Source organism: Heptranchias perlo, chromosome 14 (genome assembly GCF_035084215.1).
Source record: "Heptranchias perlo isolate sHepPer1 chromosome 14, sHepPer1.hap1, whole genome shotgun sequence".
Lineage (NCBI taxonomy): Eukaryota > Metazoa > Chordata > Chondrichthyes > Hexanchiformes > Hexanchidae > Heptranchias > Heptranchias perlo.
The window spans coordinates 24,991,771-25,063,859 of NC_090338.1; the positions used below are offsets into that span (position 1 = coordinate 24,991,771).

At 43.5% G+C, this 72,089-nt stretch overlaps 2 long non-coding RNA genes across 3 annotated transcripts; one reads left to right on the plus strand and one right to left on the minus strand.

The window, feature by feature from the left end:
• Window positions 1-1,044: 1,044 nt before the first annotated feature.
• Window positions 1,045-26,990, minus strand: LOC137332087 (uncharacterized). Its single transcript, XR_010965574.1, has 4 exons — window positions 26,902-26,990; window positions 26,503-26,633; window positions 26,076-26,362; window positions 1,045-3,507 (listed from the first exon to the last, which is right to left on the minus strand). It is a non-coding gene; the product is annotated as an uncharacterized lncRNA (long non-coding RNA).
• A 300-nt stretch (window positions 26,991-27,290) lies between these two features.
• On the plus strand, window positions 27,291-60,532 carry LOC137332088 (uncharacterized). Of its 2 annotated transcripts, XR_010965576.1 has the most exons (6): window positions 27,291-27,374; window positions 27,822-27,867; window positions 28,040-28,075; window positions 30,800-30,874; window positions 58,330-58,546; window positions 59,270-60,532. It is a non-coding gene; the product is annotated as an uncharacterized lncRNA (long non-coding RNA). The 2 variants fall into 2 exon arrangements; XR_010965575.1 differs by lacking the exon at window positions 28,040-28,075.
• Window positions 60,533-72,089: the final 11,557 nt, after the last annotated feature.

Sequence of the window (72,089 nt, forward strand, 5' to 3'; positions counted from 1 at the left end):
TTTGGAAACACAAGCTTTTCAACACAGCAGGGGGTAATGTAAGAAAAGGCAACAAGGGCATACATCAAAGGCCTCGGGAAAGCAATGATAGGTGTGAGAAAAGCATAGGCCTCTCATTGCTATCTGGTAATCTGTTCAAAGAACTGGGATTTGTAAAACATCAAATAGTATTGCATCCAGCATATGGTCAAATGGTATAAGGAATGGATTTGAAGCCATTGAAGCAATCAAAATTGGAGACATCAGGATCATTAAGAATGTCTGTGCATAGAAATGTAAGGGGCTATCTCTACATGAAAGGCCATAAACAGAGACAGTAAAGGGGCCTTTTACATTCCATGTTCCTTTTACATTCGAGCACGTGGTCTTTTCTACATCAAAGAGTCTCCAGTCACATGATCAAAGCCTAAACTGTGAATCATTGAAGTATGTTAATGATTGAGGCATAGCAACAGGGAGTGATTGGACATAAAGAATGATACTCCTCAATCCTATGTCCTATTGGTAAAAAAAAACAATATGAAAGACGACTTTGAGAGAAGAACAGCCTCACCACCACCCGGCAATCACAAGGAATGCTCACTGCAGTCGCACATCACGTAAGAAGAAGAGGACCTCGTGGACTGAAAAGCTGATCATTTTTCAGGTCTGATGAGCAAAATCCTTGGTTTAAGGTTGTATATATTATATGATTTGCCTCATTTCGGTATGAATTGTTAAGTCATTACATGACAACGTTGGGAATTATTAAGTGTATAACAGGATTTTATCGAGGAAAGTCATAGGTATGATTTGATTTTGCTTCATGAATGCTCTTACGATTTATAACATCATTAAATAATTACTTTTGATTAACAAAACTACTGTGAGTGAGGATTACTTTCTTTGCTTGACTATTCGTCCAGTTCCAAGAATCACAGGAAATAAGGAATACTCCATAACAGGTTTTCGCATGAAAAATAATAACTATTGACCATAGCATATTTTTCAATTAGGGTTTATAATTATTTTGCTGTAATTTTTTTTCACAAAACATAACTAGGTATCATTTGCAATCAATGAATGAGTTTGCAACTGAATGCATATAACCAAATATTTTCGGATTACATTGTGTATTCATGCACATAAAAGATAACATCATAAACAAGTCAAATAATCCTCCCCTCAAAAAATAATATGCTTAGGGGTAGTATAAAAAATAACATTGAAGGCATCAATGTTTTTTTTGATCCTTTACTTTATTCATACAGTTAGATTTCTTTTCCAATTTCGTGATTTTGTTGCAAATTGTATCACACATTTTGAGTTGAGTTTCTTCTATGATATTAATAATTTTTGCCTGTGCCGAAAGGCTTCAACGTATGATAGTCTGTTTAAATTATGAATGCCATCTCATGAACATTATTCAGCTGAAATTTACAAGACATATTTTCTTTTCAGGCTGAAAGTCTATGATGTGGAACTGATTGTATTGCAACGTATCTTGTAGCATTGAGCTTGCAGATTTTTTGTTATAAAGATACCATTTCTATCATGAAACTTGCTTGAAAGACTCCTGATGAAATCAAATGCCACTCAAGAAAGTAAAATTTCAACCTAATTTTTAAATTCTGGTGACTTAATGTCAAGTTCAGAAGTTCATGAATTTACATCTTCAACATTACTGGTAAAATGATAGTGCTCCCCTCTTTTCATACGAACAGTTCCTGTGAAATGATAGCTTAGTTTGAACAAGAAATATGAACTGTGTCTAACAAAAAGAACAACTTGCATTTATAAAATGTTCTTCATGCCAGGAATATATCTTAGAATGTTTTGCAGAGACGCAAACCTGGCAAGAGGGAAGAACAGGTGGATGGGATTCAGAGATGGGGCCAGAAAAGAAGGCTTTTGAAAGCAGGGAGGGGGATATAAAGTGGAAGGATTTAGGGATGAGATCCAGAGGTAGGGGTATGGAGTCTGAAAGATCAGCTGCCAATAGTGAAATGCAGAGGACAGGTAACAAGAACTAGACCAGTTTCAGGAGGAGCAAAAGGACAGGGGGCTGAAGGACATCACTCAGGTAAGGCCATGGAGGTGTTTGAAGATCAAGGCAAAGATTTTGAAATTGATACGGAGGGACACGGAGTCTGTAGAGCCTGGGGAGAGGAAAGGCAGTGATATTCTGAATTATTTGAAATTTATGGACAGTAGAAGTTGCTAGAAGACCATTACAAATGCTGAACCTTAAGGTGATAAAGGTATAAATTAAAGTCTCAGAAGCATGGGGAAAAGTTAGAGTGGAGGCGGGCCGTGATTTATTTAGCTCATCAGTCCATTCAGAACATGAACTTGGCAATAAACTCAAAATGTAATAATCATATAATTTCTAACAGGATGTCAGCGATTATTGGAACTCAAAACCTCTATGACTGTGCAGATTTGAGTTTGTAACTGACTTGTTGAGATATTTAATCAGTGCCTATTAAAATTACACTTCGAGTATCCATTGTAACTCTTGTAACAGATATGTGAAAATTAACAGTTCCTTGTAAAATACCATATGAGTACATCTCAAAACCAACATAGTTCTTCATTTCCAATAGGCACATTGTCCAAGCTACTTCAGGATGGCAATCAATAAGTAGAAAACATTTCTTCTGCAAATAAAACATATTTTGAATGGATCACTGTCAACTCCCCTCCTCACAACAGGAAAATTAGTGAACTGGAATCACAAATTAGTGGAAAGTAACAACGATTTTCTTCCACAGGTACCAAGGAAGATTTAATTTTATCCGATGATCTTACCAGTTGAAGTTCCAGGATGGGCTTGAAACTGATGAACACAAGATAGTAAATATTTGGAATGATTACTTACTCAAAGTATTGAAAAAGGAAGACATGAACAAAAAAATAGTAAGTCATAATTTGAGACTTCAGTATAAATGAGAGTGAAATTTATAGATGATACCAAACTAGGAAGGGCAGTTGAATCAAAGGAGGTAGCGAAGAAACTACAGAATATGCTAAATAAAATGAGTGGACTGAAAAATAACAGTTAAAATTTAATGTGGACAAGTGTAAATTATTGCGCATAGGAATAAAAAATGGGCAACGTGCGAATGTGATGAATGGTGTTCAAATAGTTAAGGAAGAAATTGAAAGAGGCCGAGAAATCTTAGTGTTCAACATATCCAGCCAGTACAGAGCAGCAATTAATAAAGCCAATTGAATGCTGAACTATGCAGCCAAGATGGTAGAATACAAGGCATAGTCAAACTATACCTTCTGTAATGTATCCAGTTCTGATTGCTGAGGAACAAGGGAGACTTTCACATGTTGGAGGCAGTGCAGAGAAGTGCTATAAGCTTCATCCTTAGTGTCAGTGGTCTGAGTTATGAGGAAAGACTGGAGAGACTTGGGGCAGTGGGGGTGTCAAATGGGCGATATCGAATCGGCCGGCCGTTACACATCCTGCCCGATTTTCTTTCCATTGACTTCAAATTCCAAAAGGCTCTTTCATTTCTTAATTCAAAAGAAGTTTATTTTAAGTGATTCTCTAAGATATGAACATATTCATCATAATAATAGGTAGAATTTTGCTGCATTCCTTATTATCAATGAGTTCTCCCTATATATGTACTTTTATAGAAGTTCAGAAATACATCTTTTCAAATGGAAATAAATGTATTCTTTTTATAAATAATAATGGAAACTAATTGCTGATAGATCTGGGACATTCAGTTAATGTACCACTGAAGGTAAAAACGGATTCAGGTTAAGGCTTTAACACAATTAGCTAGCTTCTTTAAGCGGCACAAAACTGAACTTTGTTTGGAATGGGCTCAGGAATTGTATAAACGGATAGATCTTGCAGCTTCTCAGATTGAAACTTACTGTTCCTGCCTAAAGCTTGTGACAAATTTAACATGATTGCAGGAATATAAGGTACTGGACATCAGCACACAAAGCCAATTAATGATGTATAGTATCCTACATGATCTGGGTGTTTCATTATTTGGAGTTGAGCTTTGCAAGACTTACCATTTTGTTTGTTGCTCTCTTCAACAGAAAGAGAGATTCACAATGAACTCTAAACAAAGTGAAGTAGTGTCCAATTAACCTTGTGTAATTGGCTTCAAATGGGGAAACGCTCCATTAAATGAACTTGCTTTACTTACCCAATTATTGTTGTCTCCCCTATTAAAGTTTACCATTGTTACCTTTAACTATTGAATGTCTTAAACTAGCTACAGTTTATTTGGACTAATTCCTTATTGAATTCCTTTTCCCCCATTTATCTGATCATTGATAGTCTCATTAAAGCTTACCACTGTAGTCCTTGTTTATTGTTTGAGGGACAAATCAAATTGTATCATGGCAAAATTATGGTTAGGACAAAACTATCAATAAAGATTTGGATATATGGCTATATCTCGACTAATGGTTGCTCAATGCCATTCCAAGCTTGGTATATGGCACCACATGATCATCTGTGTTTTTGGCATTATGGAACAATGCAGCTAAATTCCTATGGCTAACCATGAATTTATGGCACTGGCTGAAAAATAGTCAGTGCCAGAAAATCTATTGTAACAACAGTAGTAATTATTTTACTATTTGCATAATTGTAATAGTTTACCTCCTGTGCCACACAATAAGCACAAAACAACAATCAGTCAAAGTCATAAGATGGAAAACTCTCTTCAGATCTATTGCTTGTGATTTTATTTTAATGATTAAAGCGTGGACTAATGGGAACTTAGTTGGAAGGCAAATCACATTTTGTTGAAGTTCACATAATTTTATTACTTTGTTAAACCCATGTGGAAAAATGCAAATTATTGTCATTATTGCCTAACACTACTTGTACACCACATCACACATCATCTGCATAGTGTTTGGGTTTTAAAATTCATGCAATGGGATTATCAGCCCTAGAACCATCAACCCAAGTTGCTTCAAGTCATCACACTGGCATTATTTGTAATCTTCAAATACATATGGCCCTGATATTGACAGGGTGGTGTGGAGTGGGGGGGGAGCGGCGGTGGAGGAGCAGAGGTTGGGGGGGGTCATTGCAGTTGGGAAACCCAGTAACATGGAGATCCTGCCGAATTTAATGGCAGTACCTCATATAAATTTTTTTTCTCTGTTTCCCAGCCGGCTGCCAGCCAGATGGAGAGGCTGGCTGGCTCTCGGGCGGGAAGGCCTGCACTGGTAGGTCGCAGCCGTGGAGCGGAGAGGAAGGAGGGAGGGAGGGAGGGAGAGATTGTGGAGGTCGGGAGGGGGGTGGAGATTGGATCATGGTGGGGGAGGGAGGCCAAGCACACAGGGATCGGCGGATCGTGGGGAGGGAGGCTGATCATGGCAGGTTAACTTGGGGGGCCGGGGGGAGGGGGGGGGGAAAGCACTCCTGCTCCTCCTGGCCCACAAGCAGTGTTGGAAAGGCACTTACCTGCCGGATCCGGCCCCCATTCTCGCCTCCCTTCAGCTGCCGGATTTCCTGAGACCTGGGAAACCCGGCCTCCAGCAGTTAAATCTGAAAATCTGGTAAAATTTGAGGCATGCAGCCTCATTAACACATTTAAATAAATAACTGACCCGCCTCTCAAGAGCAGGTTAGTCGTCTGCTCCCCAACCCGCCTCCATTAAAATCAGAAGTAGGCGCGTTGGAGATGGGTTGGGGTCGGGGTTCTGATTTTTGAAATTTTAACTGCCCGTCCTGTGGAGTTAAAATTCCCCCCATAGATAAGATCAAAGAATCATAGCAGCTAGGTTTCTACTACCATAAATGATAAGTTTTCAAATATTAATTTAGTTCATCACATTGTATGTTGCCCAAAGAAATTCACTGCAATGGTATCATCACATCACATCGGTTAAAATAGCAGATGGGTCCCAATGACATTGTTGGAGCCCGATCTACATATTTAAAGAAGGACCCTGCCAGTTTCTGAAGAGTGTCCTCACTGCCTGCTCAGAAAAGTGGTTAAAATTGAAGACTGTGAGAAGGGAGCCAGATGTCGGCAGGTAAGCCTCTCAGCCGACTTTAACTGCCTGCTCGCCTGGTTTACGCCGGCGGGGGGGTGGGGGCAGGGTTAAAATTGCCCCTATCTGCTGACATCCAGCTCCCTCATGTTCAAACAGGGGTTAAAATGATGTGATCCAAATTCTTCTTCAAAAGCTATTTTTTTCCAGCAAAGCAGGTATAGTATGCACTCTTTAAACTTATTTGCTGCCATAAGCATGATTAGAATTGAAAGGCGACAGTGTTTTCAAAGCTCAGTTATCAGTATTCTTCTCTAGAAACGTTCCTTCCTACTTTCATTCACTGTTTGTACAAGTGACAATTCCAATACCAGAACATCATGTACTTCTAAACCAGAACAATGCAATGCTAATTGACAAATATACCAATTGCATCAGCTTTACCCTGCAGAAGATCAACATTAAAATATTTTAAAGTGAAGTCAGTACAAATCTATGGGTCATTAAGAACAATAAATGAACAGACAACATTATGAACTAGAAGAGATCACCGCAATGAAGGTACAATATTTCACAGCATAATAGCCTTCGGGATTCAGCAACGACTATAATGACTGCATTTTTATAGTGTTCTTTATGTGTAGAGTAATGTCTCAAAGCAGGACAATGGACAAAGAGTAAACACTGAACTCGAGGATTCATTTTCAGTACATATCCACTTCACAACTAATAGATTTTGAAACTAAGAAAAGAAAAGTGATATTTGTATTTTCAACAGACCAACCAGACCAGAATTTTGATACACTGAATAGCGAGAGACTGCTCCTTCTGGTTGGGAGGTCAATGATGAAGGGTCATCAATTTAAATTGTCACTAAGAGAATGAGCAAAGAAGTTAGGAGAAATTTCTTTACACAGCAGGTTGTTGGAGATGAAATGATTTACCAGAGAAAGTTGTTGAGGAAAAGACCATCTTTTAAGGAAAAATTGGATAAATATGTGAAGCAGAGGAAGATACAGGGCTATGAGGTAGTGGTACACTCGGATTGCTCTAGCCAAGATCTGACACAGGCATAATGGGCTGAATGGCCTTCTGGTCCTCTTGACCCACAAGGAAGCCTGTAAAAAAAAATGTACACCTGCCCTGGCCTATTCTGGTGCTGGATCCCGACCCCGACAGCTTTGACCTGGAGGGGAAGCAACAACTGTTCCTCTGCTTAGACCTCAGGTAAAAATAACAATCAGGCCCCGATAATGTCATTGGAGCTCGATCTGCCAGCTCTGGGAGGGTGTCCCCGCCGCCTGTAATTTAAAACTGCAGTTGGCCAGATTGGGGTGGAAACGGAGTGGGTAAGTCCCCTGCTTCATTTTAATTGCCCCCTCATCCCAGTGTCCACTGAGTGGGGGGAGTTAAAATTGACCCCACAGTATGGGAGGGAAGAACTGCATCAGGCCTCATGTGATCACATGGAGCACAGAAGCAAAGAAGTAGGGAAGAATCAGTGGTGACCACCATGTTTATACCAATGGCACATTGCTCAGTCATCGAGATAAAACTCGTGAGCTATAATTTATGTAGAACTATTTCAGTTCCTTATACAGGCATAGTGAATTGTGCTCAATTCATTTGCATTTCCCAGAAGATCCTACCCGATGCATCAAACATTCCCTGAGCAACTAACCTGCTAACAAAAACAGGAAACAAAAAAAACTTAAATCTCCCCTGAAGCCACAGCAACAAAGGCAATTTTTTTGTTTGTTTTGAGAAGGTGCTGGGGTAAGATTTCCTGTGTTTGCAATTTGTAGCTAAATCATAAACGTGTCCTCTATACTTGTGTTTATGATTTCAATATGAAAAGCAAATACGGTAAATCCGCTCCCATTATATTTTCCATGACATCGTATTTGCTGTATTATATCAATCCACAGACTCTCGATGAGACTGTCTTCTAACTTCATTAAACAGAGCTCGTGATTTGTCAGGAGTGATTTAGCGATGTAGAATGAAGGAATGGGAGTTTCTTGTTCGCATGTGTGATGTCAGGTCATGAACGAATAAAAGAGGTCACAGAATGTTCCAAATATTTTGTTAATGGGTTCGTATGAGGTGTCTCTGGCTGTTATTTTGTCTAAAGCGTTAGAACCTTCATTAAAATGACGGCCAAAGGAGTTTCGTACAAACACGTTAATTTCTTCTTCTGCTAATATCGCATCGTGCAATTCCACCCTATAAATGACTAAAGCTCATTTTAACTTTCAGAGCTTGAGACAGCTTCGCTATTGATCCAACTCTTTCATGAATTTAAATTTTAAGCTAAGAAAAAAATAAGGTGGTATTTAAAAGCTGAGTCAGAAAACATAAGGCAGCTGACGTGACAGGTACAAGTATTCTTTAAAAAGCCTACTTAATGTGTTCACTGTACCACATTAAATACACCAGCAACACAACTGAAGTGAACAGTCTTGACAAGTAAACTGTGAGGTCACTGATTACTTTTGTCACAGAGTTACCACCAGCTCACTTCATTTAATAAAACTTTTATTGTACATCCTTTATAAAAGTACAAAGAGTTCCTATGTCCTATTTCTCTTGAATGTAGAATTTCAAACAGCTGATGAATAAGATGGGAGAATATGATTTTGTCTGATTCTAGTATGTGCTTACTCAATGTCATCAAGGTATTGTATACCAGACAACAGGGTGAAATAAAATGCACTCATCCCACTCTGTGAGCTTTTCACTCAGTAGGGGAAAAATAAACATTTATGAAGTATCTATTCTTGATAAGAATTCTGTGCATTAAATGTTAATACCGCAACTGAGTGGTAAAGTCAAATTGAATATTTAAGGGCTGATTTTAACCCCTTGGCAAGCGTTGTGCAGGCGGGGGCCAAGGCAGACAGCAAACCACAGTGTGAGGCCTGGGGGATTTTAACTCCTGGGCCTTATCTGCGTAAGCTCCGTCTCTTGCCCGAACCCGGCAGGAAGTACCCTGGCCGATGGATGGGAGCAGGATTTCTGGCGGCTGGAGGATGTTGCCTGAAGGAATGATCCCCAGCACTCAGGTAAGTGGTTAAGAGAGGGAATTGGGGTTAGGAGGGCATCGTGGTCTGGAGTGTGAGTGGGAAGCCCGGGGCAAGGGAGCCTTAAGGTTTCCTTATGGGGCCCAGAGGAGCACCCCTGCTCCTCCGAGTTCACAGTAACCCCAAAAAATAATGAACGTATCTTTCTGAGCCTCTTCTGGTCACCAGGTTGGCCTGGCAAGAGAAGCCACAATGGCTTCCCTGTGTAGTCCTGGGGTTAAAATTGCATTAGGGCCCTGATGACATCATCAGAACCCCATTTGCATATTTAAATAAGAAATGGCGGGAATCCATGTCGCTTGCTCAAAAGAGTAGGTTAAAATTACAACCCGCGGGATTGGAGGGATAAGTTGTAGCGGCCAATTTAATTGCTTTGCCCAGTTTCCGCCAGGCAGGCAGGGTTAAAATTAGCCCGTATATTTTTACCTCTGACACCTGAACTCTAGTCCAGCCTAGTATAATGGAGAGGAAACTAAACTTTCATTCTATGTTGACTTTAAGAATCCTAAATGAAATAAGTTTTCATCAGTTTAAACCAGGCTCTATTCGGCATGAACTCACAACACAACATTGCCCAAGTGTGATATCAAATTGGGAGCCTTATCCAGAAGCCTAGATATTACTGTTGATGATTTAAAAATAAATGGGTTAATGGGTTAATGTTTGCTTCAAAATAGAGATGGGTAGAGGAATGTCATATGAATACATTAAGTGTTGGTCTGCTAATAATGCCAACAGTAATTTCGGGCTTGATTTTAACTCCCCTGCCCAGTGGCGGGGTTCTCTTTAAATATGGAGATCGGGGCCCGATTATGTAACCGGGAAAGGATCTGCAATATTAGTTGGAGGCCTGAGTGGGGGAGGAGTGACATCGTCCCCATGTGGGCCAGAAGAAGCTCAAGCAGGTAAGTAATTACTTTTAATTTTAGGTTGCCTCGTGGGCCAAGAGAACCAGGAGTGCTCCACTGACTCTCACAACGAAGCCTTGGGAGTCCCTTGCCCCAGGCTCCCCACCTCACCCCCAATCGTATCCAGACACCACCCTCCACTTATCTGGGTCCCGGGTTGCGGCCTCCTGCCGCCGAATTCCCACTCCTACCCGTTGGCTGGTTAGGTAATGGATCTGGTTGGGTTTGGCAGGTCAGCAAGAAAAAGAACGTTAATGAGGCCCAGTCATTAAGATCGGCCAGGCCTCCATGGATTCAGCGCCCACTCCGGGGCTCGCGCGCACCATGCCCACCCTTCCCCTCACCTTTAATTGGGGTCCCATGTGTTTGGTTCTCAAAATCAAGTTGAAATACAGAGTAATTAGCACACAGGCAAAGTGCATGAGATAACAACAGAATCATAAGAACATAAGAAATAGGAGTATGAGTAGACCATGCGGCCCATCAAGTCTGCTCTATCATTCAATAAGATCATGGATGATCTTTAAACTCAACTCCACTTTCCCGCCCAATCCCCATATCCCTTGATTCCCATAGGCTCATTCTACTCAATCTCACCTCATAGGACAACCCTCTCATTCCAGGAATCAATCTAGTAAACCTTTGTTGCACCGCCTCTAAGGCAAGTATATCCTTCCTTAGATAAGGAGACCAAAACTGTGCACAGTACTCCAGGTGTGGTCTCACCAAAGCCCTGTACAATTGTAGCAAGACTTCCAAACCCTTTGCAATAAAGGCCAACATGCCATTTGCCTTCCTAATTGCTTGCTGTACCCGCATGTTAGCTTTCTGTGTTTCATGTACAAGGACACCCATATCTCTCTGAACACCAACATTTAATAGTTTCTCACCATTTAAAAAATATTCTGTTTTTCTATTCTTCTTTCCAAAGTGAATAACCTCATATTTCCTCACATTATACTCCATCTGCCACCTTCTTGCCCACTCACTTAATCTGTCTATATCCCCTTGCAGACTCTTTGTGTCCTCCTCACAGCTTACTTTCCCACCTAGCTTTTGATCATCAGCAAACTTGGATACATTACACTCAGTCCCTTCATCTAAGTCATTAATATAGATTGTAAATAGCTGAGGCCCAAGCACTGATCCTTGTGGCACCCCATTAGTTACTGCCTGTCAACCTGAAAATGAGCCGTTTATCCCTACTCTCAGTTTTCTATCCATTAACCAATCCTCTATCCATGTTAATTTATTACCCCCAACCCCATGAGCCCTTATCTTGTGAAACAACCTTTTATGTGGCACCTTATCGAATGCCTTTTGGAAATCCAAGTATAGGACATCCACTGGTTCCCCTGTATCTACCCTGCTAATTACAGCCTCAAAAAACTCTAATAAATTTGTTGAACATGATTAATATAGCCTCTATGGGACCAACGTTTACTTTTGCTACTCTCTTCCTTTTTATATACTTGTAGAAGCTTTTACAATCTGTTTTTATATTTCTTGCTAGTTTACTCTCATTCTATTTTCTCCCTTTTTATCATTTTTTTGGTCATCCTTTGCTCGTTTCTAAAACTCTCCCAATCCTCAGGCTTACTATTCTTCTTAGCGACATTATGAACCTCTTCTTTTAATCTAATACTATCCTTAACTTCTTTAGTTAGCCACGGATGGATCACTTTTCTCATGGAGTTTTTATTTCTCAGTGGAATGTATATTCATTGAGAATTTTGAAATATTTCTTTAAATGTCTGCCACTGCTTATCTACTGTCATACCTTTTAATCTAATTTCCCAATATACCTTAGACAACTCGCCCCTCATACCTATGTTATTGGCTTTATTTAAGTTTAAGACTCTAGTTTCAGACATAAGTATGTCACTTTCAAACTCAATGTGAAATTCACTCATATTATGATCACTCTTCCCCAGAGGATCCTTTACTATGAGATTACTAATTAACCCTGTCTCATCGCACAATGCAAGATCTAAAATAGGCTGTTCCCTGGTTGGTACTACAACGTATTGTTCTAGGAAACTGAGCAGTAGATGCATTTGAATTCATTGGAGAGTAAGCTAGTACATAATTATTTATAATAGACAATAGTTCTGCACTTCTAAACTGTTTTTAGCATTGGAATATTGCAGCATTTGGTGTGCAGAAAGATTTTAATTATGATAGAAATCAAAGGTACAATGTGTTGTTCACTTGTTTCTGTGGGGTGCATTTATTTCAAGTTATGTTATATCTGTTGTAAAGCAACATGCCTGGTTGTGTCTCTAATCCTGATTTACCAAGCAAAAATATGCAAAATATATCAGGAACAGATTTAAAAGTGTTGAATTTCTTAGCCTACAAATATGCTAATGTAGGTAATTACTGTACTTTTTAGTGAGGCCTATCACATTGGCTCTACTTAACTGTGTATAATAGTTTCAACTAATTTCATATTAAGTAAAGACCAGACTTCAAAACATACCTCAATTTTTGGGTTGATTTTGGGTATCTGTGGTCCTTCCTAACATACTGACAATAAGTAAAAGAAAGTTGGATATCGTGGCATGGTTCTATAAAGTAAATTAATTTCTGCTTACAGTATGGCACACTGCATTCATCTCCATGACCTGGGTTTGAATCCAGTCCTGACTTGCAAAGGGAAACTTCGCTCACTGAAGCGCACATCGTAAATCCACTTGATTGGCACTCCATCCACCATCTTAAACATGCACTCCCTCCTCCACCGGTGTACCGTGGCTGCAGTGTTTACTATCTACAGGATGCACTGCAGCAACTCGCCAAGACTTCTTCGATAGGACCGCCCAAACCCGCGACCTCCACCACCTAGAAGGACAAGGGCCGCAGGGAACATGGGAACACCATCATCTCCAAATTCCCCTCCAAGTCACACACCATCCTGACTTGAATATATATCACCATTCCTTCATTGTCGCTGGATCAAAATCCTGGAACTTCCTGCCTAACAACAAGGTGGGAGTACCTTTAGCACACAGACAGCAGCAGTTCAAGAAGGTGGCCCATCACCGCTTTCTCGAAGGCAACTTAGGATGGGGAATAAATACTGGCCTTGTGAGCGATGCCCATATCCCAAGAATGAATTAACAAAAAATCATGCACAGCATATGTCTGGATACTCCAGCGAACGAGGTTCCTCATGGGAGAACAAAGTCGGAAAATGATTCCTACAGGCTCAAAGTCATCTCTCCCAGACTGTGAGGATCTGAAGTAAAATTAATTCAAACAAATGTCCATAGATATCTCAATTCAACTTACCCACATAGAGTAAAGGGATGCCTGGTGCAGAAAATGGAAAAATTAACATCAGAGCCATAAAGATTAGTGTAGAGTAGACGGAGTTTTTTTTATATATCTGGCCTGTACTAAATCTTATTTCGGTGTGTTCGATGCTGACACTAATCTAGAAATTACTGTTGTAATTAGTGGACGAATGCTTAATTGTTCATATGGTGTTTCTTTGTCTGCTGCTTTAGCGGAGTTGTTAATCCATTAAAATAAACAGGTTAATGCTTGCAATAAAATACAGACAGAGGAACGTCATAAAAATCCATTAAACATTCATCTGCTGATATTGGCAACAGTAATTTCTAGGCTACTGTGTACAATAAGTGTAAAGGCATACCATTCCCTTGCATTGATATCCCTTCCCTTGATGAACAGAAACATTTGCAAAAGAAAATAAAGCTAAGTTTTAGTAGCAATTAATAAATGAAGCTCAAGAGTATAGCTTTTCAAAACAATAATAGTTGGGGCAGTACTAGCTGTTGAGAAGACGAAGTACCAGGAACAATGTGCATGTATCAGTGTTGGTGAGTAGGTCTAAGGCTCAGGGGATGTGATGGGTTTGATTCTGAGAAACTGAGCTGGCCTGGGAGCTCAGTATGGGAATGGAAAATGAAAGAGCGAATCGGAGAATTAATAGGAAAAATAAAAGAGCACAGTTATTTTTATTAAGGTTGTTTGTATTAAGCTTTTAAATAAAAATGTTTGCTGGGTGAAGGGTGACACAATGGGGTAAAGCACTATGGGGCTGTTAATCTGATGATGGATATGCACTTCCACTATTGGGTGTGTAGCTCAGCACACCTCATTGTGAAAGGCACTAGCAGTTTGTATGTAAATTTTGTACAACGTTCATTTAAGGCCCCCCAAAAAATGTAAATTAAGGGCCTGCCCCATAATTCAATTGTAGTGTCTAAGCAGTGCTCCAGGTGCACAGTACTCTCTTGGAATGGGCACTGAAGGGGAGGCCCCAGTTAAAAAAAATAATTTTAATCCCCTCAGCTTGCCACCTCCGCCTTCATAACCCTACTACCAATGTTGGGAAGATGATCTGAAGGATAACCATTGTGGAAAATGGAAATGTCATGTCGGAGTAGTAGAAATAAATGAAAGATTTGCATTTATACAACACCTTTCATGTCCTCAGAACATCCCGAAGCACTTCACAACCAATTAATTACTTTTGAAATGTAGTCATTGTTGTCTTGTAAGCAAAAACGGCAGCTAACATTACGTACAGCCAGGTCCAACAAACAACAGTGAATAAATGACAGGTTAAGCTGTTTCAGTGGTGCTAGTTGAGAGATGAATGTTGGCCAGGAGAACACCCTCCTTTTCTTCAAAATACTGCCATGTGATCTGGTTTAACATCTCATCTGAAAGAAGGCGCATCAGACAATGAAGCATTCCTCAGTACTGCATTGCAGTTTCAGCTTAGATTATATGCTTAAATCCTCAAGTGAGAATTGAACCCACAACCTTCTGACTCAGAGGTGTTTCTACTGACCCAAACACACACAGTAGGGAATGCTTTCCTCTGGTTGGGCGACAATGTAATTCTTGGAGGCGCAGAGAAATGAAGCATTAGTTTGTATTTATCTGGCCCATGCTAAATTGCTTGATGTACATGTACATATATCTCCTACCCATTTGCTGTGAAAAGACAGAAATCTAGCTGCAGCTATTAGGTTCACAGGACTCACATCCCTCACCCTGGTAAACAAAGAAAAACTCAAAAAAACAAATACTTAAAAATCATTGCAGTTACAGCGAAAGAATAAATTAGGTTCACAGTTAGACTTTGCGATGAAATAGAATTAATCCAGCTTTGCTTTTTCTTCTAATGCTAAATAATATTGGGTCACCAGCTGTCTTAAGCCTTTAGGATTAAGATTGAATTGGTATGGGTGTGCTCCAAAGGTCTGAGATGAACTTTGATCCTCGAGGGTCTAAGACATATATTTTGTCATTTAAGTGTTTTGATGACTATTGTGCAGCATAGTTGTTAGTAGTTAGTCAATTTATGGATTAATTATTATGTAGTTGCCAGCCAGCAGATGGATGTGAATGTGGATCTCAGACCAGCCAGCTTTTAAATTGCTCTTGTAGCTGAAATTCCATACTCTGAGCAACGTTTTATTTAGATTTGGACCTAGAAAACATCTGCTTATAGAGTAATGAACTGAGAACTCCAGCTGTTACTTGAATTAAAAAGTATGTACCAATACATGGTCCACAATAAAGGTTTTAGAAATGTTTTCACTCATGTATAAAATGACTCTTGTATTTCAAGTTATTTGTTGGTACACCATGAAAATTAAATTTCTTACCTCAGAAAACTCACATTTTTCAATTAAATTATTATGCCCCCCTTTCACTTCTATCACCATTCAGCTCTGTGCGCAATGATTGATGTTGAGTACAGTTGTACAATGCCAGCAACACGAAAGCACCCCACGCAATTGGCTATTCTTCACACATAAGTATCAACAGGCTGCGGAGGGGGGCGACGGGGAATGGAGGTGTGGATCACAGCCGAGCCCAATTATGTCTTCACATGACTCCATACAGGCACGGTTTTCCAGCAGGGGGCAATGAATACTGATTAGCAATGGGAGCCCTGCTTGATTTGTCCTCCTTGTGATCCAATTCTAGCATGACATCTCTGCTCCATCTGACACGGACCAATTACTGCACCTAGGATTTATGTATCATGCCACATGGTACATTTGTTCACTGAGCCATCGGGGCAGTCCATTTAAGTGATAACTTTCCTCTACTCCTCTCTTCGTGCTATATGGCAATCCCCACCTGAAGAGATGGGTTCTAACCTGCTTCCAAACCTTTGACAATTAGAGATGCGCAAAAACAAGTCATATGACTTGGTTTTGAATTTTCTAGATCTTCCTGCTGATGCCAGGGTAAAGGACATCACTGAGAGGGTGCAGAACATGTTGAGGTGGGAAGGGGAACAGCCAGAAGTTGTGGTCCACGTGGGAACCAATGACGTAGGAAGGAAAAGGGTCGAGGTCCTGCAGTCAGGGTTTCAGGAGCTAGGGAGGAAGTTAAAAAGCAGGATCTCAAAGGTAGTAATCTCTGGATTACTTCCAGTGCTACACGCTAGTGAGTACAGGAATAGTAGGATAAGACTGGTTAATGCGTGGCTGGAGCAATGGTGGAGGGAGGGCGGGCTTCAGATTCCTGGAGCATTGGGACCAGTTCTAAGACAGGATGGATCTGTTCAAGATGGACGGATTGCACCTCAACAGAACTGGGACCAATGTTCTCACAAGGAGGTTAACTAGTGCTGTTGGGGAGGGTTTAAACTAATTTGGCAGGGGGATGGGCACCAGAATGAAACTTTAGAGGAGAAACAAGGTGCACAGAGGACTGGGCGAGACAAGTAGCACTAGAGTAAAGAATAGTTCAGAAATAGGAGGGATCAGACGGGGCAAATGCGAGGCAGTCTAAGATGAGATTGGAATGTATGTCTGTAAATGCACATAGCGTGGTAAATAACGTTGGTGAGCTGCAGGCTCAAGTTGCCACATGGGACTATGATATAGTGGCAATAACAGAAACCTGGCTCAAAGAAGGGGAGGATTGGGGACTTAATATTCCTGGCTACAAGGTATTCAGGAAAGATAGGGAAGGAAAGCAAGGAGGGGGGAGGGGGTGGCCGTATTGATCAAAGAAGCTATTATAGTACTGGAAAGGGATGATGTGGTTGAGGGGTCAAAGACAGAATCTATATGGTTAGAATTAAGGAACAATAGAGGAGCTATTATGCTACTGGGTGTAAACTATAGGCCATCAAATAGTGGGAAGGAGATAGAGAAGCAAATTTGCAGGCAAATTACAGAAAGATGCAAGAACTATAGAGTAGTAATAATGGGGGACTTCAATTATCCCAATATAGACTGGGACAGTAACAGTGTAAAGGGCAAAGGAGGGGAAGAATTCCTGAAATGTGTTCAAGAGAACTTTCTGGAACAATGTATTTCTAGCCCAACCAAGAAGGAAATAATGCTGGATTTAGTTCTGGGGAATGAAGTGGGGCAACTGGAGTATGATTCAGTGGGGGAGCATTTGGGGAACAGTAATCATAATATCATTAGGTTTAGAATAGTTATGGAAAAAGACAAGGAACAATCAAATATGAAAATGCTTAACTGGAGGAGGACAAATTTCAGTGAGTTAAAAAGGGATCTTGCCAGGTGGATTGGAATCAAAAATCGGTAGGCAAAACAGTAATTGAACAATGGGAGGCCTTTAAGGAGGAGATGGTTCAGGTACAAAATAGACACATCCCTACATGGGGGAAAAGGAAGGGCTTCCAAAGCTCGAGCTCTCTGGATGTCTAAAGATATAGGGGTAAATTTTAAACCCCAAGAACAGGTGGGTTGGGGGTGGGTGGGAGTAAAAATACTCAGTTTTCAGAGCGGGACGGCATCCCAGCTCCAACACGCCTGCTTCTGGGTCTAACCCAGGCAGATTTGTCTGCATGTGGAGAGCAGACACCTGGAAGTCCTGCCCTCACTTAAATCCAGCGGGCCAATACTGAAAAGGGCAATGTTGAGATACTTGAGGTACTTAATATTTTGTGTATTGGAATAATAAAATAAATTTAACCTTACCTGTTCGGGTTACCCATCACATCAGGTGAAAGCAGGCGGGAAGGGCCCAATCCATGAGGTGAGTGCCTTTATTGCACTGCTTGTGGGCCCAGAGGAGCAGGAGTGCTTCATCCAGGCCCAACAAGCTCACCTGGCTAACAGGACCCCTGCAATCGGCTGACCCCCACCTCTCCCAATGATGACCTCCACCCAATGAGGAACACCCCACCATGGTGGACCCCACCTACCTCCGGCTCGTCACCCATCCTCCAGTGACCTCCGATCTCTTCATCAGCCCCCCCCACCGATCTTCTCCCCAACCCCCGCCCCCCCCCTGTCAATCAGGCTGGCTGCCAGGCGCAAAATCCAGAAGGGAAATTGATGGGGTTCATTAAGGTCGTGACCGCCCACTTACCTTCCAGGTTTCACACCCAGAAATCGTCCTACCACCCCCCACCACCCCCACCCCCCCACTCCTCCCACTGCCTTCCCGACTTTCAGTTAAAATTTACCCCATAGAGATTAAAATGAAACAGTAAAAGGAGGTTTATGATGAATGTAAGGTTCATAATACAGTAGAGAACCAGGCTGAATACAGAAAGTACAGAGGAGATCTAAAAAAGGGAAAGAGGGGCAAAGAGAAGGGATGAGAATAGATGAACGACTACCATAGAAGGGAACCCAAAAGTCTTTTATAAACATATAAATAGTAAAAGGGTAGTTGAAGGAAAGGTGGGACCAATTAGGGACAAAAAAAGGAGATCCTCATGTGGAAGCAGAGGATATGGCTGAGGCACTAAATGAATACTTCGCATCGGCCTTCACTAGAGAAGAGGATGCTGCCATTGTATCAGTAAAGGAGGAGGTAGTAACAATATTAGATAGGATAAAAATAGATAAAGAGGAGGTACTTAAAAGATTGACAGTACTCTAAGTAGAAAAGTCACCCATTCCAGATGGGATCCATCCTAGGTTACTGAGAGAAGTAAAGGTGGAAATTGCAGAGGCTCTGGCCACAATCTTCCAATCCTCCTTAGATATGAGGGTGGTGCCAGAGGACTTGAGGATTGTAAATGTTACACTCCTGTTCAAAAAAGGGGAGAAGGATACACCCGGCAATTACAGGCCAGTCAGCCGAACGACAGTGGTGGGAAAACTTTTATTAGAGACAGTAATCCAGGACAAAATTAATTGGCATTTGGAAACGTATGGACTAATAAGTGAAAGTCAGCATGGATTTGTTAAAGGAAAATCGTGTTTGACTAACTTGATTGAGTTCTTTGATGAAAAAACGGAGAAGGTTGATGAGGGTAGAGCAGTTGATGTGAATATGGACTTTCAAAAGGCAATTGATAAAGTATCATATAATAGACTTGTTAGCAAAATTAAAGCCCAAGGGATTAAAGGGACAGTGCAGGATGGATACAAAATTGGCTAGGGGACAGAAAGCAGAGAATAGTGGTGAACGGTTGTTTTTCAGACTGGAGGGAAGTATACAGTGGTGTTCCCCAGGGGTCAGTATTAGGACCAAGGCTCTTTTTGATATATATTAATAACCTGGACTTGGGTGTAGAGGGTATAATTTCAAAGTTTGCAAATGAAACGAAACTCAGAAATGTAGTAAATCATGTGGAGGATAGTAACAAACATCAGGAGGACACAGACAGTCTGGTGAAATGGGCAGACACATGGCAGATTAAATTTAATGCAGAGAAGTGTGAAGTGATACATTTTGGTAGGAAGAATGAGGAGAGGCAATATAAACTAAATGGTACAATTTTAAAAGGGGGTGAAGGAACAGAGAGACTTAGGGGTGCACATACACAAATCTTTGAAGGTGGCAGGGCAAGATGAGAAGGCTGTTAAAAAAGCATAAGGGATCCTGGGCTTTATTAATAGAGGCATAGAATACAAAAGCAAGGAAGTAATGTTAAACCTTTATAAAACACTGTTTAGGCCTCAGCTGGAGTATTGCGTTCAATTCTGGACACCACACTTTAGAAAGGTGTCAAGGCCTTAGAGAGAGTGCAGAAAAGATTTACTAGAGTGGTACCAAGGATGAGGGACTTCAGTTTTGTGAAGAAACTGGAGAAGCTGGGGTTGTTCTCCTTAGAACAGAGAATGTTAAGTGGAGATTTGATAGACGTGTTCAAAATCATGAATTATTTTGACAGAGTAAATGAGGGGAAACTGTTTCCAGTGGCAGAAGGGTCGTTAGCCAGAGGACACAGTTTTAAGGTGATTGGCAAAAGAGCCAGGGACGACATGCGGAAACATTTTTTTACGCAGCGAGTGGTAATGATCTGGAATACACTGCCTGAAAGGTTGGTGGAAGCAAATTCAATAGTAGCTTTCAAAAGGGTATTGGACATATACTTGAAGGGAAAAAATTACAGGGCAATTGGGAAAGAACAGGGGAATGGGATTAATTGGATAGCACTTTCAAAGCACTGGCACAAATGGCCTCCTCCTGTGCTGTACCTACTATGATACTGTGAAGTTTTCAGCCTCTGTTCTCCTTAGGAGCTTAGATTGAAATCATCAACTCATTGTGGTACGATTCACAAGTCACAATGCATATCCAGCACTCTGCCACAGTACTTGCAAGCACAAAAATAGTCAGTGCAGTTAATGGAAGTCAAACCAGCATAATGTGCTGGACATATTGAAGTCCAGGCATATAGTCATGTATAATAGAAGGAGCTTTACTTGGTATCTATTTTGTGTTATGCTTGTGTGATATTGCATTTGAGAGAGAGAGAGAGAAAGGGAGAGAGGGAGAGAAAGAGAGAGAACGGTAACAAAACAATTTCAAAAACACAACACAGAGACTCCATTGGAATTGGCCACATTTGTAGTTGGAAACGGTTATGTCTTTCCCCTTGGTAGCACTTGATTTGGGAGTGTTTATGCACCCTCACCCTATACACAAGATTCACCCAAAAAAAAAGAGTAAGTATACATAGGAATTCTTTGCATTAGGACACAGAATAGCACAATCTCAGTAATGAAAAACTTGGGTCACTACCTATTGCATTTTCCTTTTTGAGCCCATTTACCAGTTGAAAACAACTGACATTTTTGATTAGACTTTCTTAGGGAGCCACATAAAATTGATCTTTGTGCTCATTTTGCTTTAAAAAGTAACCAATTTAGATGCATGTCAATCTATGAATAAAGACATCATTATTTGTTTAAATGAGTTTGCAATCTATCTTCCTCGTCGCAATCACAAATCTTACTCAGAACGTTTCCTCAGAAGCAATTAAAGTTCACAGCCCTGGTTAAATGTTGCTACAGGGTACACAATTCTAATTGGAAATCTTTCTTTGGAAGTAAAGGTCTTTGAAGAAATTACCTTCTTATCTCTCTCCTAATCATGACATATGGCAAGATACCAACAAAGAAACTGGCATTGCATTTGAAGAAGCTCACTGAATTTATTCGCAAATTGGTTTATTAAGGAATATTTTTCCTATACATAATGATATCAACGGTTATCAAAGAGCCAAAGAAAACCAGCACCAACAACAACTTGCATTTATATAGCCTCGTTAACGTAGTGTAACGTCACAAGGCACTTCACAGAAGCGTTATCAAAAAAAATTCGACACCGTGCCACATAAGGAGATATTAGGACAAGTGACCAAAAGCTTGGTCAAAGAGATAGGTTTTAAGGAGCATTTTAAAGGAGGAGAGAGAGGTAAAGAGGCAAAGTGGTTTAGGGAGGTTATTCCAGAACTTAATGCCTAGGCAGCTGAAGGCAATGGTGAAACAATGAAAATTGGGGATGTGCAGGAGGCCAGAATTGGGGGAGCGAAGAGATCGCGGAGGGTTGTAGTGATGGAGGAGGTTACAGAGATAGGGAGGGGCGAGACCATGGAGGGATTTGAAAACAAGGATGAGAATTTTAAAAGCAAGGTGTTGCCAGACCGGGTGCCAGGGGTGATGGGTGAACAGGACTTGGTGCGAGTCACGATACGGGCAGCAGAGTTTTGGATGAGCTCAAGTTTACAAAGAATGCAAGGTGGGAGGCAAGCCAGGAAGGCATTGGAATAGTTGAGTCTTGAGGTAACAAAGGCATGGATGAGGGCTTCAGCAGCAGATGAGCTGAGGCAGGGGTGGAGACGGGCGATATTACGGTGAAAGTAGGCAGTCTTGGTGATGGAGTGGATATGGGGTCGCAAACTCATCTCAGGGTCAAATAGGACGCCAAGGTTGCGAGCGGTCTGGTTCAGCCTCAGGCAGTGTCCAGGGAGAGGGATGAAGTAGACGGTTGGGAATGGAGGGACTGAAGACAATGGCTTCAGTCTTCCCAATAGTCAGTTGGAGGGAATTTCTGATCATCCAATACTGAATGTCGGACAAGCAGCGTGACCAATCAGAGGCAGTGGAGGGGTCGAGGGAGGTGGTGGTGAGGCAGAGCTGGGTGTCGTCAGCATACATGTGGAACCTGACATTGTGTTTTCAATTGATGTCGCTGAAGGGTAGCATGTACATGAGAAATAGGAGGCGGCCAAGGATAGATCCTTGGGTAACTCCAGAGGTATTGGTGTGGGAGTGGGAAGAGAAGCCATTGCTGGTGATTCTTTGGCTACGACTGGATAGGTAGGAATGGAATGAGACGAAGGCAGTTCCACCCAGCTGGAGGAAAGAGGAGAGGCATTGGAGGAGGATAGTATAGTCAACTGTGTGAAAGGCTGCAGACGGGTTGAGAAGAATGAGGAGGGATAGTTTACCATGGTCATAGTCACATAGGATGTCATTTATGACTTTGATAAGGGCCGTTTCAGTACTGTGGCAGGGTCAGAAACCTGATTGGAGGAGTTCAAACATGGAGTTGCAGGAAAGATGGGCATGGATTTGGGAGGCGACAACACATTCAAGGACTTTAGAGGGGAGCATAAGTACAAAAGAAATAAAAGCAGGAGTAGGCCATACAGCCCTCGACCTGCTCCGCCATTCAATCAGATCATGGATGATCTTCAACCTCAATGTGACTTTCCTGCCCGATCCCCATATCTCTTGATTTCCCTAGGGTCCAAAAATCTATCCATCTCAGCCTTGAATATATTCATGATGTGGAGATGCCGGTGATGGACTGGGGTTGACAATTGTAAACAATTTTACAACACCAAGTTATAGTCCAACGATTTTATTTGAAATTTACAAGCTTTCAGAGGCTTCCTCCTTCCTCAGGTAAATGAGGAAGGAGGAAGCCTCTGAAAGCTTGTAAATTTCAAATAAAATCGTTGGACTATAACTTGGTGTTGTAAAATTGTTTACAATTGAATATATTCAATGACTCAGCATCCACAGCCCTCTGGGGTAGAGAATTCCAAAGATTCAAAACCCTCTGTGTGAAGAAATTCCTCCAAAATCTCAATCTTGAAAGTCCGACCCCTTATACTGCGACTATGCCCCCTAGTTCTAGACTTGCCAGCAAGGGGAAACAATCTCTCAGCATCTACCCTGTCAAGCCCCCATAATCTTATATGTTTCAATGAGATCACCTCTCATTCTTCTAAACTCCAGAGAGTATAGGGCCATTCTACTCAACCTCTCTTCATAAGACAACCCTCTCATCCCAGGAATTAATCTAGTGAACCTTCGTTGCACCGCCACTAAGGCAAGTAAATCCTTTCTTAGATAAGGAGACCAAAACTGTACGCAATACTCCAGGTGAGGTCTCACTAAAGCCCTGTTCAACTATAGTAAGACTTCCCTACTCTTGTACTCCAATCCCCTTGCAATAAAGGCCAACTTGCCATTTGCTTTCCTAATTGCCTGCTGTACCTGCATACCAACTTTTTGTGTTGCTTGTACGAGGACACCCAAGTCTCTCTGAACACCAACATTTAAAAGTTTCTCACCATTTAAAAAATATTCTGTTTTTCTGTTCTTCCTGCCAAAATGAATAACCTCACATTTCCCCACATTATACTCCATCTGCCACCTTCTTGCCCACTCACTTAACCTGTCTATATCCCTTTGCAGACTCTTTGTGTCCTCTTCACAGCTTACTTTCCCACCTACCTTTGTATCATCAGCAAACTTGGATACATTACACTCGGTCTCTTCATCTAAGTCATTAATATAGATTGTAAATAGCTGAGGCCCAAGCACCAATCCTTGCATCACCCCACTAGTTACAATCTGCCAACCTGAGAATGACCCATTTATCCCTACTCTCAGTTTTCTGTCCTTTAACCAATCCTCTATCCATGTTGATATATTACCCCGCAACCCTATGAGCCCTTACCTTGTGTATCAACCTTTTATGTGGCACCTTATCGAATGCCTTTGAAAAAGGAAAGGGAGGTTGGAGATGGGGCGGTAGTTTGCGAGGACAGAGCGGTCAAGCGTGGGTTTATTGAGTAGGGGGGGTGATGACAGCAGATTTGAAGGAGAAGGGGGCAATATATGAGGAGAGGGATCCGTTAACAATATGGAGGCAGAGAAAGACCGGAAAAAAAGAAAGATTTGGTATGGTTCAGTTAATCAAAACTTTTTAAAGTAGCATTTTATTTTGGATGTAGAATTAACTGAAGAAAGCCATGATTTCCAGCCAGAATTATATTTAATGGGTTTAAAGAAGAGATGCAGGCCTAGAAATTGGTCCACACAGTGCCTGTTTTTTTCTGCGCTACTCGGACTACCAAGGCCCCAATATGGTAGGCAGGAAGCATGTGCAAATATCCAGCAGAAAGTGCACTGCCCGCCATATTGTGTAAGTACAAACTAGATATGTCCTTTATCTGCACCTGAAGCAGCCCTTAGGCCCTTTGCATATGCAAATAAGGGACCTAACACCTGTTTGAGGCCCCCTCTCAAAGACTGGTTTGCCCTGAGGCAGCCAGCGCCATCATTGGCTGCAATTAGTGAAACTAGACCTGTCAACCAAGAAGGTAAGTAACTAGTTGAATGCGGAGCTGGGAAGAGCTGGGGTGTTCCTCCCGACCCCACATTAGAAGAACCCAACACCGCTGCTCCCTCGGCCCCATTGTTGCTGTTCCTGGTGCCAACACCCAATTTCGCGGTTGCGACCCCCGACCTCCCCCACTCCTGTCCCTGACCCCCAATCTCCCCCACTCCCTGCCTCAATCCCCCAATCTCCCCCTGTTACTGGTCCCGACCCCTGACCCTCGGCCCCACGACCCCCGGCCCCATGACCCAGGACCCACTTCCCTTACACTTACGCTAGCAGCAGCCAGATTTTCCACTGCTCTTTTCCAGTGGTCTCTGATGCTGTGCTGGCTCCATTATCATGAGGCTTGAGGCCTAATATTTTGGGAACCTTGGATCCTCCAGTTTATGGGCCGTGGTTTTTGGGAATCAGTTTTCCCATTCACTTGAACAAAATGATTATTTTTAACCAGTTCTGAAACAGATTGAAAACTGACCTGTAAAGATGGCAGTTCTGCCAGTTTCTCCATGAAATAAGATCAATGTACTTGAAATAAATGTAGTACTTTAACTGAAATAGTTTTGGCCCCCCCTTTATTATTATTTTTCTAGTGGTATGGACAAATTATTTTGTTTAATATTTTTAAGTTCATTTGGGATAATACTAGTTGTTTCAATTAGTAAGTTTGAGTTTTTCGCAAGTAAGTCTCTGTAAAAGTGATTTAACTAGTTTCCCAATCCACTGGTGAAACACAAGTTAACTACAACCGGGGAGAGAACTGGCAGTTTAACCTTGGTTGAATCAATTATCTCAACTGGTAGCAGCACTTTGAAAAGGCATAACCAATTCACAATGCTTGAAGTTGTTTGTGTGTTTGGGGGGTGGGGGTGAATTTGTTGAGATACTTGGAAAAGAATATTCTTATAATATTATGTGTTGTAACATTTCCTACTTTACAATGGTGACTACATCTCAAAAGTTGGTTATAAAGCACTTTGGGAAGTCCTGAGGTTGTGAAAGGCACTATACAAATACAAGTCTTTCTTTTTATATATAATGTTGAAGGAGTGCAATCCCTGTTGAGTGATAAAGATGCCAGGCTCATGATAGGTGTTCCTCATGACATAGAGAGCCTTAGTGACCTCCCTGATCCAACTGTGTACTGCAAACTGTTGCTGATGTTATCTGTTGCAGCCTGAAAGGAGCCCATGGCATAAAAGTTGAGGAACACAATAACCTTGACAGCCACAGGCAGTACTGTCCATACCTTGGTTTGAGGCTCAAGTTGTGGCTCCAACAGTTGACATAGCTTGGTGACAGCCTCCTTGGTGAAGTGCAGGCACCTCATACATTGCTCCTGTGTAAAGCTGATGTAGGAGAGGTGCTCCCTGAAAATCGTCTGTGGATATGGCCTCCTGTGCAATGCCCTCCTCCTCCTCCTCCCTCTTCTGGCAGCTGCTCCTGTTCTGTAGTGTCTTCCTTTCTGCTCTCCCCTTGTCCTCCAGCCCCCTGGGTAGCCCTGTGAGACCATCCATGTCTATAGCCAAACTATTCCTGAGGAAAAGAACAACAACAGTGCAAGACCAGCAAAACCTCTCTCCGTGCAGATAAAGTGAACTTTCCAGAGTGATACAACATATCAAGGAACACACAGAAGTGAAGCAGCAATCTGAAATGATAAAACAGCAACTAACCTGTAAGTATTACATGATCCCTTCAAATAGTGCTGTTGAGGGGGCCTTCGTGCCGGTTGGCACCTCGTTGTGCTATGCGAGTGCAGCATGTAGCAAGTGAAGCGCTGGGGCGATCATAGTTATAACAGGTCCTGCAAAAAGCATAAATTCCTAATTTACATAAATTATTCTTGCCTTTAAATGTTGCCAACGTACGCTGTTGCCACCAGCGCAACTTCCTTTCCCAATATGGCGGGCGGCGCAAGTTCTAGCCGGAAATACGCGCGTGCTTCCTGCCCGCCACAATGGGGGCTTAGTAAACTGGTTAGCGCCTGACAAGTAGGCGCTGCGTTGCCGCATTTCTAGGCCTAAATGAATGGTTGTCAGAGTGCTGTGCATTCTCCCTCTGTGATACTCTACCAAGCTTCCAGCAAAGTGCTGCTATGATGCACAATAAGGCAACATTGGCCTGTAACTTGCTCCGACCGGCATGGCAAGGCTGTCCACACATCCTGTGGACAAAGACTACGAAAATACTTACCTCGTCGTCTCCGACAAGTTACTCTTATTTTAATATTTTTAGATCATTAAAAAAGATTTAAAAAATTAAAAATTAAAAACTTTTTTTTACTTTTAACTTCTGTAAGTTTCATTAAATTAAATCATTTGCTCGGCTATAATAAGATATGTTAATTTTTTATTTCAACTAACTTACAGAAGTTTACTTTAAATGAATGATTTCCAGTTGCCTGCTTGTGGGCGTGACTGCTCTTCTTGACAGATTCTGTGGGCGTGGCTTCCATTCCCACAGACTCTTATCCATAGGAATGAAACTGCGCTGAATTCACAGCGCTGAACTGAAAAATGAGCAAGTGGATGTCGGAGACGACGAGGTAAGTATTTGCTCTTTCTGCCGTCTCCATCAAGGCTTCTCTTGTGCTACTCTTTCAAGAAGGTAACCCTTCACTCGAAAAGAACCACTCTACCCTCCAGTAGTTCCTGCATTAGGACCTCCAAAGCAGCCCCGTGAAAGGGTGCCATTCATCATTCTGATTTTGTTGCAGCCATTTCCACATATTAGTAGCAGTACAGCTTTAAGGTGATCGGCAGCCCTTTAAGAACTGATAGATTATATAACCCATCGCTTTAAGTACTGTGCGCTGTCAGTTAAAGTATGAGGTCAGCTCAAAGCACAACAGTGACAAGCAGCACCCAAGGATCAGTGCTTCCACTGCAAAACACTTGGACATCATTATCTGCCCCCAGATTCATGCAGAAATATTTAAATGAATAACTAACACATTTCTACGTGATTTGCACAGCTTGTTCTTTTTTTTCAGGGGCCATTTGGAAAGAGGGCAAGCATGAGCGATAGAGCTCTTAAAGGTGAATTTTGGATTTTTTTTTTGCAAGGTTTAAAGCACATTTTTAATAAGATGCTCATTTCCAGATACAATTGCAATATCAGCTAATATGCCTCTAATACACCTTTTTGGTATAATTTTTTTTTATCAGATATTATTCTCATATTTTAAAATTTTTTGTTAATTTTTTTCAGAAAATCTTTTGGAACCAATTCCTTTTCCTCTTTAGTGTAAGTTTGTTTCTATAGTGTTTCAAAAAACGTGAGTTTCTGGTTGAGATGAAAGAGGACATGCCAGGGACATCAGACCATATCTGCAGACCTGGGATACTTATCTACCAATGTATAGGACAACTGCCCGGCTTGCTCTGGGTCAGCAGGGAGCCAGTTGGAGAGCTTTGCCATCTGCAGCAAGGACTTCTGCAGCTAAGTTGCAACATAGTGACATCACTGTCAGTGGTTGGCAAAGTCGCCACAGCCTTCAACTGTAGTGCCTCTGTCTCATTTCAGCTAGCACTGCAATATTAGCTAATATGCCTCTCATACACATTTCAAATATATAACTGTAGCATCAATCAGCATTTTCATCTCTTTCCACTGAATACTGTGACAGGGGCTCAATGTGACTACACTGCTGCATTTGCCAAAGCACAATGCTGATGGTTGCCAACATGTTGCCAACATGAAGCTCATTGTGTGCGTCAGTAGTGACTGTATTTATGTTATAATGACTTACATGTCAGGCATTCGGAAGATGAGAATGGGGCAAGGCTTTGAATTGTAAGTTGCAGCTTGAATATGTGTCCTGCTGAACAATGGGTATGCATGAGATACAATGAAGGTTGTGTGACAACTTGGCATAGGCAAGCAGCAAATGTAGAACAGCTTGAAGGACAACACTTGCTCCATCTACCTGTTACATACTGTTGGTAGTCTGGACTCGCAACTTTCTCTAGCTTCTCTCCCATCTCCTCTAGTGCCCTCTCCAAGCTTATCTTGACCATGAGACCCACCTCCTGCTCCCTCAAACCTATTCCCACCAAGCTGCTGACCACCCAACTTTCCTTCCTGGCCCCCATGTTAGCTGATATTGGTAACAGTTCCCTCTCCTCAGGTACAGTCCCCCTCCCCTTCAAATCTGCTGTCATCACCCTCCTCCTCAAAAAACCCATCCTTGACCCCACGATCCTTGCAAACTACCACCCCATCTCCAACCTCCCTCCACCATGTCAGGTTCCACATGTACACTGATGACACCCAGCTTTGCCTCACCACCACCTCCCTTGAACCCCTCCACTGCCTCTGATTTATCACGCTGCTTGTCCGACATCCAGTATTGGATGATCAGAAATTTCCTCTAACTAAACATTGGGAAGACCAAATCCATTGTTTTCAATACCCGCCACAAACTCCGTTCCCTAGCCATCGACTCTCTCTCCCTGGCCACTGTCTGTGTCTGAACCAGGCCGTTCGTAATCTTGGCATCCTATTTGACCCTGAGATGAGCTTCCGACGACATATCTGCTCCATCACCAAGACCGCCTACTTCCACTTCCATAACATTGCTCGTCTCCACCCCTGCCTCAGCTGATCTGCTACAGAAAACCTCATCCATGCCTTTGTTACCTCTAGACTTGACTATTCCAATACTCTCCTGGCCGGCCTCCCATCTTCCACCCTCCATAAACTTGAGCTCATCCAAAACTCTGCTGCCTATATCCTAACTTGCACCAAGTCCCGTTCACCCATCATGCCTGTGCTCGCTGACCTACATTGGCTCCTGGTAAAGGATGACTCAGTTTTAAAATTCTCATCCTTGTTTACAAATCCCCCCATAGCCTTGCCCCTCCCAAGATCTCTCTGCTCCTCCAATTCTTGCCTCTTGCGTATCCCCGATTTTAATCGCTCCACCATTGGCGGCCATGCCTGCAGCTGCCTAGCCCCTAAGCTCTGGAATTTCCTCCCTAAACCTCTCCGCCTTTCCACCTCTCTCTCTTCCTTTAAGCCGCTCCTTACAAATGATCTCTTTGACCAAGCTTTGGTTTCCTGTTCTAATATCTCCTTATGTGCTCAGTGTCAAATTTTGTTTGATAACGCTCCTGTGAAGCATCTTGGGACGTTATACTACTTTAAAGGTGCTATATAAATGCAAGTTGTTAGTGTTGTTGTTGAATTGTTTCCTAACTTCTCTCCTGAATTGCCTGGCTCTGATTTTATGGTTTAGCCCTCTTGTCCTAGACTTCCCCCCACCAGCGGAAAAAGTTTCTTTCTATCTACCCTAGCAATTCTTTTCAAAATCCTAAAAACCTCAAGAAGTGCTATAAGAAGGGATTCCATGGGGATCAAAACTCTTCTGTGTACCATTTTCAGTGCTCTGGCATGTGTGCCAAATTTTTGTATGTGAAATTTTAACAAAGATTTAAACCATTTTTAAAAATAAAATAGCCCACAGAAAAATTTCAATCCTGTAGTAACTTAAATAATGGTCATGCCTGTGTCCATTTTAACTGATCAAGTTTTATTTAATCTCATCAGCTAGAGAAGACACGAATAAAGTCTGCAGGGTGACAATGTCAAGGTTATTCCCATTTTCCTTCCCTCTTGGCTTACTTACACCTTTAACCCTTTGCATACCAATCATGCCACAAATGTCTTGAGCTCTAATAACTATCAATGAACTCAATCTCAACAAGAAAAGGGTTAATGATTGCTCCACAGATTTTTAAGACAGGCCCAAATACTTGTGCCTGACTGATACCCTGGATAGGTTCAATTACCCTGCTTCTCTTCAGTTTACATATTGATCTGGAGATGGGTTTTTCCCATAATATGGTATTGTACTTTTGTGGAGGGGCGAGGTGGGGGAGGGTTCAAGGGGGAGCAACAAGACGATAAAAAGGCTATTTTTAGAAAATGTGGCTAATCTTTCTCCTACTACATTTCACACTGTCCTAGATTGTTAGGAGGCAGCAGGATAACTACGAAGCAATGATATGCGATCATTCTGATTTAATAAAGGCACCCTATCAGGTAAGCCACGTCTTACTACTTGGAAATTGTTCTCTTTATCTGAATATATGAAAAGCCTTGTTGAATTTTGTATAAATCCATAAATGATTCATTATTCTCTGCAGTAGGATAGCCGGACTTATGCTACATAGAATTACATAGAATATACAGGACAGAAACAGGCCATTAGGCCCAACAGGTTCATGCCGGTGTTTATGCTCAACACGAACCTCCTCCTACCCTTCTTCATCTAACCTCAATAATATATCCTTCTATTCCTTTCTCCCTCATGTGTTTATCTGGCCTCCCCTTAAATGCATCTATGCTAGTCGCCTCAACTACTCCTTGTGATAGCGAATTCCACATTCTGGGTAACGAAGTTTCTCCTGTATATCCTATTGGATTTATTAGTGACTATCTTATCTTTATGGCTCCTGGTCTCCCCCGCAAGTGGAAACATCTTCTCCATGTCTACCCTATTTAAACCTTTCATGATCTTGAAGACCTCAATCAGGTCATCCCTCAGTCTTATCTTTTCTAGAGAAAAGAGCCCTAGCCTGTTCAATCTTTCCTGACAGGTATAACCTCTCAGTTCTGTTAACATCCTAGTAAACCTTTTTTGCACCTCCCCCAGTGTCCCTTTTGCACCGACTCCATCCATCTCCCTAGCCACTGTCTGAGACTGAACCAGACTGTTCACAACCTCAGCATCATATTTTACCCGGAGATGACCACATATCCGCTCCATCACCAAGACCGCCTACTTCCACCTCCATAAAATCGCCCATCTCCGCCCCTATCTCAGCTCATCTGCTGCTGAAACCCTCATCCGTGCTTTTGTTACCTCTAGACTCGACTAATCTAATGCTTTCATGGCCGGCCTCCCATCTTCCACACTCTATAAACTTGAGCTCATCCAAAACTCTGCTGCCTGTATCATAACCTGCACCACATCCCGTTCACCCATCACCCCTGTGCTCGTTGACCTACATTGGCTTTCGGTGTAAGAATGCCTCGATTTTAAAATTATTTTCCTTGTTTTCAAATCCCTCCATGGCTCGGCCCCTCCCTATCTTTGTAAACTCCTCCAGTCCTACAACCCTTCAAGATCGCTGCTCGCCTCCAATTCTTGCCTCTTGCACATCTCTGATTTTCTTCGCTCCACCATTGGCAGTTGTGCCTTCAGCTGCCTAGGCCCTAAGCTCTGGAATTCCCTCCCTAAATCTCTCTCCCTCTCTACTTCTCTCTCCTCTTTTAAGACGCTCCTTAAAAGCTACCTCTTTGACCAAGCTTTTAATCTCTCCTTATGTAGCTCGGTATCAAATTTTGTTTGATTATCACTCCTGTGAAACGCCTTGGGATGTTTTACTACGTTAAAGGGGCTATATAAATGCAAGTTGTTTTTGTTGTTGTTGTTGCCTCGATATCCTTTTTATAATATGGAGACCAGAACGGTTCACAGTACCACAAGTGTGGTCTAACCAAGGTTCTATACAAGTTTAACATAACTTTCCTGCTTTTCAATTCTGTTCCACTAGAAATGAGCTCCAGTGCTTTGTTTGCTTTTTTTTTTAAAATAGCCTTATTAACCTGCGTCACTACTTATAGTGTTTGTGTACTTGTACCCCCAGATCCCTCTGCTCCTCTATCCCATTTAGACTCTTATTTTCCAAGGAGTATGTAACCTCCTTATTCTTCCTACAAAAATGTACCACCTCACACTTATCTATATTGAAATTCATTTGCCAATTGTACGCCCATTCTGAAAGTTTATTAATGTGTCTCTGTATTTTGTCGCAGTCTTCCTCAACAATACCCCCTAATGTGGTGTCTTCAGCAAATTTTGAAATTATACTTCTGATTCCCGAGTCCAAATTGTTTATATAAATGGTGAACAACAGTGGTCCAAGCAGCAATCCTTGTGAAACCCCAATTCCTACCTTTTGCTAGTCTAAGTAACTACCTTTAACCCCTACTCTCTGTTTTCTGCTTTGTAGCCAGTTTGCTACCCATTCTGCTTCTTGTCCCCTGACTCCACATGCTCTAACCTTAGTCATGAGTCTACTATGCAGTACAATATCGAAGGCCTTTTGAAAAACCAAATATATTACATCTACTACATTACCCCTGTCTACCCTTTCTGTTACTTCTTCAAAGAATTCAATAAGGTTTGTCAAACATGGCCCTACCTTTCAAAATCCATGCTGACTATTCTTTATTATATTTTCAGTTTCTAGATGTTTTTCTATTACATCTTTGAGTAAGGTTTCTATTATCTTTCCTATCACCGCCATTAAGCTAATTGGTCTTTAGTCTCCTGGACTTGTTCTATCTCTCTTTTTAAGTATAGTAATCACATTAGCTGTCCGCCAGTCCTCTGGCACTATTCCCTTTTCTAATGAATTATTATATATATATGTAATAGTGCCTCTGCTATCTCTTCCCATCTTCTTTTAATGTGCGTGGATGCAATCCATTCGAACTAGGAGTTTTATCTCCTCTAAGTTTGATTAGTTCATCAATTATCTCCCCCTTTCTATCTTAAATGTCTTTATATCTTCTTTGATCTCTTCTTCTAATGTCATGCCCACCATGTTAGTCTCCCTGGTAAATACTGAGACAAAGTAATTATTTAATATTTTTGTCGTTTCGCTGTTATTATCTGTGAAGTTATCGTGTATATCCCTTAGTGGCCCTATCCCTATCCGGATTTTTCTTTTCTTACTTATGTGTCTGTAGAATACTTTACTATTTCTTTTTATATTCCTTGATAACTTAATTTTGTAGTTCCTCTTTGCTTTCCTAATTGATTTTTTGACTTCTTTCCTATCCTCTTCGTATTCCCTTTTGTCATCCTCTCCTTTGTTGTCTATATACTTAGTGTATGCCATTTTCTTTAGTTTCAATTTTACCCTTATTACTTTATTCATCCATGGTGTGTCATTACTGGCTAGTTTGTTCTTGCTTTTTAGTGGGATATATTTCTTCTGGACTCTCTTGATCACCATTTTAAATGTTTCCCACTGCTGTTCTATTTCTATGTTTGTCAGTAAATTTTTCTAGTTTATTTTCGTTCATTCCATTCTCATCCCTTTAAAATCAGCTTTTTTCTAATTTATTACTTTGGTCTTTGTCTTACATATGTCCGTCTCAATCTTTATAATAGTATCATAGCAGGTACAGCACAGGAGGAGGCCATTCGGCCCATCGTGCCTGTGCCAGCTCTTTGAAAGAGCAATCCAATTAGTCCCATTCCCCTGCACTTTCCCAATCACTCTGTAATTTTTTTCCCGTCAAGTATTTATCCAATTCTGTTTTGAAAATTACTATTGAATCTGCTTCCACCATCCTTTCAGACAGTGCATTCCAGATCATTACAACTCGCTGCGTGAAAAAATGTTTCCTCATGTCGCCTCTGGCTCTTTTGCCGATCACCTTAAATCTGTGTCTTCTGGTTACTGACCATTCTGTCACTGGAAACAGTTTCTCCTTATTTACTCTGTCAAAACAATTCATGATTTTGAACACCTCTATCAAATCTCCCCTTAACCTTCTCTGTTCTAAGAAGAACAACCCCAGCTTCTCCAGTCTCGCCACATAACTGAAGTCCCTCATCCCTAGTACCATTCTAATAAATCTCTTCTGCACCCTCTCTAAGGCCTTAACATCCTTCCTAAGTGTGGTACCCAGAACTGAACACTATACTCTAGCGGAGACCTAACCAGAGTTGCATAAATGTTCAGCATAACTTCTTTGCTTTTGTACTCTATGCCTCTATTAATAAAGCCCAGGATCCCATATGCATTTTTAACAGCCTTCTTAACTTGTCCTGCACCTTCAAAGATTTGTGTATATGCAACCGCAGGTCTCTCTGTTCCTGCGCCCCCTTTAAAATTGTACCATTTAGTTTATATTGACTTTCCTCATTATTCCTCTATTTTACCAGTCTGTCTATGTCCTCTTGAAGTCTGTTACTATTCTCCACATTGTTTACTACATCTCTGAGTTTCGTGTCATCTGCAAACTTTGAAATTATACTTTCTATAGGAACATAGGAACAGGAGTAGGCCATTCAGCCCCTCAAGCCCGCTCCGCCATTTGATAAGATCATGGCTGATCTGTGATCTAACTCCATATACCTGCCTTTGGCCCATATCCCTTAATACCTTTGGTTGCCAAAAAGCTATCGATCTCAGATTTAAAATTAGCAATTGAGCTAGCATCAATTGCCATTGGCAGAAGAGAGTTCCAAACTTTTACCACCCTTTGTGTGTAGATGTGTTTTCTAATCTCACTCCTGAAAGGTCTGGCTCTAATTTTTAGACTGTGCTCCTGAGTCCTAGAATCCCCAACCAGCGGAAATAGTTTCTCTCTATCCACCCTATCTGTTCCCCTTAATATCTTATAAACTTCGATCAGATCACCCCTTAACCTTCTAAACTATAGAGAATACAACTCCAATTTGTGTAATCTCTCCTCGTAACTTAATCCTTGAAGTCCGGGTATCATTCTAGTAAACCTAAACTGCACTCCCTCCAAGGCCAATATGTCCTTCCGAAGGTGCGGTGCCCAGAACTGCTCACAGTACTCCAGGTGCGGTCTAACCAGGGTTTTGTACAGCTGCAGCATAACTTCTGACACCTTGCACTCGAGTCCTCTAGATATAAAGGCCAGCATTCCATTAGCCTTATTGATTATTTTCTGCACCTGTTCATGACACTTCAATGATCTATGTACCTGAACTCCTAAGTCCCTTTGGACATCCACTGTTTTTAACTTTTTACCATTTAGAAAGTACCCTGTTCTATCCTATTTTGATCAAAAGTGGATGACCTCACATTTACCTACATTGAATTCCATTTGCCACAGTTTTGCCCATTCACCTAATCTATCAACACCCCTTTGTAATTTAATGTTTTCATCTACACTGCTTACAATGCCACCAATCTTTGTGTCATCGGCAAGCTTAGATATGAGACTTTCTATGCCTTCATCTAAGTCGTTAATAAATATTGTGAATAATTGAGGCCCCAAGACAGATCCCTGCGGGACTCCACTAGTCACATCCTGCCAACATGAGTACCTACCCATTATTCCTACTCTCTGTCGCCTTTCGCTCAGCCAACTTCCTAACCAAGTCTGTACTTTTCCCTCGATTCCATGGGCTTCTATCTTAGCCAACAGTCTCTTATGTGGGACTTTATCAAATGCTTTCTGGAAGTCCATATCAATAACATCCATTGACATTCCCCTGTCCACTACTTTAGTCACCTCTTCAAAAAATTCAATCAGGTTTGTCAGGCACGATCTACCTTTCACAAATCCATGCTGGCTCTCTCTGATTAACTGAAAATTTTTGAGGTGTTCAGTCACCCTATCCTCAATTATAGACTCCAGCATTTTCCCCACAACAGATGTTAAGCTAACTGGTCTATAATTCCACAGTTTCCCTCGCTCTCCTTTCTTAAAAAGTGGAGTGACATGTGCAGTTTTCCAATCTAGAGAGACAGTTCATTGAATGTAGAGAACTTTGAAAGATTATAGTTATGGCATCTGCAATGTGCTCACCTACTTCCTTTAAAACCCTGGGATGGAAACCATCTGGTCCTGGGGATTTGTCACTCTTTAGTGCTGTTATTTTCTTCATTACTGTTGCTTTACTTATATTAATTTTATTGAGTCCCTGTCCCTGATTCAATATTAGTTTTCTTGGGATTTCTGGCATGCTATCCACTTTTTCTACTGTAAATACTGACACAAAGTAATTATTCAACATTTCCGCCATTTCCCCATTATCAATGACAATATCCCCACTTTCAGTTTTTAAGGGGCCAACACTGCTCCTGACCACCCGCTTTTTCCTAATGTAACTATAAAAATTCTTTGTATTGGTTTTGATATCCCTTGCAAGTTTCTTTTCATACTCTTTTTGTAGCTCTTACTATCTGTTTTGTGACCCTTTGTTGATCTTTGTATCTTTCCCATTCGCCAGATTCTGTGCCATTTTTTGCCTTTTTGTATGCCCTTTCCTTACATCTTATACTGTCCCTTACCTCTTTAGTTGTCCATGGCTGTTTTTTTTGGCAAGTAGAGTTCTTGCCCCTCAGGGATATAAACCAGTTCTGTATCACGTTAAATGTTTCTTTAAACATTTCCCATTGATCATCAGTCGTTTTACCCATTAACAGATTTGCCCAGTTTACTGTGGACAGTCTCTGTCTCATCCCATTAAAGTCGGCCTTACCCAAGTCTAGAATCTTAGCAGCTGATTCACTTTTTTCCCTTTCAAACATTACCTTGAACTCGATCATGTTATGATTGCTATTGGATAGATGTTCACACACAGTTAAGCTGTTAACTAAGTCTGGTTCATTACTCATTACTAAATCTAGTATGGTCTGCCCCCTTGTTGCCTCTCGGACATACTGCTGTAGAAAACTATCCCAGACACGCTCAAGAAATTCACTACCTTTCTGACAGTTGCTAGTCTGCTTTTCCCCAATCTATGTGAAGGTTAATGTCCCCCATTAAGACCACTATGCCTTTGTTACACGCTTGTCTAATCTCTGCATTTATACAATCTAGCACTTCAGAGTTGCTGCCAGGGGTCCTATACACAACTCCCACTATAGTCTTAGATCCTTTCCTATTTCTCAATTCAACCCATGGCTGTTGGCTGCTTACCTCTCGTTATATCCTCCTTTATCATTGAAGTGATTTTATCTCTAATCACTAAGGCTACTCCACCCTCTCTTCCATTTTCCCTATCTCTCCTGTCTACCTTCTAACCTGGTATATTTAGTTTCCAATCCTGACCATCCAGTGGCCATGTTTCAGTAATAGCTATCATACACCCAAGTCCAGTTCATTAATATATATCAAAAAAAGCAGTGGTCCTAATACTGATCCCCGGGGAATAAAACCGGATGGACCACCCGGCATCGCACCACTAGGCACTGGACACGACAAAGGCAAACCAAGCCCAGTCAACCTGCAAAGTCCTCCTCACGAACATCTGGGGACTTGTGCCAAAATTGGGAGAGCTGTCCCACAGACTAGTCAAGCATCAGCCTGACATAGCCATACTCACAGAATCATACCTTTCAGACAACATCCCAGACTCTTCCATCACCATCCCTGGGTATGTCCTGTCCCACCGGCAGGACAGACACACCAAAGGTGGCGGTACAGTGATATACAGTCAGGAGGGATTGGCCCTGGGAGTCCTCAACATTGACTCCAGACCCCATGAAATTTCATGGCATCAGGTCAAATATGGGCAAGAAAACCTCCTGCTGATTACCACCTACCGCCCTCTCTCAGTTGATGAATCAGTCCTCCTCCATGTTGAGCACCGCTTGGAGGAAGCGCTGAGGATATTAAGGGCACAGAATGTACTCTGGGTGGGGGACTTCAATATCCATCACCAAGAATGGCTCGGTAGCACCACTTCTGACAGAGCTGGCCGAGTCCTGAAGGACATAGCTGCCAGACTGGGCCTGCGGCAGGTTGTGAGTGAACCAACAGGAGGAGAAAACCTACTTGACCTCATCCTGACCAATCTACCTGTCGCAGATGCATCTGTCCGTGACAGTATTGGTAGGAGTGACCACTGCACAGTCCTTGTGGAGATGAAGTCCCGTCTTCACACTGAGGACACCATCCAACGTGTTTTGTGGCACTACCACCATGCTAAATGGGATAGATTCAGAACAGATCTGGCAGCTCAAAACTGGGCATCCAAGTCATACACCATCCCGACTTGGAAATATATCGCTGTACCTTCACCGTCGCTGGGTCAAAATCCTGGAACTCCCTACCTAACAGCACCATGGGAGAACCTTCACCACACGGACTGCAGCGGTTCAAGAAGGCAGCTCACCACCACCTTCTCAAGGGCAATTAGGGGTGGGCAATAAATGCAGGTCTTGCCAGTGACGCCCACATACCATGAACGAATAAAAAAAAACATGACGGTATACTTCCCTCTAGTCTGAAAAACAACTGTTCACCACTATTCTCTGCTTTCTGTCCCCTAGCCAACTTTGTACCCACGCTGCCACTGTCCCTTTAATCCCGTGGGCTTTAATTTTGCTAACAAGTCTATTATGTGGTACTTTATCAAATGCCTTTTGAAAGTCCAATGCCTTTACCTTAAACCTTACTATGTTGTGATCACAATTGCCTAGATGTTCCCCTATCCTTACTTCACTTATCTGTTCTTGTTCATTTCCCATTACTAGATCCAGCAGTGCTCCATCTCTCGTTGGGCTTTTTACATACTGGGTAAGAAAGGAGTCCTGCACACATTGTAAAAGCTCCATTTCCTGTACCCCTATACCTACCTCTTCTTGCCAGTTTATTTCAGGGTAGTTAAAATCACCCATGATTATTATTCTATGTCCTTTACTCATTTCACATATTTGCTTACATATTTTCTCCTCCACCTCCTTTCCACCATTAGGTGGTCTGCAGTATCCCCCTGTTAGTGGGATTGATCCCTTCTTATCTTTTATTTCAATACATATGGATTCTGTTTCTATCCTTCTGTTAGTTATGTGCCTTTTTTCTACTTCCATTACATTATTTCTAATTAATACAGCTACTCCACCCCCACTTCTTCCTTCCCTATCCTTTCTGATTATGTTGTAACCTGCGATATTTAGTTTCCAGTCCTGTTCTTTATGTAGCCATGTTTCAGTTATTCCTGCTACATCTGGTTCCTCGCTACAGATTATTGTCTCCAGTTCCTCCGTTTTATTTTGGATACTGTGTACATTGCTGTACAGGCAGTTTAATTTGTCTTTGATAGTTGTTCCTTTTGCTTTATTTTTAACAGCCCTTTTATACATCTGTTTCATAGCTGTATTTGTTCCTTGACCATTTATGTAATCATAATTCCTTACCCTAGTCTGACCTTTACACTCATCTCCTGTTTCTTTTATCTTTAGGATTATCTTATTGCTACCAGATCCCTCCCCCTATTCTTGCTAGTTTGAAGCCTTATCCAGCACCCAATTTATCCCTTCCGCTAGCACTCTGGTCTCAATCCGGTTCAGGTGGGGCCCGTCTCAGTGGTACAGCTCCTTCCTAACCCAGTAGTGGTTCCATTGTGCCGTGAATTGGAACCATTCTTTCCCACACCACTCTTTTAGCCATGCATTACCCTTGCTACATTTATATTTTCATCACTAAATCAATGCAAAAGTCACACTCTATAAAGAGTGATTTTTCACAAATAATATCTCAAAAAGATAACTGATTGATGTCGTTGGGAGGGAGAAGAGGAGGGGAGGAGTTGATACATCTCGGTCCAATCATTTCTTTGAAATCAATTTCTGGGAAATGGCAATTCTCAACCTAAAAGAAAACTCATTCCTCTAAATAAATCATAGGATCTGGAACAGTATCTCTACAGGGAGGCGAGAGTTCTACATAATAGTTAAGTAAGAGATCTACGCTGTCTTCACTGGCACACAGAATTTCCACAGTCTTAGTTTATTTAAATTAGTTATAAAAACAAATCTCAGTTACAGGGATCTTGTGAAGTAGTGCAGGATAAAGTCAGTCCACTTACAGCATGCCTTGTTGCATGTCATTATGACTGGTTTTTAATCATTTAAAAATCATACCCTATTAGCTAGTTATACCATGGCCTAGATTTTCCTGATGTCTTGTAAAGAAAAAGCTTATATAGTGTCTGTCACATTTTCAGGACATCTCATAACACTTACTTACCTTCTGTTAACACAGTGAGTTTGTTGCATTTCTTTAATCGTGTTTTTCAATCAATGATTGCTTTTCAGGATTGTGCCTTGAGGTAGTGGCAATTATCGAACCATCTTCCCTTAAACTTGCAGTAACTTTATTTATTAGTCTGTCTTTGTAACTATCTAAAATTCATTGTATCTGTAGTGATCACTGTGAATGTTGGGGTAAATTTTGCAAAAGGTCATCTTGTGGCGGAACCACAAGAGATGGGTGAGATCCTAAATGAATATTTCGCATCGGTATTTACGGTTGAGAAAGGCATGGATGTTAGGGAACTTGGGGAAATAAATAGTGATGTTTTGAGGAGTGTACATATTACAGAGAGGGAGGTGCTGGAAGTCTTAACGCGCATCAAGGTAGATAAATCTCCGGGACCTGATGAAATATATCCCAGGACGTTATGGGAGGTTAGGGAGGAAATTGCGGGTCCCCTAGCAGAGATATTTGAATCATCGACAGCTACAGGTGAGGTGCCTGAAGATTGGAGAGTAGCAAATGTTGTGCCTTTGTTTAAGAAGGGCGGCAGGGAAAAGCCTGGGAACTACAGACCGGTGAGCCTGACATCTGTAGTGGGTAAGTTGTTAGAGGGTATTCTGAGAGACAGGATCTACGGGCATTTGGAGAGGCGGGGACTGATTAGGAACAGTCAGCATGGTTTTGTGAGAGGAAAATCATGTCTCACAAATTTGATTGAGTTTTTTGAAGGGGTAACCAAAAAGATAGATGAGGGCTGTGCAGTAGATGTGGTCTACATGGACTTTAGCAAAGCTTTTGACAAGGTACCGCATGGTAGCTTGTTACATAAGGTTAAATCTCACGGGATCCAAGGTGAGGTAGCCAATTGGATACAAAATTGGATTGACGGCAGAAGACAGAGGGTGGTTGTAGAGGGTTGTTTTTCAAACTGGAGGCCCGTGACCAGCGGTGTGCCTCAGGGATCGGTGCTGGGTCCGCTGTTATTTGTTATTTATATTAATGATTTGGATGAGAATTTAGGAGGCATGGTTAGTAAGTTTGCAGATGACACCAAGATTGGTGGCATTGTGGACAGTGAAGAAGGTTATCTAGGATTGCAACGGGATCTTGATAAATTGGGCCAGTGGGCCGATGAATGGCAGATGGAGTTTAATTTAGACAAATGTGAGGTGATGCATTTTGGTAGATCGAATCGGGCCAGGACCTACTCCGTTAATGGTAGGGCATTGGGGAGACTTATAGAACAAAGAGATCTAGGAGTACAGGTTCATAGCTCCTTGAAAGTGGAGTCACAGGTGGATAGGGTGGTGAAGAAGACATTCAGCATGCTTGGTTTCATTGGTCAGAACATTGAATACAGGAGTTGGGATGTCTTGTTGAAGTTGTACAAGACATTAGTAAGGCCACACTTGGAATACTGTGTACAGTTCTGGTCACCCTATTATAGAAAGGATATTATTAAACTAGAAAGAGTGCAGAAAAGATTTACTCGGATGCTACCGGACTTGATGGTTTGACTTATAGGGAGAGGTTGGATAGACTGAGACTTTTTTCCCTGGAGAGTAGGAGGTTTAGGGGTGATCTTATAGAAGTCTATAAAATAATGAGGGGCATAGATAAGGTAGATAGTCAAAATCTTTTCCCAAAGGTAGGGGAGTCTATAACGAGGGGGCATAGATTTAAGGTGAGAGGGGAGAGATACAAAAGGGTCCAGAGGGGCAATTTTTTCACTCAAAGGGTGGTGAGTGTCTGGAACGAGCTACCAGATGCAGTAGTAGAGGCGGGTACAATTTTGTCTTTTAAAAAGCATTTGGACAGTTACATGGGTAAGATGGGTATAGAGGGATATGGGCTAAATGCAGGCAACTGGGACTAGCTTAGTGGTATAAACTGGGCGACATGGACATGTTGGGCCGAAGGGCCTGTTTCCATGTTGTAAACTTCTATGACTCTATGACTCTATGTCAACGTTGCCTCACGTGCACCCAGTGCATATCAGAGAATTGGGGATATGCTACCTGCTGTTTTCCATCCCAAGAAAGCACCTTTCACAACCTCAGAATGTCCCAAAGCACTTTACAGTCAATTTAGTACTTTTTTGAACCTGGGTTTAATGTGTTGTAAAGTGGGAAATGTGGCAGTCAATTTGTGCACAGCCAGGTCCCACAAACAGCAATGTGATAATGACCAGATAATCTCTTTCAGTGATGTTGGTTCAAGGATAAATATTGGCCAGGACACTGGGAAGAACTCTCCTGCTCTTCTTCGAAATAGTGCCATGTGATCTTTTACGTCCACTGAGAGGGCAGACAGTTTATTGTCTCATCTGAATGACGGCACCTCTGACAGTGCAGCACTCCGTCAGTACTGCACTAAAGTATTAGCTTAGATTTTGTGCTCAAGTCTCTGGAGTAGGACTTGACCCAACAGCTTTCTGACTCATGGACAAGAATGCTACCACTAAGCCACAGCTAACACTATTATTGAAGTTAAATCGCAGACATCATGCCTGGCTGCATGCAAGGCCCTTCCCGTGGCGTGGGGTCTCACACAACTTACTCTGTAGTGTTTGTTGCAAAAGTGCGTCAATGTTTCTCTTCCTTATTGAATAAGTATGTGTACTCTTGGCATTTTTCTGCTTAGTAATTAGTTATTTAATTGTTGCATTTAATTATTATTGTAATGGTTATGAGCTAAATGGAAACCAAGATAGAGAACTAGAGAATGTGCAGTGCCTTTATATGAAACTTCATGTGTGACTGACAGTCACCTCAAATTTATACGTCATACGTAGAGATACATTTTATCTTATTCACACATATCGTGATTTTTATATTGTAAAAAATTATGTTAATATATTTTTGTTTGAAATTGAAGATGGAAAAGGGAGCACCTATGGCACAGTACATTGATGTACTAATAAGCCACAGCAGGGAATGGTAGAACACAGGTTCACATGCCTGATCCCCAATATGGTGAAGTGACTATCTTAGCTGTGCTGTCGGATAATGATCTGAAGTGGAGGCTAGATATTTGTCTGCAAAGAGGAAAGAATTTGAGGTCAAGTCAATGCCAGCTTCCTTCACATGCTTCCTAGCACCTATCTCAAACTTGCATTGGCGGACACTTGTGAACAGATACTTTATCTACCCTCTTTGCCAAGGAAAGATACACTATTTATGTGAGGTTAAAAATTACAAAGAAAATTACAAACAAGGATTAAAAAAATACATGTACGCATCGAAATCAAGGAAACCAGAAATTACCATTTCATAATATTGGGGTACTGAGATCGTACCTCTGTAATGTAGCCATTAGAAAAATGTGGAACATAATCCAAATTATATCAATATTGTTATGGAATTTCTTCAACTTTGCACCTAGTGAGAAGTAAATCTTACACTAGTTACACCAGGGTGTGTTTTCATAACTTCATCCCCATATATTTACTCCAAACATTGTTACCCCCCTCCCTCCCGCCCCTTTCATCCCTACAGAGGATTTTCCCTATCGTATCTAGGTGAAATTACTTTTGGTTTCAATACCTGTGGCTTCAGAAGTGATGACAGGCAAAACTACATGGCAAAGAGTTTGGGACACACTCTGCCAGGATTGGTACCTTTAACAGTGGATGAGTGCAGTGTACAAATTAACACTTAATCAGCAAGCTGTTCATTCATGGCACCCATTTAATTTTCCTGTTATGTTTCCTACAGTTTTATGTACTGTCACTATGATTACTGGGCCACAGCCCCCATAATACTATTATGATGGATCACCAGCAACAAAACAAAGTAATCAAGCAATATTAGATCACTATGGAAACGTTACTAGTGCTATAAGTGCCCACTACCGCATTTTGCAGCCTCTGGGCTACTCGTGTTAATTTTAGAATTTTAATTGTGACCTATGTGTGCCTCTACATAAAGATTCCATCTGTGGATGCTATGACAAACAGTGCTGGCACTTGTATAGGAATTTAGGTATTCTATGAGATTCTGGCATCAACTACCGACGTAGGGAAGGATTCTCTGAATCCCCCCATTTCTATGTAGTTTAGAAATGATTACATTAAAAAAAATATGACTGTCTGGAACCAAAATCATGTGCTCCATATAGCACTTCACAAAGCATAAAGGCCAACAGGCAGCCATTTTTATGTAGGCCGATCTGACTGGTTGGTGGGCCAGCAGGATCTGAGAGTTGGGAGGGAGCAGTGGAACATAAAAGAAAGGGATGAGAGAGAAACAGAAAAGATAGAAACAGGAGAGATAAAATCTGAAAGAAAATCAAAAGACTTGCATTTGTATAGCACCTTATCAAGTCTCTCCTAGACATTTCAAAGTGCTACAATACAATAAGTTAATTTGCAGTGCAGTGACTGTTGTTATGGAGGCAAATGTGGAAGGCATTTTGTGCTCAGCAAGACACCTTAAATAGCAATGACGTGAATAACCAGTTAATGGGCCAAAAATTGCTGGGAAGTCACGACATTAGAATGATGCATTAATGGCGCTCGCCATTATTAATTCGTAAACAATCCAAGAATTTGCAGAGTAAAAGAGATACGCCATGAGTTCTGATTCTCTGCAAATTGCTGAACGATTTGCGCTGCTCAACCGTTAGCTTTGCCAAAGCTGATAAAAGCCCCTTCTCACTGTAAGGCTCCCCATTGAACTTAATGGCTATCGTGAAATTATTTATGATTTATGATGTTATTATCAATTATTCCCACCACAACCATTTAGGGCTGGTAATTAATTTCGTAGAGGACCCTGTTAATGATGTGGTTTATGGTCCTGATGTGACATTCAACCTTGGAGGCCCATAAAGGGACCAATGGAGTCTCACTCCAGCAGGTAGTGAATTGTTTCTAGAGGTTTTTTAAATTTGTCTTGACAGTATGATTGTGCCAGTCTTGCCATCCACACCCCTGCTAGTGTCGGAAGGCAATAATTTTCAGGACACAAAGTTGCTTCAACACTCAGAAGAGGGTCATTTATTCAAATGCAAATTAGATAGATTTCTTCCAGAAAATAACATTTTGGGATACAGTATATGAGTAATTTGAGATATGACATATGATAAGTGTAAGCATGCTTGGGAGGAAAAAGATGACTTTGGACCTATGGTTCCCAAAGCTCTCCACCACTGGGGTTTTTCTCGTGTCAGGGTCTGTTGTAACCTAATTAACTGAGATTGATTGTTATGATTAGTCAACAACTCCATTTACTTGACAACCTTCTGAACTCAACACTGATTTCAATAACTTCAGATCATAATCACTGCTCCCATTTTTTCGGTCAGCTAGTGCTGGTAATGGTTCTGCTGCTGCCATTTACAGCTACTCCTGATCAATCTTTTGTTTCTTAACCTGTCCCATTACCACCTTCCTTGCCTTGCACCATCATCCCTTTTGTCATTTAATCACTCGTGCCCCCTACCCTATCACAGACCTTCCCTTTTGTTCCTTCCTCCCCTCCCCTCCCTTCCCCCTTTCCCTGGCCCTGTACTTGTTTAAAAACCTTAACTCTTTAACATCTTCCAGTTCTGTCGAAAGGTCTTCGACCTGAAACTTTAATTCTTTCTTTCTCCACAAATGTTGCCTGACTTGCTGAGCTTCTCCAGAATTTTCTGTTTTTATTTCAGATTTCCTGCATCTTCAATAGTTTGCTTTTGAACTCCATTAACTCTTTTGGAAATCTCTACCCCAGTGGGCTGTGGATGCTCAGTCGTTGAGTATATTCAAGGCTGAGATAGATAGATTTTTGGACTCTAGGGGAATCAATGGGATATGGGGATCGGGCGGGAAAGTGGAGTTGAGGTCAAAGATCAGCCATTTTTATTGAATGGCGGAGCAGGCTCGAGGGGCCATATGGCCTACTCCTGCCCCTATTTCTTGTGTTCTTATCTTCTTAACATTATATCATGCAACTACGATAATGGTAGAAGGCGGACTAGATGGATCTTGGTCTTTTTTCATCTAACAATTCCGATGTTCCTATGCAAGCAGTGCAATGGTGTACCCACTGGATGTTCCACTTTTCCTAATCATGATGGATGTGGTCATTGGTTCTATACATCATGGGTCAAGAAGGTTTGTACATTTCACACACCGACTCTGCTATTCACTCATTAACTTCTCAAGGACCAATACAGCAATTCTCAAACACAGCTGGGTTACTTACTTTTCATTCTGTCTCTTTTTTCTCTTTCCCTTATTTCTCTCTCTTTATTCCAAAGGACTGCACAGGGGGGCACAGCGAAAGGTAGAAATGCAGTCGTCTTTGGGGATTCGATAGTCAGGGGGACAGACAGGTGTTTCTTTGACTGCTGATGCGAGTCCCGCATGGTGTGTTGCCTCCCTGGTACCAGGATAAAGAACATCATGGAGAGGATGCAGAACATTCTGTCGGGAGAAGGGTAACAGCCAGAAATCGTGGTCCATGTGAGTACTAACGACATAGGAAAGAAAAGCGATGAGGTCCTGCGGTCAGAGTTTCAGGAGCTAAGGAGGAAGTCAAAAAGCAGGAACACAAAGGTAGTAACGTCTGGATTACTCCCAGTGTCACACGCTGGTAAGTACAGAAATAGGAAGATAAGGCAGGTTAATGCGTGGCTAGAGACATGGTGCAAGAGGGAGGGCTTCAGATTTTTGGGGCATTGGGACCACAGTTCTGGGGCAGGAGGGACCTGTTTACGATGGATGGGTTGCACCTCAACAGAGCTGGGACGTTGTCCTCACGGGGAGGTTCACCAGTGCTGTGGGGAGGGTTTAAACTAATTTGGCAGGGGTATGGGCACCAGGATGTAGCATAAGAAAGGAGAAACAAGGTGCACAAAGGATTGGGAGAGAGAAATAGCACTACATTAGTGCGATCAGACTAGGAGAGAATACGAGGAGGTCCAAGATAGGTTTAGAGTGCGTGCGTGTAAACGCACAAAGCATGGTAAATAAGCTTGGTGAGCTGCTGACGTAAATAGTCACATGGGAATATGATGCAGTGGTGATAATAGAGACCTGGCTCAAAAAAGGGCAGAATTGGGTACTAAATATTCCTGGATACAAGGTGTTCAGGAAAGGTAAGGAAGTAAAAAAAATGGACTGGGGGTGTCAGTATTGATTAAGGAGAATATTGCAATGCTGGAGAGAGAGGATGTCCTTGAGGGGTCATGGACAGAATCTATTTGGTTAGAGTTAAGAAACATTAGAGGTACCATAACACTACTGGGTGTATTCTATTTACCACCAACTAGTGGGATGAATATAGAGGAGCAAATTTGCAGGGAAATTACAGAAAGGTGCAAGAACTAAAGGGTAGTGATAATGGGGGACTTCAACTATCCTAATATAGACTGGGATAGTAATAGTATAAAGGGCAAAGAAGGGGAAGAATTTCTGAAATGTGTTCAGGAGAAGTTTCTTGATCAGTATGTTTCTGGCAACAAGGAAGGAGGCATTGCTGGATCTAGTTCTGGGGAATGAAGTGGGTGAAGTGGAGCAAGTGTCAGTGGGGGAACATTTAGGGAACAGTGATTACAATATCATAGGGTTTAGATTAGTTATGGAAAAGAACAAGAAGCAACCTAGAGTAAAAATACTTAATTGGAGGAAGGCCAATTTCAGTGGGTTGAAAAAGGATCTGGCCCAGATAAATTGGAATCAAAGATTGGCAGACAAAACTGTAATTGAACAATAAGAACATAAGAAATAGGAGCAGGAGTAGGCCAATCGGCCCTTCGAGCCTGCTCCGCCATTTAATAAGATCATGGCTGATCTGATCCTAACCTCAAATCTAAATTCATGTCCAATTTCCTGCCCGCTCCCCGTAACCCCTAATTCCCTTTACTTCTAGGAAACTGTCTATTTCTGTTTTAAATTTATTCAATGATGTAGCTTCCACAGCTTCCTGGGGCAGCAAATTCCACAGACCTACTACCCTCTGAGTGAACAAGTTTCTCCTCATCTCAGTTTTGAAAGAGCAGCCCCTTATTCTAAGATTACGCCCCCTAGTTCTAGTTTCACCCATCCTTGGGAACATCCTTACCGCATCCACCCGATCAAGCCCCTTCACAATCTTATATGTTTCAATAAGATCGCCTCTCATTCTTCTGAACTCCAATGAGTAGAGTCCCAATCTATTCAACCTCTCCTCATATGTCCGCCCCCTCATCCCCGGGATTAACCGAGTGAACCTTCTTTGTACTGCCTCGAGAGCAAGTATGTCTTTTCTTAAGTATGGAGACCATAACTGTATGCAGTATTCCAGGTGCGGTCTCACCAATACCTTGTATAACTGCAGCAATACCTCCCTGTTTTTATATTCTATTCCCCTAGCAATAAAAGCCAACATTCCGTTGGCCTTCTTGATCACCTGCTGCACCTGCAAACTAACTTTTTGATTTTCTTGCACTAGGACCCCCAGATCCCTTTGTACTGCAGTACTTTCCAGTTGCTCGCCATTAAGATAATAACTTGCTCTCCGATTTTTCCTGCCATAGTGCATAACCTCACATTTTCCAATACTGTATTGCATCTGCCGAATCTCCGCCCACTCACCCAGCCTGTCTATATCCCCTTGTAGGTTTTTTATGTCCTCCTCACTCTCTACTTTCCCTCCCATCTTTGTATCATCTGCAAACTTTGATATGTTACACTCGGTCCCCTCCTCCAAATCGTTAATATAGATTGTAAAGAGTTGGGGACCCAGCACCAACCCCTGCGGAACACCACTGGCTACAAGTTGCCAGTCCGAGAATGTACCATTTATCCCAACTCTCTGCCTACTGTTAGATAACCAATCCTCCACCCATGCCAGAATATTACCCTCAATCCAGTGATACTTTATCTTGAGCAATAATCTTTTATGTGGCACCTTGTCGAATGCCTTCTGGAAGTCTAAATACACTACGTCCACTGGTTCTCCTTTATCCACCCTGTACGTTATATCCTCAAAGAACTCAAGCAAATTTGTCAGACATGACTTCCCCTTCGTAAAGCCATGCTGACTTTGTCCTATTAAATTATGTTTATCCAAATGTTCTGCTACTGTCTCCTTAATAATAGACTCCAAAATTTTACCCACCACAGATGTTAAGCTAACTGGTCTATAATTTCCAGCCTTCTGCCTACTACCCTTTTTAAATATGGGTGTTACATTGGCAGTTTTCCAATCTGCCGGGACCTTTGCCGAGTCCAGAGAATTTTGGAAAATTATTACCAAAGCATCCACAATCCCTACTGCCACTTCCCTCAAGACCCTAGGATGTAAGCCATCAGGTCCAGGGGATTTATCCGCCTTGAGTCCCATTAATTTACTGAGTACCAATTCCTTAGTGATTTTAATCATATTTAGCTCCTCCACCCCAATGAGTGGCCTTTAAAGAGGAGATGGTTCAGGTGCAGTCTAGATACATTCCCACGGGCGGAAAAGGTAGGGCAACCAAAGCCAGATGATGAAAGAGATAGAGAGCAAGATGAAGCAGAAAAAGGGGGTGTATGACAGATGTTATGTGATAATACAAGTGAGAACCAGGCTGAATATAAAAAGTACAGAGGAGACGTGAAAAGAAAAATAAAAGGGGCAAAGAGAAAGTTTGAGAATAGACTGGCAGCCAACATAAAAGGGAATCCAAAAGTCTTCTATATGCATATAAATAGTAAATGGATAGTAAGAGGAGGGGTGGGGCCGATTAGGGACCAAAAAAGGAGATCTACGCATGGAGGCTGAGGTACTAAATGAATACTTTTCATCTGTCTTTACCAAGGAAGAAGATGCTGCCAAAGTCACAGTAAAAGAGGAGGTAGTTGAGATACTAGGTGGGGTAAAAATTGATAAAGAGGAGGTGCTAGAAAGACTGGCTGTACTCAAAGTAGATATGTTACCCGGTCCAGATGGGATGATTCCTAGGTTGCTGAGGGAAGTAAGGGTGGAAGTTGCAGAGGTACTGGCCATGATCTTCCAATCCTCCTTAGATATGGGGGTGGTGCCAGAGGACTGGAGAATTGCAAATGTTACACCCCTGTTCAAAAAAGGGTGTAAGGATAAACCCGGCAACTACAGGCCAGTCAGTTTAACCTCGGTGGTGGGGAAGCTTTTGGAAAATAATCAAGAAGGCAAATGGAATGCTGGCATTTATATCTAGAGGACTAGAGCACAAGGGGGCAGAAGTTATGCTGCAGCTATACAAAACCCTGGTTAGACCGCACCTGGAGTACTGTGAGCAGTTCTGGGCACCGCACCTTCGGAAGGATATATTGGCCTTGGAGGGAGTGCAGTGTAGGTTTACTAGAATGATACCCAGACTTCAAGGGTTAAGTTACGAGGAGACATTACACAAATTGGGGTTGTATTCTCTAGAGTTTCGAAGGTTAAGGGGTGATCTGATCAAAGTTTATAAGATATTAAGGGGAACAGATAGGATGGATAAAGAGAAACTATTTCCGCTGGTTGGGGATTTTAGGAGTAGGGGGCACAGTCTAAAAATTAGAGCTGGACCTTTCAGGAGCGAGATTAGAAAACATTTCTACACACAACGGGTTGTCGAAGTTTGGAACTCTCTTCCGCAAACAGCAATTGATACTAGCTCAATTGCTAAATTTAAATCTGAGATAGATAGCTTTTTGGCAATCAAAGGTATTAAGGGATATGGGCCAAAGGCAGATATATGGAGTTAGATCACAGATCAGCCATGATCTTATCGAATGGCGGATCAGGCACGAGGGGCTGAATGGCCTACTCCTGTTCCTATGTTCCTATGTTCCTAGAAATGATAATCTGGGACAAAATTAATCGTCACTTGGACACGTATAAATTAATATTTTTTTTCTTCGTTCATGGGATGTGGGCGTCGCTGGCGAGGCCGACATTTATTGCCCATCCTTAATTGCCCTTGAGAAGGTGGTGGTGAGCAGCCTTCTTGAACTGCTGCAGTCCGTGTGGTGACGGTTCTCCCACAGTGCTGTTAGAAAGGGAGTTCCAGGATTTTGACCCAGCGACGATGAAGGAACGGCGATATATTTCCAAGTCGGGATGGTGTGTGACTTGGAGGGGAACGTGCAGGTGGTGTTGTTCCCATGTGCCTGCTGCTCTTGTCTTTCTAGGTGGTAGAGGTCGCGGGTTTGAGAGGAGCTGTGGAAGAAGCTTTGGCGAGTTGCTGCAGTGCATCCTGTGGATGGTACACACTGCAGCCACTGTGCACCGGTGGTGAAGAGAGTGAATGTTTAGGGTGGTGGATGGGGTGCCAATCAAGCGGGCTGCTTTGTCCTGGATGGTGTCGAGCTTCTTGAGTGTTGTTGGAGCTGCATTCATCCAAGCAAGTGGAGAGTATTCCATCACACTCCTGACTTGTGCCTTGTAGATGGTGGAAAGGCTTTGGGGAGTCAGGAGGTGAGTAATAAAGGAAAGCCAGCATGGATTTGTTAAAGGCAAATCATGTTTAACGAACTTGATACAGTTTTTTGATGAGGTAACAGAGAGGGTTGATGAGGGCAATATGGTTGGTGTTGTGTATATGGACTTTCAAAAGGCATTTGATAAAGTGCCACATAATAGGCTTGTCAGCAAAATTGAAGCCCATGGAATAAAGGGGGCAGTGGCAGCATGGATACGAAATTGGCTAAGTGACAGACACAGAAAGTAGTGGTGAACGGTTGTTTTTCAGACTGGAGGAGGGTATACAGTGGTGTTCCCCAGCGTCGGTACTAGGACCACTGCTTTTTTTTAATATATACATTAATGACTCGGACTTGGGTGTACTGTACAAGGCACAATTTTAAAATTTGCAGATGACATAAAACTTGGCAGTGTAATAAACAGTGAGGAGGATGGTAATAGACTTCAAGAGGACATAGACAGGTTGGTGGAATGGGCGGACTCGTGGCAGATGAAATTTAACACAGAGAAGTGCGGTGTGATCCAGTTTGGCAGGAAGAACAAGGAGAGGCAATATAAACTAAATGGTACAATTTAGTACAATTCGGCCCTCCCTCCCTCAGCTGATGAATCAGTCCTCCTCCATGTTGAACACCACTTGGAGGAAGCAGTGAAGGTAGCAATGGCACAGAATGTAGTCTGGGTGCGGGACTTCAATGTCCATCACCAAGAGTGGCTCGGTAGCACCACTACTGACCGAGCTGGCTGAGTCCTGAAGGACATAGCTGCGGCAGGTGTTGAGCGAACCAACACGGGGGAAAAATCTACTTGACCTCGTCCTCACCAATCTACCTGTCGCAAATGCATCTGTCCATGACAGTATTGGTAGGAGTGACCACCGCACAGTCCTCATGGAGACGAAGTCCCATCTTTGCACTGAGGATACCATCCAATGTGTTGTGTGGCACTACCGCCGTGCTAAATGGGATAGATTCAGAACAGATCTTGCAACTCAAAACTGGGCATCCATGAGGTGCTGTGGGCCATCAGCAGCAGCAGAATTGTATTCCAGCACAATCTGTAACCTCATGGCCCGGCATATTCCTCACTCTACCATTACCAACAAGCCAGGGGATCAACCCTGGTTCAATGAGGAGTGTAGAAGAGCATGTCAGGAGCACCACCAGGCATACCTAAAAATGAGGTGCCAACCTGGTGAAGCTACAACTCAGGACTACATGCATGCTAAACGGCAGAAGCAACATGCTATAGACAGAGCTAAGTGATTCCACAACCAATGGATCAGATCAAAGCTCTGCAGTCCTGCCACATCCAGTCATGAATGGTGGTGGACAATTAAACAACTAACGGGAGGAGGAGGCTCTGTAAACAACCCCATCCTCAATGATGACGAAGTCCAGCACGTGAGTGCAAAAGACAAGGCTGAAGCATTTGCAACCATCTTCAGCCAGAAGTGCCGAGTGGATGATCCATCTCGGCCTCCTCCCGATATCCCCACCATCACAGAAGCCAGTCTTCAGCCAATTCGATTCACTCCACGTGATAACAAGAAACGGCTGAGTGCACTGGATACAGCAAAAGCTATGGGCCCCGAAAACATCCCGGTTGTAGTGCTGAAGACTTGTGCTCCAGAACTAGCTGCGCTTCTAGCCAAGCTGTTCCAGTACAGCTACAACATTGGCAACTATCCGACAATGTGGAAAATTGCCCAGGTATGTCCTGTCCACAAAAAGCAGGACAAATCCAATCCGGCCAATTACCGCCCCATCAGTCTACTCTCAATCATCAGCAAAGTGATGGAAGGTGTCGTCGACAGTGCTATCAAGCGGCACTTACTCACCAATAACCTGCTCACCGATGCTCAGTTTGGGTTCCGCCAGAACCACTCTGCTCCAGACCTCATTACAGCCTTGGTCCAAACATGGACAAAAGAGCTGAGTTCGAGAGGTGAGGTGAGAGTGACTGCCCTTGACATCAAGGCAGCATTTGACCAAGTGTGGCACCAAGGAGCCCTCGTAAAATTGAAGTCAATGGGAATCAGGGGGAAAACTCTCTAGTGGCTGGAGTCATACCTAGCACAAAGGAAGATGGTAGTGGTTGTTGGAGGCCAATCATCTCAGCCCCAGGACATTGCTGCAGGAGTTCCCCAGGGCAGTGTCCTAGGCCCAACCACCTTCAGCTGCTTCATCAATGACCTTCCCTCCATCATAAGGTCAGAAATGGGGATGTTTGCTGATGATTTCACAGCGTTCAGTTCCATTCGTAACCCTTCAGATAATGAAGCAGTCCGAGCCTGCATGCAGCAAGACCTGGACAACATCCAGGCTTGGGCTGATAAGTGGTGAGTAACATTCGCGCCAGACAATTGCCAGCCAATGACCATCTCCAACAAGAGAGAGCCTAACCACATCCCCTTGACATTCAACGGCATTACCATTGCTGAATCCCCCACCATCAACATCCTGGGGGTCACCATTGACCAGAAACTTAACTGGACCAGCCATATAAATACAGTGGCTACGAGAGCAGGTCAGAGGCTGGGTATTCTGCGGCGAGTGACTCATCTCCTGACTCCCCAAAGCCTTTCCACCATCTACAAGGCACAAGTCAGGAGTGTGATGGAATACTCTCCACTTGCCTGGATGAGTGCAGCTCCATCAACACTCAAGAAGCTCGACACCATCCAGGACAAAGCAGCCTGCTTGATTGGCACCCCATCCACCACCCTAAACATTCACTCCCTTCACCACCGGCGCACCGTGGCTGCAGTGTGTACCATCCACAGGATGCACTGCAGCAACTCGCCAAGGCTTCTTTGACAGCACCTCCCAAACCCTCGACCTCTACCACCTAAAAGAGCAGTAGGCATATGGGAACAACACCACCTGCACGTTCACCTCCAAGTTACATACCATCCCGACTTGGAAATATATTGCCGTTCCTTCATCGTCGCTGGGTCAAAATCCTGGAACTCCCTTCCTAACAGCACAGTGGGAGAACCGTCACCACACGGACTGCAGTGGTTCAAAAAGGCGGCTCACCACCACCTTCTCAAGGGCAATTAGGGATGGGCAATAAATGCTGGCCTCGCCAGCGATGCCCACATCCCATGAACGAATAAAAAAAAAGGAACAGAGACACTTGGTGGTATATGTGCACAAATCTTTGAAGGTGGCAGGACAGGTTGAGAAAGCAGTTAAAAAAGCATACGGGATCCTGGGCTTGATAAATAGAGGGATAGAGTACAAAAGCAAAGAAGTTATGTTAAACCTTTATAAGTCACTGATTCCGCCATAACTGGAGTCTTGTGTCCAATTCTGGGCCCTGCACTTTCGGTCGGATGTGGAGGCCTCAGAGAGGGTGGAGAAAAGATTTACTGGAATGATTCCAGGGATGAGGGACTTCAGTTACATGGATACACTGGGATTGTTATCCTTAGAGCAGAAAAAGTTAAGATGAGATTTGATAGAAGTTTTCCAAATCATGAAGGGTTTAGAGAAAGTAAATAAAGAGAAACTGTTCCCATTGGCGGAAGGGTCGAGAATCAGAGGACACAGATTTAAGGTGATTGGCAAAAGAACCAAAGGCGACATGAGGAAAAACTTTTTTATGTAGCACGTAGTTATGATCTGGAATGCGCTGCCTGAAAGGGTGGTGGAAGCAGATTCAATCGTGGCTTTCAAAAAGGAATTGGACAAATATTTGAAGAGAAATAATTTGCAGGGCTACGGGGCAATGGGACTAACTGGATTGCTCTCACAAAGAGCCAGAATGGGCTCGATGGGCCGAATGGCCTCCTTCTGCGCTTTAACCCTTCTATGATTCTTTTGGTCTCGATATTTTGACTCTAATTCACCCTATTTCCTTCTCATTCTTTCACTCTATTTCTTTCTCTATCTTTTTCTTGCATTGGTTATGGAGATAAGCCATTGTGGATGACATTACTGAGGTCCCAGATGTGATATTGACATTATTTCGCCATTAATGCATCGACGTTCCAGCAATTTGCGACGCAAATATAGTGCAATGTCAATGGTGAGCAAAAAAGTCCAATTAATGCCTTTCGCCGCCAAACCCACCATTGCATCAATTTCTGGCGCAATGTGTTTTTGGTGCCTGAGGGGGGAATATTGAGTAGGACACATGGACAACTTCCTATTCTTCTTCCGGTGGGGTCTTTAATGTTCACCTGAAGAGGTAAGTAAGAGAGAATAAAAAGAATCACAATGAGGAGAAGCCAAAGAGACGCTATGGTACTGAGAAAGGAAACTATACACTAGAGAATCAAACAGAAATAGGAGAAGAATAGTAAGTACAGTAATATAAATGTTAAATGTAGCCACTGATCAATGTTTTTGCTCCACAGACACAAGAAAGCACAGAAACAATCTCAATGTTTTGATTTTTTTTTGCTGCTACACTGTGACAATACATCTGAACTTGTGTTTTCTAAAACCTGCTGAGGACTATCCTAATCTGGGGTTTGTGTATTTCTTTCATTACTGAAACAAACGATCCCTTTATCCCTGTGACTACTGAAGGCAGCACTGGGAGTCAGAATAAATGTCTCGATCTTTGCTAACCTTTTCCATCCATTTTAACATTTAGGGACTAAAAATGTGTTTGCGTAATGAACCCCAGCTAATTTTAAGCAATTCAAGTGACGATTACTTAGCTGGTAAGATGAAGACTTCAGACAGCAAAGTCCATGCTGCACTTACCTATCACACACGAACCTCATTCTGAGGAATGATGATTCCTCATTTCACAGGTCTGTACGTCGCCGTGAATGCTAATGTGATCTCTGGGAATCTTTGGCTTAAATTGCCCAATGGCGATATCGGCGTAGTGACATATATTTAACAGCATAAGGGGCCGATTCCGCTGATCCAGGAAATTCTATCCCATTGTGATTTTGCATCAAAGTGCATGTTACGGATCTTGAAGTTGGCCTCATTTAGAACAGCAAAAGAGGTTGATATCGTATGGACATTTCACATCTATCCCAGGTCCCAGTTTGAAGCATGATTTGGCCTGTCTCTTTATTTTCTTCCTTAAAAAAAGTTTTAAAAAAACCTTTTGTTTATTTCTCTGTTTATGCTGATTTCAAAAAATTAAATTCCCAACAGTTCGAGAAGAATTACTGCACCCAGGAGGGGACTGAATCAACATCAGGAGACATGCAGTCAGGTGCTTTAGCTGTGTACATGTTAATTTGTGTCCCACACATTGCAAGGATTCTGTCATTTTTATCAAGTCCTTTGTTCTGCAAAGTCAATATCGACAGCATGATTGGACATTGTGCCCTTTTCAGAGGCTGCAGAGAAAAACAATCGCTCCAGAGCTCAGTACAATCAAAAGCCCTGCAGTCCAGTGAACTGGATAAGGATGGTCTTACGCTGCAGCAGAGCCCCTCCCCTACAGCTGCAGTAAAACGTAGCTAAGCTACTAGATGGTGACAAGATCAATGCATCCTCGATCATGCCCGAATCAACACAACGTGAATGATGAGTCCTCAAGATTTATGTCTCAGCATTCAGTATAAATGCTTAAAATCGACATGGACTCATAGGTATTTCATACACACTGTGTTGTCCATTATTAAGTTTTGATGTGGCAAATGTGTGGGAATATTGTGTTTTGAAATTTTTGTATTTGCTTTGATTTTTTGTATTTGCATTTTGCACTTCAAGATCATCAAAGCTCACACTTTAAGAAAATAAAAGTGTGAAGAAAGAAGACATTACAATAATAAAGGGAAATAATCATTAACAAGGGAAATCTAGGTGGGTAATGAATCACTGAAATTAGATTTTGTTGTGTGCTTGAATGTTTTGCACAACAGTTTGTCCTGCTGTGTATTACCCTTGATTGTAGTACAAACATATTTTAGTATTCCAAATCAAATACACAAGGGTTAGCCTAGCATGGATTTATAGGCCAGCAAATATCCCCAGAGCCCAGATGCTATCTTGTAGTAATTTATTTGTGTAAATATGAGTTTTTCTGTCAGCATTGTTCAAATTGCATCTAGGCTTATTATATTCACTTGCATTTTTCTACACTGTTGTTATTGTGGGGAGGATTGAGGTGCCTGCGGAGTTCTACGTTTTGTTCATTATCAGTGTCAACTTATCCACACTTGAAAAAAACTCTGCAATACAAATCCAAGTGAAATTTAACTAGTAACCATGGATATTTTATACGGCTGTGCATGGTACATGGAGGTCAGACAATATTTCTGCAGGAAATGACCCATCAAAATAATGACTCTTTTTTTCACTCTTTCCCCCCATTTCCTCAATTATTTCTTGTTTCCTCTTCCTTCTTCAGCTCCTCTCCACCTCCACCGCCATGTCAAACTTCACTGAGAGAATGGTCGAGAGAACTCTGCTGATATGCAACCGGCCGTCTGGAAGTCGCTTGGCAATCGAATTGACTCCCACCTTATTTCTAACTTTCTCTCTGAAGAAGCACCTCACTCCTTTCCTCTCCTTGTCTAACGGTCCAGGTGGTTATCAGGAGCACATCATGTAAATATTTACTAAGGGTAATATAACCAATTCTGTGTCACTACAATGTGCCATTATACTATGCTATTTTTTTCTTTTTCCTTCTTCCTTTCTTAAATATCGTTCTATACCTTTCCTTTATTTATTTTCTCTGAATTTGTCCATGGCTTTCTTTGCGCTTTTCTGTACAAACAGACAAATGCAAGGTTTACAGAATGGCATTGTGTCACTGTGCACTGGGTCACCAATAAACTGTAACATGGATGGGTGGGATTAACAGTGCCCCACTGTAGCATTCAAGACGACTTCTTTTCTCCAAGATATTTAACTCAGTCGTTAAGTATATTCAACACTGAGATCGATAGATTTTAGGACACTAAGGGACTCAAGGGATATGGGGATTTTGTGGGAAATTGGAGTTGATACTGAAAAACAGCCATGATCTTATTGAATGGCGGAGCAGGCTTGAGGGGTCGTACGGCCTACTCCTGCTCCCATTTTTTATGTTCTTATAATGTGTACTGTAATGTTAGATTGATATCCTGAAGCTTTGCCGAATTACCGTTTGAATTCAGGAGACATGTTACAGAGCTCTATCTTCTTGAAGGTTTTACCTGTGGTTACTCGGCACTCTCATGAGATTTTAAAAATTAGGAATAGTCCATGATATTGTAATTTGTAAATAGCCGATTGGAAGAGCTGACTGAATGACCTATCTGTGCCCCATACTTTCATACATTCTTATGTTTTTTTCCCCTCAGCTGCTGGAATACCCAAGCGAGGAAATTCTCACAGAGACAGGATTGGTGGATGCTTTAAACCTGTGATACAAGATGCCAACCCAATCTGCTTTCAGTCACAAATGATGACGTCATGCAATGTTGTAACCAGTCCAGTACTCATTCCTATGATACATGATGCCTGCGTCTGTTCCTTAAATTGATTGTCTTGGAATAACCACAATCATAATCAGACAAAAATGGACACAGCCAAATAAGAAGTAATCAGGAGGGGTGACCGAAAGCTTGGACAAAGATGTAGGGTTTAAGTAGGGTCTTAAAGGAGGAGAACGAGGTAGAGAGGCGGGGGAGTTAGGCAGGGAATTCAGAATGTGAGGTCTAGATTGCTGAAAGCACAGCCACCAACGTTGAAGCGAAGAAAGGTAAGAATGCATAAAAGGCCGAAGCCAGAGGAATATAGAGTTTGCGGGCAGCTTTATTGGGCTGAAAGAGGTTACAGAGATAGAGAGGCCACAAAGTGATTTAAACTTGTGAACTGGGAGCCAATGTGGTTCAGCAAAGACAAGGCTTATAGATGAGTGGAATCTTGGAGGATAGGATACAGGCAACGGAGATTTGGATGAGCTGAAGTTTACAGATCATGGAAGATGGGTGGCCAGCGTCGAGAGCATTGGAATAGTCAAATCTTGAGGTGACAAAGGCATGGATGAGAGTTTCAGCAACAGGAAGCAGGAACAGAGGTGGGCAATGTCACAGAGGTGGAAGTAGGTGGACTTTGTGACAGAGAGGATATGAAGTCAGATGCTCAGCTTGGGTTGAATAGCATGGTGAGGTTGCGAATAGTCTGGTTCAACTTGAGACAGTAGCCAGGGTGGGGTTGGAATTGGTGACATTGTTATGGAGTTTGTAGACAATGGCTTTGGTCCCCCAATATTTAACTGGTGGAAATTACGGCTCATCCAAGACTGGATGCTGGACAAGCAATCTCATAGCACAGAGGTAGTGGAAGAATCAAGAAAGGTGTTGAAGAGGTACAGCTGGGTGTTGTCAGTGTGGTGTAGGCCCTGTGGCTAGCCAGAGTGATATGATTGTAAATGAATATATATGTCACAAAACCTTGTACTGCTGTGTAAAATTATAATTTCTTCCATGGTAATATTTTGCTATACTGGAAAATTACTGTAGGCTGGTGACATTCGGTTAAGCTGGCCAGTATGTTATTGTAGTGCTATGCATTTTTCATAGAATACGCAATCATCTATAACAGTAAAAATGTTACTGATATCAGGGTGGAGTGGTAGCTTTGTTAAAACTACAATGTCTATGTGAGTATCTGATAGTAACTTAATGTTCTGACTCATCTCTTTTTCAGTTATGTAGAAAGAGGATATATAAACACATCGGGCTCGAATTTAGCAGGCCTGCGGGTTCCCAGCGGGTGGTCCTCCGGGAGCGTGGAAAACGCGGACGGCTAATCGTGTGCGTCCCCCACGCGATCGCGGGATAATTGGACCGATTAAGCCCTGCTTCCGGGTTCTGCGCTCCCCAGCTGCGTGCCGGCCGGCTGCGCATGCGCAGTACCGTCGACGCGATGTAGGAGCTCCAGTTAAAGGGGCAGTCTCCCAAAGCCCCTCCTGCTACAAGCAAGCGGTTTGAGACGATGGCTCAGCAAAGGGGAAAGGCTGCGCCCCGTTTTTCAGACCTGGCACTGCAGCTGATGCTGGAGGGTGTGAGGAGGAGGAGGGAAACACTCTTCCCAGAAGATGGACGCAAGTTCCCTGCCGCCGCAACCAGGAAGGCATGGGCAGAGGTGGCGGCGGAGGTGAGCAGCAGGGGCAACACCCCAAGGACTTGGGAGCAGTGCCGCAAGCGCTTCAATGACCTGACTAGGTCTGGCAAGGTGAGTACACCAACGCACCCTCCCACATCCCGTCCCCACCATCACGCCAAGCAGATCACAACCCCCTCCTGCACAGCCACCACTGCGCTCCATCAGCAATCCTCACAGCCACTCATTCACCATCCTCGCCGTGCACGCAAGTACCCACCGTCCCTGACCCCACCCGAACACTACCACACACCCCAATCCCCATGCAATGGGATGGGCACGTGGCCCACGCTTCCTCCCATCCGTTCCGTGCCACGCTCAACCCAACCACACCGATGCTCGATGCGTCTCACGATGCAAGACGCACCCACTCACACATCTGTGTTTTGCCTTCACAGGAGAAGAGAAGCAAGAACAATAGGGAAAGGGCACGCACCGGAGGTGGGCCGCCGCAAGTGGTGGAGCTCACCGACGCAGAGGTGGAGGCGCTCGACCTCGCCCGCACGCGACATTGCCTGTCGGTGGCCGATGGCGAGTGTGTCGCTGCCGAAACGGCCGGTAAGGGAAAGCTGACACTCAACACCCATGATCGCGAGTTACCGTCTCATCACCTGCCATCAGGCGCACTGTCAAGTTGGTCCACATGCCTCAAAGTGCCCTCTGTTCTCTTGCAGGTCCGTCTTTGGGTGAAGCGATCGTGGAGGGCGATTCCTCAGAGGACATGGCGGTCTCTGAGGGTGCATCGTCACATCAGAGCCAACCATCCACCAGCGCAGAGACACGCACCTCGGTGGGTCCCCCTCGCCAACTAGTTGGGGTAGCACTTGGTGAGTCACCGCGCACGAGTGAGCATGAGCAGACCCTGGTGGCAGGGGCAGCCGCGGAGGGTCCGCGATGGAGGGAGCACTCATCTCCAGGCTCTGCTCAGCCGGACCCAGATGCTGAACCCAGGGGGCCACCAGTGAAAAGGAGAGTCGTCGAGGGCCACCAGCTAATTGCTGAGGTACTGGCAGAGGTGCCGCGCGCATTGTCCACAATAGCGCAGGCGATGGAGGAGTCCACCTCCTGCATGTGGGCATTGGTGGCGCAGGCACAGGAGGGTACCGGCGACACAGTGTCGCGGGTAGGTGCGGGACTGTCTGCGGTGGAGGACAGGCTGGCCTCCCTCGAGCGTCACGCACAGCTCCAGATCGAGTCCATGCAGGCCCTGACAACGTCTGTACGGATTCAGGGTGAGCAACATTCCGACGCCATCAACAGGCTGAGGGATACACTAGGGGTGGCCTTGCAAGGCCTCACACATGCCATCCAAACTGCCGTCCAGCAGGGTGGAAGGGGTGATGTGGGCCGAGGCCAAGAGAGGGATGATGGTGACCGGGGACATGGAAGCGGGGACGCCTCTCAAGGCGCCCCCACGTCCCACCCGTCGCCCACCTCTCAACCAGTACCCGCAATGGTGCCTCCTCTCCAGGTGGCCGAGTCTGCCCCTGCCCCGGTGCAGGAGGAGCAGTCTGTGGAGGTGCCGTCACGGGCACCGAAACCCAGGGGCCGTCCGCCAAAAGCAAAAGCAAAAGCAAGAAGACGAGCAACCTGCCACTACCTCTGCTGGAGCCACAGGGGTAGCACCACGTAGGGGTTCCCGGAAAAGAATTGCAAAGGCGTTATAATCACAAAGGGAATACACCAGGGTGTTTATTATTTCGTACTTTTTTTCTTATATAATGTCACATTCGAGATATTAAATAGTCTATTCTCACCACTCCTGCCACCTCTCGTCCATTCTTCCGCGGCTTGTGCAATAGGTGCGTTCCGTGGAGGCCATCATGACGGCGAACACCTGCTGCCACCCATTGGGCACACTGCTGTGGGTGCAGGATTACTGGCAGCACTCTTCAGTGGAGGGGGCTGGTATGGCCGCTCGCATGTGCAGGTGAGGAGATGCGAGCGCCTCGCAGTGTGTGACTCTAGGAGAACCGTTGACGTATGAGTGCCTCCCTGGCCCGGCGACCATCCCGGTGAGTCGCGGCTCGGCGCATGGGTCGTCCAACATCCTCTGGCGCGTCCTCCTCCTCCGCCTCCTCCTCCTCCGCCTCCTCCTCCTCCGCCTCCTCCTCGCCCTCGCCTTCCTCAATGTGGGTGGCGGGTGTGGATGGGGCCTCCTCCAGCGGCACCCCTCTCTGTTGGGCCATGTTGTGCAGGGCACAGCAGACAACTATGATTCGTCCCACTCTGAATGGTGTGTATTGCAGCGCTCCCCCAGAACGATCAAGGCACCTGAAGCGCATCTTGAGAAGCCCTATGGTCTGCTCAATTGTAGACCTGGTAGCAGTGTGGCTGTCATTGTACCGACGCTCCGGCTCGGTGATGGGGTTCCTCAGAGGTGTCATGAGCCACGTGTGGAGGGGATACCCCTTGTCGCCGAGGAGCCAGCTGTTGCCGGCGTTGGGTGCCTGCAGGATGGGCGGGACGGCGGACTCCCTGAGGACGAAGGCATCGTGGCAGCTGCCGGGGTATCTGGCGCACACGTGTAGGAATCTCTGGCAGTGGTCACAGATGAGCTGGGCGTTCATGGAGTGATACCCCTTCCTGTTGATGAACAGCCCTGGCTCATGCGGAGGTGCCCGTATTGCGATGTGGGTGCAGTCGATTACACCCTGCACCCGTGGGAAGCCGGCCATGGCATGGAATCCAACCGCCCTCTCCATCTGGCTGCGCTCGTCCATGGCGAAGTTGATGTAGTGCGAGGCCCTGCGGAACAACCCATCGGTGACCTGCCTTATGCACTTGTGTGCAGAGGACTGACAGACCCCGGTGATGTCCCCGGTGGCACCCTGGAAGGAACCGGATGCGAAGAAGTTGAGGGCAGTGGTGACTTTGACGGCGACAGGTAAGAAGATGCTGCTTGGTCCATCAGGGAGCAGCTCGTCGTTAAGGAGGCTGCAGATGTCGGCGACTACCTGGCGATTGACTCTGAGCCGACGTATGCACTGCTCCTCGGAGAGGTCCATGAAGCTGAGCCTCGCTCTGTACACCCTGTGCAGAGGGTAGTGCCTCCTGCGACGCATCTCTCTCTGCGGTTGCCCTCCCTCCTGCTGTGCAGGTGGGTGTGCCGCAGCACCGTGTTTGGGGGCCCCACGTCTCCGAGGCGGACGGCGTGGACTGCGAGGCTGCTGGGGCTGGTCATCCTGTTCGTCCTCCAACGATGTCAACGCACCACCCATCTGGCAGGTGTTGGTCTGAGGGGTTGTGCAGGGTAGGTGGGTGGGTCCTCGGACTGGGGCTGCGGTTTCGTGTCGGTCTGTCCTCTGGCTTGGCGGGGGGTGGTGGAGGGCAGGGGTTGCCCTATGTGACGCGGTGGCCTCCTGCGTGGGTGAGGGCTCTCCCCCGTGGAGCGCACCTTGGCACCTGCCACAGGCTGCTGGCTGCAACACGCCTGGTTTGAAAGGTACTGTTTCCCCCAGTGTGGGAAACTGACTGCGTTCAACCTAAAATCCCACACTTCCTCTTTTGACAGCTGCTTCAGCTCATTAACTGACCACAACGAGCAAGTTAAGTACTCTCAAGTGGAACCCCGCTGGCTTTAATTGCCTGCGGGATTCCCACCAGCGGGGCTTGCGCGCGCAGCCCCGCACGTCAGCGCGGTACCCGGAAGTGGCCGGGATTTCGTCGCGATCCGGTCACGTGACCGGATATCGGGATTTTCGGGGCCAACCCGCTGGAAACCCGCCGGAAACGCGATCGCAAAATCGAGCCCATCATTTTTATAAGTGGAGTGAGACAATGGAACTGTACCCCTGTGTGATAATCAGTTGGCCTTATGGTTCTGGTTAGAGCAAGGCTAGTTGGACATAAATGTAGTATTATAGCCACTGACTGAACAGTCTCGAGACGATAGCGCGCTAAAACCACCGTACTTGTGTTCCTGAAAATTGAGATATCTATTAACTCTTTCTGTATTTCGCCGTGCTGTTCAATGAGGTTATTAAATTAAATTGTTGTTGTGAGCTTGACTCCAGTTTTAGAGGGTCAACATCAAAATACATGTGGAAGCTGACCTCTTGTTTGTGGTTATGTCACCGAGGAGCAGCATGTAGATAAGGAAGAGAAGGGGGCTAAGGCATCATCCTTGGGGGACTTCAGAGGTAATGATGTGGGAGCAGAAAGAATTACATCGAATGTATTGCACAGAAACAGGCCATTTGGCCCAACAGGTCCATGCTGGTGTTTATGCTCCACACGAGCCTCCTCCCACCCTTCTTCATCTAACCCCATTGCTGGAGATGCTCTGGCTACAATTGGATGGGTAAGAGTGGAACCAAGTGGGGGCAACTCCACTGAACTGGACAACAGAGGAAAGACACTGAAGGAGGATGTTGTGGTCGACCGCGTCAAAGGCTGTAGAATACTTGCGGAGGGATAATGCACCACAGTCACTCAGGATGTAATTTTCGAGTTTGATTGGAGCTGTTTCAGTTCTATGGCAGGGGCGGAAATCTCATTGAAGAAATTCAAACATGGAATTGTGGGAAACAAGTTTTTAAGTTTTGTAATCCCTGTCAATCACGGCTATTGTCACTGAACAGCCAAAGAGATAATGGTTGTTAGGCATTTCTTTTCCTTTTTACGAAAAGGTTAATTGAACAGAGGGGTCTTGCACATTGCTACTGCCTTTATGTCCCTAGGGATTAATTCAATGACTGCAGTACTGCAGAGAGAAAGAGTGAAGTTTTACTGCCGCTGAGAATATATTCAGATGACACTTGCTTTGATACATATATTTTGTTTCCTGATTTCAACTTTATTTTCAATTCAAAAAACATCACTTGTGGGTCAAAACTGAAGACCATTTGTAAATATAGACAACCTATCAATCAGGGTGATAGACAGAGAGCATTTAACGGTGAATCAGTGTCCTAACTAGCTGCTTCATTTGTTGCCCGAATATGTCTGTTATTGTCAGGAAATCTATTGCGAATGTACAATTATAGGATATTTTCATTCTCCATCTCGTAACTTATTACTATTGCCCCATGTTCTCTCTGCAACTGTCATGACAATGGTGATTTTGTCTGCACAAAATTAAAAAGTATCTCAATACTCCTGAAAGACAATGGGCTCCATTTTAGCACCCACTATTGGGTGCGTTCCTGGCGGGGAGGCTCCGAAAATCGGGGAATCCCGGAGCAGGTCGGGAGCCCGGCTCCAACACACCCACTTCCGGGTTCCCCACAGACATGCTGGCGTGCGCGCGCAGCCCCCGCATGTGGGACTCCCGCAGGCAATTAAAGCCGGCGGGTTGCCACTTGAGAGTATTTATCTTGGCATTTCAGGTCATTCACAGACCTGATTAAGGGAATATGTCAGGAGGGGTGGGATTTTAGAAACAACTGGGACTGTTTCCCGTACTGGGGGAAACACTTCCAGTTGAAATGGACGTGTTGCAGCTGTCAGCCTGTGGCAGCTGCAAAGGTCCATTTGACAGGTGCGGGGGGGAGACCCTCACTCATTGCAGGAGGCCACTCTGTCACTTGGGACAAAGTTTGGCCTCCACCACCCTCCTCCTGACAATCAAACTCACCAACCTGCACACTTACCCCGGGGTCCGAAGACATGTACCTACCTTGCGGACCCCCTCAGATGTACATCTTCCGGATGGGGGCCGCCGTAGCTGCAGTCATGACCTCCTTGGAGGGCGAACAGCATCACCAGCCTGGCCGGCCAAGCCATCCACCTCTGACACGTGGAGCTCCACAACAGAGCGCTGTGATACATCCACCTGTACAGGAGGAGGGAGGGCAACCGCAGAGAGAGATGCGTCGCAGGGGGCACTACCCTCGCCACAGGGTCCACAGACCGAGGCTCAGCTTCCTGGACCTCTCTGAGCAGCAGTGCACACGGAGGCTCAGAGTCACTCGACATGTAGTCGTGGACATCTGCAGCCTCCTTCATGCCGAGCTGCTCCCGGTTGGCCCGAGCACCATCTTCTTACCTGTCGCTGTCAAAGTCACCACTGCCCTCAACAACTTCTCCTCCGCATCCTTCCAGGGTGCCACCGGGGACATCGCCGACGTCTCTCAGTCGTCTGCACAAAACAGCCCTGCAAATACACCTACACCCACTCTGCAGTGACACAATGGTGGCATCAGGGGTGGGTCTTCATTGTGATCCTCAGGAAAGGGCATTATTGCACAAACCAGACAAGATTCGCAAAGACGTGGCAGTATTGGTGCTAATATAATATGTGATGTGAGTTGGTCAGCAATTAAATATAAGTAAAAACCATGACAAACCCTCAAACACCCTTGTGCATCCCCTTTATGCTCACAACACGTTTGCCTTACGCTTCCTACTGCACATATGTGATGCATGCCCTGTGGCTGCAGCACAGGTAGTGGCAGGTTGAGTGAGGCTGACTGTGAAAGAGATGCATGAGAGGGTGAGTATGAGATAGAGCCATGAGATTGTATGAGGATTGGGTTGAGTGGTAGTGGCGGGATGAGTACTGGCGAGGTGAGTAAGTACAGGTAAGATGAGGATGAGGTTTGAGTGGGTATGAGGGGTGATGTGACAGAGTAGTGTTGGCAGTGCAGAAGGAGATGTGCGGTGGGGGCGGTGATGTGGCAGACGGAGTGTAGGGGAATGAGTAAGTGTGCTCACTTCGGCTGACCTACTTAGGTGATTGAAGTGCCTCCTGCACTGTATGCAGGTGCACGATATGTTGGTGGTACAGCTGACCTCCTCTGCCACCTCGAGCCAGGCCTTCCTGGTGGCAGAGGCAGGCCGCTTCCTCCCGCCCGCTGGGAGGAAGATCTCTGTCCTCCCCCTCCTCCTCACCCCATCCAATGATACCTGGAGTGAGGCATCATTGAACTGGGAGCAGCCTTCCCCCTGGGCTGCTCCATGCTGTAATTTTTCCTATTTCTTGCAGCATCTGTCAGTGGAGGACTGCCCCGTTAAATAGAGCTCCTCCAGCTGACAGAGCTTACTGCGCATGCGCAGTCCGCCCGCCGCGCAGATCAGCAGTGGGGAACCCGGAAGACCAGGTAAGTGGATCCAATTAGCTTGCGATCGCACGCGGGGCAGACTGATTTCGCCGGGTGCGTTACCCACACGCCCAATAGCCCCCCCGCCGTGAACCCGCAGCCCTGGCAATATCGAGCCCAATATCTTGTCCAGGACAGATACAAGCTGATGACTTGTCACTGGTGTCCTTTATTCCATGTGACAGGAAACAAGTGATTTCAGATGCATGGTTCACTTAATTTTTGTCTTCATGGAGGTAAGGGATATCAGTACTATGCAATGGAACACTTTTCCATTTTTAGCATTCAATGTCATCAGCAAGCGCTCTCAAGTCAAGTAGTCATTTTAGATGGGGAGTAAAGCTTTTCCATACTGTACAACAATCTGTTTCCACCCTACATTGTTGGAGATGCTCTGGCTACAATTCGATAGATGAGTGGAACTTCCACTGAGCTGGACAATGAAGGAAAGGTACTGGAGGAGAATGGTGTGGTCAACTGTGTCAAATGCTGCAGAGAAGTCAAGGAGAACGAGGATTGATAATGCACCATGGTCACAGTCACAGAACATGTCATTTGTGACTTTGATTAGGGCCATTTTGTTGCTGTTACCGGGACTGAAGCAGATTGGAAGCTGATTAATCCATTTATTTATGGGTTAATTACAGCATAAAAATAGGAATATACTATGAGCACATTTTATCTTAATGTGCCTGGAACAGCAATTGAAGGGGTCTCTGAAAACTATAGTGGAGGCAAAATCTCACCAATGCCAGGTGCTTACAAATATGTCAGGAACATAGTAGCTAACTCCAAAGGAGGGATGGTTTTTCAAATGGGTATTTTGTGTCGGTCTCCCTCGATATTTTACTTATTAATCTTTTTAAGCGATACTCTGTGGAATATAATTGCTGGAAGGACTTATCCCCAGAACTTGTCCTCATTTTTTTCATGGAATAACATCCCAAACAAATCAAAGAATTTCCACCCTTCAAACCACTTTTCTTGTAAGAATCTCCCTTCTCCATTAACTTAATTTTAATGAGCAGTATGACGGCACGGGAATCAGTCCCTATAGCGGCACCCACAACTCTCCTGCAATTTCCAGCAACTTTTGCTCCATCACTTGCATAACCAATAATTGTTTCTATAGTAATGGCATTTTTGGATGAACCAATAATAATAAATTTCACAACTTGCTGAGGGATCACTAAAATTCAGTAAATATATTAGGTAAAATATTTGTTTCAGACCTATTGTCAATTGCTTACCTTAAGTCATCCTTTGCTATTGTTCAATCCATTTGTTCTGCAGCAAATCCTGTGACATCCTGTATTCCTGAGACTATACTGTTCGATGCTGTGGCTCCAACATTGCTAACTGGCTTTTCTGTGAATGTATTTGGATAATTAAGCTTCTGCAGTCATGATTATTGAAATACATATGTCACTGACCCACATTTACTCTTCATTATTAAGAAAAGTAGCATTTGTGATAATTGATTGTGAACTGTTGTTATTAATTAATTTTTTCATTAGTAATGCAAGCAACAAGGCAAGAAAGCTGTAAATGAATACACTCGCTTGGGAACACTTAACGATCAGATTCACTTATTTCCATCAATACAATATGCCTTCACATAACAATATGAAAATACGAGCTTAATGACAAAGACAAACAACAACTTGCATTGATATTGTTCTTTTAACATAGAAAAAACGTCCCGAGGTGCTTTGTAGATGCGTGATCACAAAAATGGACTCTGAGCCAAAAAAGGAGATATTAGTAGGAATGAACAAGGGCTCGATTCTAACTCGATGCAAGATCGGTGCATGGTGGGCACAGAGTGAACACGCACCCAGAAGTCATGAAGGAAGCGAGGCCCGGCCGATTTTAGCCGCTGGGCCTCATTTAGCTTGCAAAAACCTGTGTCTTGCCCAAAGCCAGTGGGAATGACGATAGGGCCCGTGAGCAGGAGTGGGAATTGGGACGAGAACCGGATGCTGCCGGGGACTCAAGGGAATGGTCCCCAGCATAAGTTAAGTCCTGGGGCTGTGTGCATGCTGGTGCCAGTTGGGTGAGGGAGAGGCAATGCCGAGGCCGGGAAGGCCCAAAGACTCCGTTAGGGGCCCTGGGAACATACCTGCTCCTCCTGGTCCACAAAAAAAGTAAATTCTTCTTAAACTTACCTTGGCCTCTTCTGACCATTCTACAACACCAGCCATGGTTGGGCTGTCGGAGTTGGACCTGTGCAGACCTCTCGAAGGGAGAAGTTAAAATGCCATTGTGGCACTGATGACATCATCAGATTGCGACTTTTAGATTTAAATTAGGCCTCCGCAGTGGGAACCTCGGCCGCCTTCAAAGTCAGTGAAGATAAAATGTTGCTGGGAGGGAATGCAATGGTTTTGGGCCAGGAAGAGGACGTGAACAATTTTAACCCCTCCCGTGCACCGTTCCCTCCAGGTGGGTGTGTTAAATTTTTGCAGGCATTGGTCCCACTGCCAAATTAGTGGGGCCCACCAACCCACCACCCACCCAATCTGCGCTCTACAAGAGAGTCCAAACAAATATCTTACACTATCACTGGGAACCATGGAAATGCATAGAAACTAATATAAAAATGATTAAACAATAAGCAGCAACAAGGAGACAGAGCCATAACATCTAAATCTGCGGCATGTAAATAAAGAACAGGCAAACAGCTGGATATCCTGCAAGAGACTGAGAGAAGAACAGAAATTAAAATGAAATAAATGTATCCCCTATCTCACGTAAATGTTGAAGTTAATAATTGTTGTAATAATTTGCTTTAATACAGTTATTTCTAAGCCAGCCCTGCCTTTGTGTTCTTTGAGTTCAGCAAAAGTTCGATACCCGAAAGCCACTAGTTACTAGTTTAGCCTCTTATGAAATTTGCTGGTAACTCCATCTAGGCGCAAATCCTAGGATTACTAAATCAGAATCAAAATTGGTACTGTGTGGTCGATTAGTGTCAAACCAAGTTAAAGTTACTTTGTCTGGTTGTTGAGATTCTACTAGCCCCTCTATGACCAAGCTGAACAAAAAGTGTTTTGATTCATAATAGCAGATATCAATCAAGCTTCATGCAGAGACCAATCCCTGATAGCAAAGGGTATGGCCATGCTTAGAGAAAGTCTTTGGAACCGATCCAAGAAAATGATTGGCTGCCTAGTTTAATTCTGGAGATAAAGCTGAGTCCTGCTTGTCTCCAGCCATGATTCTGCTTGCCCTGCATATCACAATATTAGTTTCTGATACGGCATGTTGAAAGTTATAGGACCGCTCATAATATTTGTTACATTGCACTGGTCACACCGATCTGACCTTGTGCCCTCTGGCATTCAATTTATTTGTGTAGCATTACTGGTAATGATATTCAAAGAATTCTAGCTCCTCTCCTTATTGTGCGTTGTGTGAAAAGCAGCAAATTAATATCAAGACACCATATACTGACATGTGATTGCCTAGGGTTCATAAGGGAAACTATCACCATGACAACACAATATGTTCTTGAAAATAGGATGAAATTGCAACTATATACACATCACTTTTATTAACATATTTACAGAGTTATTGATACATTGATTTTGCAAAATAATCTTACTATTTTGTAAGGAACATTAGTTACAGTGTGGTGATGAGAATTTCAATCATTATAATTGCACTCCAATTTTCTTTAACAATACAACATGAAATAAATAGGTTGAAAAATAACAATTTTTTCAGTATTATTAGAATTGGATCAAAATATATTTTTGCATGGGTTGGTGGCCATAATATCCAAGAGCATCTTGAGCTACCACTTTTTTTTGTTTTATTTTGATGCCATGAAATACTCTTGTTATCAATTGTTAAATATTAATGAGCCAATTCAAACGGATTTCGAGCATGTTTCTCATTGGTGCTTGCAATTTATGTTACAAGAAACATATCTTACAAGTCATTGGAGTAGAAATTGCTATGTGTC